The 71,675-nt window shown below is 44.6% G+C and overlaps 3 protein-coding genes and 2 long non-coding RNA genes across 5 annotated transcripts; all 5 read left to right on the top strand.

Moving 5' to 3' along the window:
• The first annotated feature begins 1,643 nt into the window (after window positions 1-1,643).
• Window positions 1,644-2,604, top strand: LOC121563982. The gene is made up of 3 exons (XR_006660075.1): window positions 1,644-1,663; window positions 1,765-1,853; window positions 2,524-2,604. It is a non-coding gene; the product is annotated as an uncharacterized LOC121563982 (long non-coding RNA).
• A 34,084-nt stretch (window positions 2,605-36,688) lies between these two features.
• On the top strand, window positions 36,689-38,416 carry LOC121532527 (stromal membrane-associated protein 1-like). Its single transcript, XM_041838332.2, has 3 exons — window positions 36,689-36,968; window positions 37,637-37,998; window positions 38,282-38,416. The coding sequence occupies exons 1-3, from the start codon at window positions 36,689-36,691 to the stop codon at window positions 38,414-38,416; spliced, it is 777 nt and encodes a 258-aa protein (XP_041694266.2).
• Window positions 38,417-46,738: 8,322 nt separating this feature from the next.
• On the top strand, window positions 46,739-47,626 carry LOC123488430 (stromal membrane-associated protein 1-like). The gene is made up of 2 exons (XM_045219340.1): window positions 46,739-46,882; window positions 47,165-47,626. The coding sequence occupies exons 1-2, from the start codon at window positions 46,751-46,753 to the stop codon at window positions 47,297-47,299; spliced, it is 267 nt and encodes an 88-aa protein (XP_045075275.1). The 5' UTR covers window positions 46,739-46,750; the 3' UTR covers window positions 47,300-47,626.
• A 3,634-nt stretch (window positions 47,627-51,260) lies between these two features.
• Window positions 51,261-53,734, top strand: LOC123488428. The gene is made up of 3 exons (XR_006660074.1): window positions 51,261-51,393; window positions 51,911-51,912; window positions 53,556-53,734. It is a non-coding gene; the product is annotated as an uncharacterized LOC123488428 (long non-coding RNA).
• Window positions 53,735-64,576: 10,842 nt separating this feature from the next.
• Window positions 64,577-65,552, top strand: LOC123488429. Its single transcript, XM_045219339.1, has 3 exons — window positions 64,577-64,621; window positions 64,829-65,329; window positions 65,463-65,552. The coding sequence occupies exons 1-3, from the start codon at window positions 64,577-64,579 to the stop codon at window positions 65,550-65,552; spliced, it is 636 nt and encodes a 211-aa protein (XP_045075274.1).
• Window positions 65,553-71,675: the final 6,123 nt, after the last annotated feature.

Raw genomic sequence — 71,675 nt, 5'->3', positions numbered from 1 at the left:
GTCAGACCTCAATCCAATCGAAAATCTGTGGGCTGATTTGAAGATGGCAGTTGATAAGCGCAAACCCAAGAATGTGAAGGATCTTGAAAGGATCTGCATAGAGGAATGGTCCAAAATCCCTCCAAATGTGTTCCTTAACTTTGTCAAACATTACAGGAAAAGACTCCATGCTGTTATCCTTGCCTGAGGTGGTTGCACTAAGTACTAAAATGAGGAGTGCCAATAATTATGAAACCTTGATTTAGGTGACTTTTATTTTGTATTAAATAATTGTATGATTTGTTGGTTCCATTGAAACATTAATAAAGTACAGTATTGTTTATATTTTTTAATGTATTGTTGGTGCAGTCAGGGTGCCAGTAATTTTGGAGCCCACTGTAGATGTGTGTTTTAGTGTGAAAATAGTAAGATTACTGTCTCTCTCTCTTCTCTCTGTGGTCTGTAGCTCAGCTGGTAGAGCACGGCGCTTGTAACGCCAAGGTAGTGGGTTCGATCCCGGGACCACCCATACACAAAAATGTATGCACGCATGACTGTAAGTCGCTTTGGATAAAAGTGTCTGCTAAATGGCATATTATTATTATTCTTTTCTCAGAGCCTGATGATGTGAGGCTGGTGGGAGGAGGCAGTCGCTGTGCTGGTGGAGTGGAGCGGTACGACGAGGGAGAGTGGAGGACTGTGGGAGCTGAAGACTGGATCAAGGAGGCTGTAGCTGCATTAGTGTGTGGACAGCTGGGTTGTGGCTCCACTGTTTCAGTACTAGCTGGAAACACCACTAGAGGGTTTAGAGTTTACTGTTATGGGTCTGAGCCTTCACTGAGGGAGTGTTGGAGAACGTATGATATCCTTCCTGTATTCACAGTGATCTGCTCAGGTAATATCAAGATATTATAATTATATTCAACTGATTTCCTTCATTCATACAACTTCCTCTGCACCTCTCACAATGACTGTTTAGCTTGTAAATCTGCTTTGCAAAACAAATCAATCAGTCAAGTAGGAATCAAATACAACTTCAATATCCCAGAATGCTTTTGTATTTGAACGTTATCTCACTGAACGTCTCTACTCACTACCACTGTCACATGTCATGTTATTGTCATATCTAAATGAGGAAAGAAAGTAGTTGAGGAGCTACGTTTTCTTTTTCTCTCCTCTTGTTCCAGATGTCCTGCTTCAGCCTGATATCAACATATGTTGTCTCAGTGACTGTAGGCCCACTACTCATGTTGCCCTGTGAGGGAGGGTGGCTAGCACTGTTACATGCTGATGTTATTGTCATATCTATAGGAAACTAGTTGAAGAGGTTTTTCTTGTTCTCTTTTATTGTTACAGATCTCCTGGTCCAGCCTTGATATCTTCCTGACTGACTCAATGGGAGGGGTCTCCAGGGGCCATGAGGGGCCAGAAGGTGTTCAGGGGCTACAACTTCACCATCTCCTGCTCCACTCCAGCCACAGTACCCAGGAGGGGGCTCCTTCCTCCTCACGTTCACCGGCTCCAACAGAACCCAGACCCAGCCAGCTGTCAATCACTCTGCTGCCTTCCTCTTCCCTGCTGCAGATGACTCCCACCAAGGGAACTACAGCTGTGTTTATGACAATTATGTTTTCTCTCATAACTTCTCCTCTGAGAGCGAGCTCCCTCACCCTCACCGTCACAGGTAACTGAACATGAACCTGACTTATAACTTTGTCATTGACAGATTTCCCACAGATCTATGTGATGATGACCAGTCCCCATCAAAGGTGTTTCTGTTTGCAGCCTCTCCTCTGCCAGCCTTCATCATCAGACACGTTGTAGTGCTGCTGATCCTACTGACAGCCATCACCACCTTCTACCTGTACTACAAGGTAAAGACAGTTACTCAGACGTTACAAGTCATTTAAATGTTTGTGTCTTTGAGCAGGGTTCAGATTCTACATTGGTCTATATCTGTGTTTAAGGTGTGTGATTAACCAGATGTGTATCTTTGACTTGTGTTGCACTATCTTGGGTTTGTTCTTCTGTACTGAGAACGAGAGACGCGTGAGCACACACAGAGAACGAGAGACAGACACACACACACACACAGAGAACGAGAGACAGACACACACACACACACACAGAGAACGAGAGACAGACACACACACACACACACACAAAGAGAGAACGAGAGACAGACACACACACACACACACAGAGAGAACGAGAGACCGGGATTTTAATAATAGCTGAAAAGTTCAGAATGAGTTTATCTTTCTAGAACCTTGGAAGACATCTAAAAAGAGTGACAGCAACCACCATGATTCCTTTTAGTTTGTTTTTTTGCAACCATGGTAACATGGGGTTTTGGTAACATGGGGTTTTAATTATTTTAAGAGAGTAGCTCAATTACGTCTGTTTTGTGTTCCAGAATGTATTGCTTTTGTCGTTATGTCTTCATCTTATTTAGTGTTTCTCTTAGATTCTTCGTCTTGAAGTGTTTCCATTATTAGTACATGACTGACTCACTCACTCACTCTTGGTGCTGTGTCTCCCTAGACCACCAGGAGGCAGAAGAGAGTGAACAGGGTGAGCAGCATGGATCTTTATGTTGATGCCAATGCCATGGAGATGGTCTCTGAGCTCCAGAGCTGAAGCTGGACCGGCAGAGGAGAGAGCAGCCCAGGGGACTGAGTAGGAGAGAATGATGCTGACCCTACATGCTGATCTTAGGTCAGTTTTGTGTTTTAAATCTATGGTCAGCAGTGGACTGGTGTTTAAAATGTGGGGACAAACCTTAAGTGGTTCTAATTTTAATAACATGTTCAGAATTAGTTTATCTTTCTAGAACCTTGGAAGAAATATAAAAGGAGTGATTGTAACCACCATTATTAATTTTTGTTTTTTTTGTACCACCATGGTAACATGGGGTTTTGGGTACCGTGGGGTTTTGGGTAACATGGAGTTTTGGTAACATGGGGTTTTGGTAACATGGGGTTTCGGGTAACATGGGGTTTTGGGTAACATGGAGTTTTGGGTAACATGGGGTTTGGGTAACATGGGGTTTTGGTAACATGGGGTTTTGGGTAACATGGGGTTTTGGTAACATGGGTTTTTGGCAACATGGGGTTTGGGTACCGTGGGTTTTGGGTAACATGGGGTTTTGGTAACATGGGGTTTTGGTAACATGGGGTTATGTTAACATGGGGTTTTGGGTAACATGGGGTTTCGGTAACATGGGGGTTTTGGTAACGTGGGGTTATGGTAACATGGGGTTTTGTTATCATGGGGTTTCGGTAACATGGGGTTTTGGGTAACATGGGGTTTTGGGTAACATGGGGTTTTGGTAACATGGGGTTTTGGTAACATGGTGTTTTGGGTAACATGGGGTTTGGGTAACATGGGTTTTGGTAACATGGGTTTTGGTAACATGGGGTTTCGGTAACATGGAGTTTCGGTAACATGGGGTTTTGGGTAACATGGGGTTTCGGTAACATGGGGTTTTGGTAACATGGGGTTTTGGGTAACATGGGTTTTGGGTAACGGGGTTTTGGGTAACATGGGGTTTTGGGTAACATGGGGTTTTGGGTAACATGGGGTTTTGGTAACATGGGGTTTTGGTAACATGGGGTTTTGGTAACATGGGGTTTTGGGTAACATGGGGTTTTGGGTAACATGGGGGTTTGATTATTTTTAGAGAGTAGCTCAATTAGGTCTGTTTTGTGTTCCAGAATGTATTGCTGCTTTTAGCTTTTGTCTTTATGTCTTTATCTTATTTAGTGTTTCTCTTAGATTCTTTATCTTGAAGTGTTTCCATTATTAGTCCATGTATTATTATAATCATCTGTTCATTCTTTGTATTTTGAAACATCTGAATAAAGGGGTCATTTTAGTTTGTTGTTGGGGATTGTTTTGTTGCTGTTGTTTATCTCTCATGATGTTATTGATTATAAATGTTATGATATTGATTAGGATGTAGATTATTGTTATGTTGTTGATGTATAAGTAAATAGTGCTGACTCATACAGTATGTATGTATGTACTGAATGTGATCACTTTCATCATGTCTGTTTCTTTTCTCACGCAGAATGTGAGAGATGTGAGCAACTGTCCTCTCACTGAGTTAATGGCTCCCTGTATTGACTCCCTACCACCACTGGCTTTTACCAATCAGAGGCCTATTCCATTTAAATGTTACATTTACGTCATTTAGCAAACGCTCTTATCCAGAGCGACTTACAAATAGGTGCATTGACCTTATAGCCAGTGGGTTAACCCCACTATTTTTTTCTTGGGGGTTGGAGTAAAGGGGGGGGAGGTAGAATTACTTTATCCTATCCCAGGTATTCCTTAAAGAGGTGGGGTTTCAAATGTCTCCGGAAGGTGGTGAGTGACTCCGCTGTCCTGGCGTCGTGAGGGAGCTTGTTCCACCATTGGGGTGCCAGAGCAGCGAACAGTTTTGACTGGGCTGAGCGGGAACTATGCTTCCGCAGAGGAAGGGGAGCCAGCAGGCCAGAGGTGGATGAACGCAATGCCCTCGTTTGGGTGTAGGGACTGATCAGAGTTTGAAGGTACGGAGGTGCCGTTCCCCTCACAGCTCCATAGGCAAGCACCATGGTCTTGTAACAGATGCAAGCTTCAACTGGAAGCCAGTGGAGTGTGCGGAGGAACGGGGTGACGTGAGAGAACTTGGGAAGGTTGAACACCAGACGGGCTGCGGCATTCTGGATGAGTTGTAGGGGTTTAATGGCACAGGCAGGGAGCCCAGCCAACAGCGAGTTGCAGTAATCCAGACGGGAGATGACAAGTGCCTGGATTAGGACCTGTGCCGCTTCCTGTGTAAGGCAGGGTCGTACTCTCGAATGTTGTAGAGCATGAACCTGCAGGATCGGGTCACCGCCTTGATGTTAGCGGAGAAACGACAGGGTATTGTCTAGGTCACGCCAAGGCTCTTCGCACTCTGGGAGGAGGACACAACGGAGTTGTCAACCGTGATGGCGAGATCATGGAACGGGCAGTCCCCTTCCCGGGAGGAAGGGCAGCTCCGTCTTGCCAAGGTTCAGCTTGAGGTGGATCCGTCATCCATACTGATATGTCTGCCAGACATGCAAAGATGCGATTCGCCACCTGGTTATCAGAAGGGGGAAAGGAGAAGATTAGTTGTGTGTCGTCAGCGTAGCAATGATAGGAGAGGCCATGTGAGGATATGACAGAGCCAAGTGACTTGGTGTATAGCGAGAATAGGAGAGGGCCTAGAACTGAGCCCTGGGGGACACCAGTGGTGAGAGCACGTGGTGCGGAGACAGCTTCTCGCCACGCCACTTGGTAGTAGCGACTGGTCAGGTAGGACACAATCCAAGAGTGAGCCGCGCCGGAGATGCCCAGCTCGGAGAGGGTGGAGAGGAGGATCTGATGGTTCACAGTATCAAAGGCAGCAGACAGGTCTAGAAGAACAAGAGCAGAGGAGAGAGAGTTAGCTTTAGCAGTGCGGAGAGCCTCTGTGACACAGAGAAGAGCAGCCTCAGTTGAATGACCAGTCTTGAAACCTGACTGGTTTGGATCAAGAAGGTCATTCTGAGAGAGATAGCAAGAGAGTTGGCTAAAGACGGCACGCTCAATAGTTTTGGAGAGAAAAGAAAGAAGGGATACTGGTCTGTAGTTGTTGACATTGGAGGGATCGAGTGTTGGTTTTTTTGAGAAGGGGTGCAACTCTCGCTCTCTCTTGAAGACGGAAGGGACATAGCCAGCGGTCAAGGATGAGTTGATCAGCGAGGTGAGGTAAGGGAGAAGGTCACCGGAGATGGTCTGGAGAAGAGAGAGGGGATAGGTCAAGCGGGCAGGTAGTTGGGCGGCCTGCCGTCACAAGTCGCAAGATTTTATCTGGAGAGAGAGGGGAGAAAGAAGTCAAAGCATAGGGTAGGGCAGTGTGAGCAGGACCAGCAGTGTCATTTGACTTAACAAACGAGGATCGGATGTCGTCAACCTTCTTTTCAAAATGGTTGACGCAGTCATCCACAGAGAGGAAGGAGGGGGGGGGATTCAGCAGGGAGGAGAATGTGGCAAAGAGCTTCCTAGGGTTAGAGGCGGATGCTTGGAATTTAGAGTGGTAGAAAGTGGCCTTAGCAGCAGAAACAGATTAAGAAAATGTAGAGAGGAGGGAGTGAAAAGATGCCAGGTCTGCAGGAAGTCTAGTTTTTTTCCATTTCCGCTCAGCTGCCCGGAGCTCTGTTCTGTGAGCTCGCAATGAGTCATCAAGCCACGGAGCTGGAGGGGAGGACCGAGCCGGCCGGGAGGATAGGGGACATAGAGAGTCAAAGGATGCAGAAAGGGAGGAGAGGAGGGTTGAGGAGGCAGAATCAGGAGATTGGAGGGAGAAGTTTTGAGCAGAGGGAAGAGATGATAGGATGGAAGAGGAGAGAGAAGGGAGAGAGAGAGCGAAGGTTGCACGGCGCATTACCATCTGTGTAGGGGCAGAGTGAGTAGTGTTGGAGGAGAGGGAGAGAGAAAAGGATACAAAGTAGTGGTTTGAGACTTGGAGGGAGTTACAGTGAGATTAGTAGAAGAACAGCATAGTAAAGATGAGGTCAAGCGTATTGCCTGCCTTGTGAGTAGGGGGGACGGTGAGAAGGTGAGGTCAAAAAGAGGAGAGGAGTGGAAAGAAGGAGGCAGAGAGAAATTAGTCAAATGTAGACGTAGGGAGGTCGAAATCCCCCAGAACTGTAAGGGGTGAGCCATCCTCAGAAAGGAACTTATCAAGGCGTCAAGCTCATTGATGAACTCTCCAAGGGAACCTGGAGGGCGATAGATGACAAGGATATTAAGCTTAAATGGGCTAGTGACTGTGACAGCATGGAATTCAAATGAGGAGATAGACAGATGGGTCTGGGGAAAAATTGAGAATGTCCACTTGGGAGGGATGAGGATTCCTGTGCCACCACCCCGCTGACCAGATGCTCTCGGGGTATGCGAGAACACATGGTCAGACGAGGAGAGAGCAGCAGGAGTAGCAGTGTTTTCAGTGGTAATCCATGTTTCCGTCAGCGCCAAGAAGTCGAGGGACTGGAGGGTAGCATAGGCTGGGATGAAGTCTGCCTTGTTGGCAGCAGAACGGCAGTTCCAGAGGCTGCCTGAGACCTGGAACTCCACGTGGGTCGTGCGTGCAGGGACCACCAGGTTAGAGAGGCAGCAGCCACGCGGTGTGAGGCGTTTGTGTAGCCTGTGCGGAGAGGATCCAACCATGGATCCAACCTTGTTACATCCCCCCTCTCCATTGGCCATACGCGCTCAGGATGCGCAGCGGTTCATTGTATTTTCATACTTTGTCCCTGAAACCTGCCAGTCTGATGAATGCCCAGTTGCCACAGAGGCCACTGCAGATGTATCTACAGGTAAACGAGAGGACCTATGGACAGATACACATCTTTCCTCAATGCTGCATCGATACCTGCCACACTTCTTTGATGAAGACTCCATGCAGCCACATCAGACAGTAGAGGGGACCACTGAGGTCTCAGTTGCTCCAGTGGCAATATATAATTTCGAGGATGAGGACAGATTCTATCCTTACTCCCTCCCACCCCTGGCTCAGCGGTTCGAAACCTCCCAGCCTGCTGTTTCAGCCACAGAGTGCCCAGTTGCCACAGAGGCCACTGCTACCAAAGCCACTGTCAAGGGAGAGAATCGATGGGCAGCTAGAAGTCTTCTTTCAGTGCTGCCTCCATGCCTGCCAACAGTCTTTGACGATGACTTCATGCCACCAGAGCAGACAGTAGAGGATACCTATGAGGTCTCAGTTGCTACAGAGACCCCTGCAGGCACAGTTACTGTTGATTTTCGAGTGTACAGATCAGCAGCTAAATGCCATGTCCCAATGCTGCCTCCAAGTCTGCCACTTGTCTTTGACATTGACTACAAACTGCCAGGGGAGGCAGTAGAGGGAACCACCAAGTGTCCAGTTACCAGTGAAACAAACAATGATGTGTCCACTCACCTCAAAGAGGACATGGCAGCTGACTCAAAGCCCTCCTGACCCTGCAGCACTGCCTCCAAGCTCGCCATGTATCCGAGACTCTGACCACAAACTGACCAAGGAGACGAAAGAGGATGCCACCGAGTCCTCCGTTGCCACAAGCGATCACTGCAGGCACATCCATTGTCCAGGGAGAGGACCTGTTGGGTGATAAAGCCCGGCTCCAATGCTGCCTTCAAAGTTGCCACACATTCTAGACAATGACCACAAGCAGCCAGAGGAGACAGTTGAGGACACAACAGAGTGGTCAGTTAACACAGAGGCAAGTGCAGTTGCATCCACTGTCAAGAGAGAGGAACTGATGAGTGATAAAAGCCCTGTCCTAGCACTTCCTCCAAGCCTGGCATGCATCCATGACAAGGACCACAAGCAGCCAGAGCAGAAAGGGAAGGGCACTAGTGAAGAGGTGGATCGCTGCCCTCATGCTCACCAGCTGGTCCCAGATGATAACTTAACTCTGGCAACCTGCAATGATGAGCCGCCAACCCTCTGCTCTGCATGGCCACTAAGACGCCTGTTAGAGTGAGAGCATCCATATGCAGGTCAGAGGATGAGAACCCAGGCCCTGGACCCTGGAAGAGGCAAAGGTAGGTGTCCTATTTTACACTACTACTCTACAGGGTTGGGGTCTTTTCCATTTCAATTCAAAGCATTGAAGAGAATTTGAATTTTTAAAGTACTTCCTGAATTGACTGGAATTTAAATGGAATTGACCCCAACCCTGCTACTCTATGCTCATAGTATAAAACATCACCCCTTACTAGGGTTAACATTTGTATTACGTTTGGTGTGGACCCAGGAAGAACATCTATGGCTATTATAAAATTTATTTGGGATACAAATAAACAAGTTACCTCAATTACTGTCCTCCAAATTGTGTGCCCCATGTGGCCATCAATGTATGTTGATCCCTCATATGTGTATTGAATGTTCCACATTGGAACAATATTACATCTAGAGTCAATGTCTTCCTGTTAGGATTATTGGACAGGCATTGACATTGAGAGTGAAGAGATGAGCGTCAAGGAGGAGGTGAGCCCGAGGGAGGGTTTGAAGCGTGAGGCGGACCGTGCCCATTCCAAGAGCTCCAATGGGACGGTTTCATCAGAGAGAGCAGAGACCATCCTGGGAAGAGTGGGCTTTCTGGCCATGAACCTCAAGCAGAAAGTCACGTTTTTAAAGACAGAGGAAAAAGAGAAAAATAATAAACTGAATAAGAAGTTGAAAGATGACGAGAAGAGAGAAAGGAGATGAAGGCGGGAGAGAAAGAGCAAAAAGAAAGCCATGAAGGCTGAGAAAAAGAGGGACAAGTTAGAACAGAAAAAGAGAGAGAAGGAAAGAAAAGAGAAGGAAAAGGCAGAGAAAAAGAGGTTAGAGGGGCTGATTAAGATACACAATGCCATGATGAAAGAAAGGATTAAGAAAGAGAAGAAGTGGTCTGAGGAGCTGAAAAAAGAGAGAGAAAGCTCAAGCTGAGCTCCTGGAGATGGAGCGAAAGATTCAAAAAAGGAGGAGAAGAAGAGAGAAAAGAGGAGGAAAGAAGAGAGGAAGAGACTGGAGAAGAGGAAAGAGGGAGCCAGCTGGAGGTGGAACTGAGAGGGTGATAGAAGAGCAGGGAAGGGATGAAAGCTTGAAGATGGATGAGTAGAATGGGTAAGAGAGAGAGAGAAAGATAGATACTGTATTTTTTGCATGCAATGAAAAACAAAGAATAAAAAAATACATGTTTACTCTGTTTGTTTTTTTGTCAAGGCATACCGACAAAACATATAAACACAAAATGTTTACTTTTCGTAAATTTGGGGAGTGTTGCACAGTTTAAATGTTGAATCCTAAATCGACATAAGCACTTACATGTTGAAAGGATTGGTTAGGGTGTACATATACATTAGGTGTAATATGGCAAACAAAGCATATCAGAGGGGAAAGGTAGAGCCATTACTAGTGTTTATACCTATGGGATAGGTAGAGAAAATTCTAAAACAAATTTCACAAGCTCTCATCCATTGTCAAATGAACTACTGTTGTCTGCAGTAATGCAGGTGTTGGCGACCCAAAGAGACTGCAAATAGCACAAAATAAGGCAGCAAGAAAGGTTCTGCAATGTGGTTATGAGATGTTCTCCATAGAATTACATAATGTACTCGAATGGCCGACTGTCAAGGAAATGATAAAAAAACACACAAAAAAAACATTTTTTCATAAATGTACTGAAAGACCAACCGCTATATGTGATTAACTGGATATGGTCAAAGACGACTCAGTAAAGGCAATAGGAATCTGGATCTGTTTCTGTGTCCTTTTCATTTTACCTTGCTTTTGTTATTTTGTAATTTCTTTAATGTTGAGATGAGATGTTAGTCCTCCTGAGTGTGCGAGTGGTCTAAGGCCCAAGCCTCGCAGTGCTATCTGTGCCACTAGAGATCCTGGTTCGAATCCAGGCTCTTCTGAGGCCGGCCGCGACCGGGAAACTCATGGGCGTGCGCACAATTGGGCCCACGGTAGGGGAGGGAATGGCCGCAGGGATGTAGCTCGGTTGATAGAGCATGGCGCTTGCAACGCCAGGGTTGTGGGTTCAATTTCTCCGGGGGCCAGTATAAAAAAATATGTATTCACTAACTGTAAGTCGCCTCTGGATAAGAGCGCCTGCTAAATGATAAAATGTAAATGTAATGGCTCTCCATAGAATTACATAATGCACTCGAATGGCGATTGTCAAGGAAATTATTTAAAAACACACAAAAAACATTTTTTCATAAAATGTACTGAAAGACCAAACGCCAAATGTGATTAACTGGATATGATCAAAGACGACTCGAAAGGTAATAGGGAATCTGGATCTGTGTCCTTTTCTTTTTACCTTGCTTTTGTTATTATTATTATTATTATTATTATTATTATTATTATTATTATTATTATTATTATTATTATTATTATTATTTATTTTTTTACATTTCGTAAAATGTTATAATTACAAAAACATTTAATTTTAATTTCAATTTAGTAACATACTGTATCATTCAAAGAAATATTATTATTTGTCTAATCATTTTTTTTGCCTTTGAAGCTTAATATTTTGTAATATAATGTATGACTGACATGAGGGTAATCAAAGGGAGAGAGATAAGGATAACGGAAGTGTACAGTGCCTTCCTGAATTATTGGCACCAGAAGGAAATATGAACAAAAAAGGCTGTGAAAGCATGTCATTGTGGTCTATCAGCTTGATCTTACACTCAAAAGATCATATGAATCTACCCTTTAATTGAGTAAAAATTGTTCGAATAAAAAAATAATTGTCTTATTCAAAAACATGCGTGTCACAATTATTGGCTGCCCTATCAATTATTTTTAACAAAATCTAATTGAGTGCATTTGTAAAGTATTCAGACCCCTTGACTTTTTCCACACGTTGTCTTATTCTGAAATTGATTAAATTGTTTTTTTTCCTCATCAATCTACACACAATACCCCATAATGACAAAGTGAGAACAGGTTTTTAGACTTTTTTATAAATGTATTAAAAATAACAAATGGAAATATTACATTTACATAAGTATTCAGACCCTTTACTCAGTACTTTGTTGAAGCACCTTTGGCAGCGATTACAGCCTCGAGTCTTCTTGGGTATGACGCTTCTAAGCTTGGCACACCTGTATTTGAGGAGTTTCTCCCATTCTTTCTCTGCAGATCCTCTCAAGTTCTGTCCAGGTTGGATAGGGCGTAGTCGCTGCACAGCTATTTTCAGGTCTCTCCAGAGATGTTAGATCGGGTTCAAGTCTGGTGTCTGGCTGGGCCACTCAAGGACATTCAGAGACTTGTACCGAAGCCACTCCTGCATTGTCTTGGCTGTGTGCTTAGGGTCGTTGTCCTGTTGGAAGGTGAACCTTAGCCCCAGTCTGAGGTCCTGAGCGCTCTGGAGCAGGTTTTCATCAAGGATTTCTGTAAATTGCCTGTTCATCTTTCCATTGATCCTGACTAGTCTCCAAATCAAATCAAATCAAATTGTATTTGTCATGTGCGGAATACAATAGGTGTAGACCTTACCGTGAAATGCTTACTTACAAGCCCTTAACCAACAATGCAGTTCAAGAAATAGAGTTAAGAAAATATTTACTAAATACACTAAAGTAAAAATAAAATAAAAAGTAACACAATAAAATAATAACGAGGCTATATACAAGGGTACCGGTACCGAGTCAATGTGTGGGGGTACAGGTTAGTTGAGGTAATTTGTACATGTAGGTAGGGGTAAAGTAACTATGCATAGATAATAAACAGTGAGTAGCAGCAGTGTAAAAACAAAGGGGGAGGTGTCAATGTAAATAGTCTGGGTGGCCATTTGATTAGCGTCTGCTAAATGACTCAAATGTAAAATGTTTGTTCCCCCTCTCCCGCCCTCCAGTGAGAGAGGCAGGGAGGTCACCCGCCGTCACTCTATCCAGCTGGAGCCGCTGAGAGGGCGAGGAGGAGAGGAGAGGTATAGAGGAAGACCAGAGGAGACAAGAGGGAGAGGAGGAGAGGAGGAGAGGAGGAGAGGGAGTGAGACACTATGTTAGCTGTTGTGGTGTGATATGTGTAGTTACTTGTAATAACCACTAGAGCATGCTGGACACTTATTTGATGCTTGCTGACCTCAATGTGTGCATCAACAGTCTAAAGCAGTCATCTCCAATCCAAAGAATTAGTTGGAATAATTAGTTTATTAGACATTTCCTATTTATACTGTATGGATAATAAAAAACCCATCCTTTATTCACTTGTGTTTGAGCTTTTTCCCTACACCCACATTGAAAGTTGTCACTGACACTGAACTTTAGTCTGTCTTGCTTTATGATAGTCACATGCCTCTACCACAAGAAGTCTGTCAGTATTCTTCATGAGGGCTTTTAAGTTAATGTTAATTTGACTGTACTCCAAGAACATACATGTATTTTCCAAGACAGACCTGTTACTGGCTGTGTCTAAATATCCATTCTAGCGTAATACATACTGAAACTGCATACTAATTTAGCCTTTGATCTAGTAGAATTCACTCCTTCTTTTCTGACTCACTTGTTTGGCAACAGCTGATAGTCAGATAAATTGACGCCACTTGTACCGAAATGAACGAATGACGGAGTCAATGCAATCGCGCATTAGATGACGCAATTCAGAGCACTATAGCTAGTATTATGTATTATGATGTATTGATTATTATGATGAGTATTATGATGGAGTGGAATATGATGGAGAGGAAGATAATAGAGGGAATATGATAGAGGGAATATGATGGACGGAATATGATAGAGAAATATAATGGAGGGGAATATGATAGAGAATGAATGGAGGAATGTGTGACGCTCTTGAGCAACAAAGGTTGTCTGTTTGGTTATATCAACTGGAAAGACATGGATAAGAAACTGTTCAAAAATAATTTTAAACAGTACTGTTCTATAGTAAGCTGATATTGATTTCTATTTAATAATTTATTAAACTTAAATGCTCAACATCAATGACACCTACTCTTCAATTACATTTTTGGGCCTATATAATTACACATCTCGCTAATTTTATCCTCTATGAGCATACGTATCGTAAAGATACCGTAAGGATCACTCGACTGCAACAGCTCTGGTTGATTTAATCGATCAATGGCTCAATGTCACTTGACCAAGATAAACTTGTGGATGAGCTGCTTCTTGATTTTAGTGCTGCATTTGACCTTGTTGATCATATGGCTAATAGCTGAGGCCATTGAAGAGAGATGTTTTCTTGAACCCTCATTTCTTTTTGGAACTTTGTTACTGAGGTGACATAGACTATGGAAGACTTGTTTTACTGTAGTAAGGTAGCCTATGTATTTCATTGATGATGATGATGATGATGAAAATATTGACGTTAGTGGTAGGCTGAGATCTAACAAACAACCTAAGTAAGCCTGGCTGCTAGTTATGATATCTAAAACATATTGACTTTTAATTAGGCAAAACACATGTCGTTTGAATGGTCAACCATTTGATATGAGTTACAGCATTTTATTTTATTAAAAAATTAGGTTATATGGATTCATTGTATATATTAGGTATGACTGTGCTGCATAGGTACAAAAAATAAAAATAAATAAACTAAATTCTGCCAGCATTTGATTACACATGAAAGCTAGTGGGTAACCATGGCAATGGGGACTCCATTGTGACATCACAAGATTCAGATTCTGGAAGGTTACCTGTTGAACAGACAAACTGAACAGTGCAAAGAGACTGATTCAACTAACCACTGACAGATTATTAATGTCATATTTCATTAGTGAGAGAAACACTGCGTACTTCAGAGGTAGGTTGTAATATAACCTATGTGAATGTGTTTCAGTAGTATAACTTATTTTCAAATTACTTGTGTATGAATGTGACATTTTAGTAGACCCTAACATGACTAGTGAAACTGTTGAAGAGAGATAGTTTGCTTGAGTCTCTTTTGTGAGAAAATGCTTCATCCTGACACCTGAGATGTCATGTTACAATAGAGTGAGCCAGCCTAATGGCTAATGCATTCTATTGATGACAGAAAAAAAAACTCTCTGTGTTAATCACACATATGTTGTAATCAATTATCTCAATAAATATGTACCAAAAGAGTAGGTTGTGTAAAAAAACAAGCACGCCTTACTAATTTGTAGCTGATTCATTTCTAATGAGAATAATATGTTCTAATTGAATGGACATCCATTTCAAATGGTTGAATTGATAGACCTCTTTAAATTGAGGTGCACTCAGGGCACTCAAAGAGAAGACGTGGCGTTTTTACCTCCTTGGTTTTTGAAAATAGATGAAACTGTACTGAGTTAGGGTCCTGCATGGATATAGAGTCATTTTCACCCAAACACAGTGTTTTCAATGATATGATGGAAGTGATTAGGTGGTTTGTGAGAACCAGGCCCAATATGGAGTAGAGCTACATGAGGGGTTGAATAAGGCTCAATAGTTAGGTACAGAAAGAGCCTGAAGTTTGCTTTTTAAAGTCTGTGTTGTGCTTTTTTCATCTGCCATGGCAACGCTTGCATCACAATGATGATGTCATAAAGGGGGGATATTGTTCACGAAATGATAAGAACAGCCAAAATCGATTCATTTGAACTTGGTCCGCTTTCCAGTAGCCAAATTTTACTAGTAATTCAGATAGGCCTATTGCGTAAACATATCTGGAGCAGGATTCTCACTTGCTTAATTGTAAGTAGCTGGGAAGAAAACGTGTGCACGCATTGTAAAGAAATGCATTATTATTTGGTTAGGCAACACCCATTTACCACAACGTTATGCATTTCCAGAGTTATTGTTAGCTAAGAGGAAGACATGGAGGGTTCAATGCTGACACAGAGGAGGGTGAGTGTCGGTTGGAGGAAAGGGGCGATCCAGACAGACTACGTGATGGAGCTGGGAGCCAGGTTGGCTCTGGTTTTCCAGATCCAGAAGGATCAGGAGAAGAAGATGAAGAGGATTTGTTTCAAGACGAGGAAAATGCCAAGACTGATTGAGGAGGTAACAAGACCAACTTTGACAAAGTGGACTAGAGTTCTATTTAACAATATTAATTAAAGCAAATATAAGTTATTGTAAGGGCAAAATGTTCCATATGCCTTGTTCCTCAAGGTTCCGTTTTTAGGACCACTATTGTTTTCACTATATATTTGACCTCTTGGGGATGTTATTCAAAAACATAATGTTAACTTTCACTGCTATGTGGATGACACACGCTGTATATTTCAATGAAACATGGTGAAGCCCCAAAATTGCCCTCGCTAGAAGCCTGTGTTTCAGACATAAGGAAGTGGATGGCTGAAAACGTTCACTTTTAAACTCGGACAAAACAGAGATGCTTGTTCTAGGTCCCAAGAAACAAAGAGATCTTCTGTTAAATCTGACAATTCATCTTGATGGTTGTAAAGTCGTCTCAAATAAAACTGTGAAGGACCTCAGCGTTACTCTTGACCCTGATCTCTCTTTTGATCGAACATATCAAGACTGTTTCGAGACAGCTTTTTCCATCTACGTAACATTGCAAAAATCAGAAATTTTCTGTCCAAAAATGATGCAGAAAAATTAATCCATGCATTTGTTACTTCTAGGTTAGACTACTGCAATGCTCTACTTTCCGGCTACCCGGATAAAGCACTAAATAAACTTCAGTTAGTGCTAAATACGCTGCTAGAATCCTGACTAGAACCAAGAAATTTGATCATATTACTCCAGTGCTAGCTTCCCTACACTGGCTTCCTGTTAAGGCAAGGGCTGATTTCAAGGTTTTACTGTTAACCTATAAAAAGCGTTACATGGGCTTGCTCTCTACCTATCTTTCCTGAGTTGGTCCTGCCGTACATACCAATACGTACGCTACGGTCACAAGACGCAGGCCTCCAATTGTCCCTAGAATTTCTAAGCAAACAGCGGAGGTAGGGCTTTCTCCTATAGATCTCCATTTTTATGGAACAGTCTGCCCTACCCATGTGAGAGCGCAGACTCGGTCTCAACCTTTAAGTCTTTACTGAAGACTTATCTCTTCAGTAGGTCCTTATGATTGGAGTGTAGTCTGGCCCAGGAGTGTGAAGGTGAATGGAAAGGCTCTGGAGCAACGAACAGCCCTTGCTGTCTCTGCCAGGCCGGTTCCCCCTCTCCACTGGGGTTCTCTGCCTCTAACCCTGTTACAGGGGCTGAGTCACTGGCTTGCTGGTGCTCTTTCATGCCGTCCCCTAGGAGGGGTGCGTCACTTGAGTGGGTTGAGTTACTGACGTGATCTTCCTGTCTGGGTTGGCGCCCCCCTTGGTTTGTGCTGTGGTGAGACCTCTGTGGGCTATACTCGGCCTTGTCTCAGGATTGTAAGTTGGTGGTTGAGGATATCCCTCTAGTGGTGCGGGGGCTGTGCTTTGGCAGAGTGGGTGGGGTTATATCCTTCCTGTTTGGCCCTGTCCGGGGTTTCTTCGGATGGGGCCACAGTGTCTCCGGACCGCTCCTGTCTCAGCCTCCAGTATTTATGCTGCAGTAGTTTATGTGTCGGGAGGCTGGGGTTATTTGCTTATACCTGGAGTGCTTCTCCTGTCTTATCCAGTGTCCTGTGTGAATTTAAGTATGCTCTCTCTAATTCTCTCGTTTCTCTTTCTCTCTGAGAACCTGAGCCCTAGGACCATACGTCAGGACTACCGGGCATGCTGACACCTTGCTGTCCCCAGTCCGCCTGGCCTTGCTGCTATTCCAGTTTCAACTGTTCTGCCCTGCGGTTACGAAACCCCCTACCTGTCCCAGACCTGCTGTTTTCAACTCTTAATGATCGGCTAGAAAAGCCAACTGAGAGACCTGAGCCCCTAGGACCATACGTCGGGACTACCGGCCGTGGTGACTCTTGCTGTCCCCAGTCCGCCTGGCCTTGCTGCTATTCCAGTTTCAACTGTTCTGCCTGCGGTTATGGAACCCCTACCTGTCCCAGACCTGCTGTTTTCAACTCTTAATGATCGGCTATGAAAAGCCAACTGAGATTTATTCCCTGATTATTATTTGACCATGCTTGTCACTTATGAACATTTTTTGAACATCTTGGCATGGTTCTGTTATAATCTCCACCGGCACAGCCAGAAGAGGACTGGCCACCCCTCATAGCCTGGTTCCTCTCTAGGTTTCTTCCTAGGTTTTGGCCTTCCTAGGGAGTTTTTCCTAGCCACCGTGCTTCTACACCTGCATTACTAGCTGTTTGGGGTTTTAGGCTGGGTTTCTGTACAGCACTTCGAGATATTAGCTAATGTATGAAGGGCTATATAAAAATAAAATTGATTGATTGATTGATTGAATGGAGCTAACAATGTTTTGTCCTTATTTCTTTTTGTATTAGGCTACACATGGCAATGCTTATAACTGTTCTTGTCTAAATGTGTTGTATCATGTCTGTCTGTTTCAGTGTATTTATGTCCTCAGTTCTTATGGTTGTCTTGTCATAAAAATAAACAACCGTTCTATCATAGACGCTCATATCAGGATTATGTGGTTGTTCTCACCTAGCTACCTTAAGTTGAATGCACTAACTATAAGTCGTTCCGGATAAAAGATTCTGATAAATTGCTAAAATGTCAAATGTTATGCTGGGTGTGGGCATGTATTTTTACACTTAGCTGGCCCATTGGCTAGGGGACCCAGGGTTAGGACAGACTGGTGCAGAGCATCTGAGAGGACACTAGATATATATATATATATATATATATATATATATATATATATATATATATATATATATTACATACATATATATATATTGTTATGTATAAGTAAATAGTGCTGACTCATACAGTATGTATGTATGTACTGAATGTGATCACTTTCATCATGTCTTTTTCTTTTCTCACGCAGAATGTGAGAGATGTTAGCAACTGTCCTCTCACTGAGTTTATGGCTCCCCTGTATTGACTCCCTCCCACCACTGGCTTTCACCAATCAGAGGCCTATACTCAATCCATGTTGCATCCCCCCTCTCCATTGGCCATACGCGCCAGGATGCGCAGCGGTTCATTGTATTTTCATACTTTGTCCCTGAAACCTGCCAGTCTGCTGAATGCCCAGTTGCCACAGAGGCCACTGCAGATGTATCTAGAGGACCTATGGACAGATACACATCTTTCCTCAATGCTGCATCGATACCTGCCACACTTCTTTGACGAAGACTCCATGCAGCCACATCAGGCAGTAGAGGGCACCACTGAGGTCTCAATTGCTCCAGTGGCAATATCTAATGTCGAGGATGAGGACAGATTTTATCCTTACTCCCTCCCACCACTGGCTCAGCGGTTCATTGGCAATTCATTCAATTTCCTCGAAACCTCCCAGCCTGCTGTTTCAGCCACAGAGTGCCCAGTTGCCACAGAGGCCACTGCTACCACAGCCACTGTCAAGGGAGAGAATAGATGGGCAGCTAGAAGTCTTCCTTCAGTGCTGCCTCCATGCCTGCCAACAGTATTTGATGATGACTTCATGCCACCAGAGCAGACAGTAGAGGATACCTATGAGGTCTCAGTTGCTACAGAGACCACTGCAGGCACAGCTACTGTTGATTTTGGAGTGTACAGATCAGCAGCTAAATGCCCTGTCCCAATGCTGCCTCCAAGTCTGCCACTTGTCTTTGAAGTTGACTACAAACTGCCAGGGGAGGCAGTAGAGGGCACCACCAAGTGTCCAGTTGTCAGTGAAACAAACAACGATGTGTCCACTCACCTCAAAGAGGACATGGCAGCTGATCAAAGCCCTCGACCCTGCAGCACTGCCTCCAAGCTCGTCATGTATCCGAGACTCTGACCACAAACTGACCGAGGAGACAAAAGAGGATGCCACCGAGTCCTCCGTTACCACAGCGATCACTGCAGCCACATCCATTGTCCAGGGAGAGGACCTGTTGGGTGATAAAAGCCCGGCTCCAATGCTGCCTTCAAAGTTGCCACACAAATTCTAGACAATGACCACAAGCAGCCAGAGGAGGCAGTAGAGGACACCACCAAGAGTCAAGTGTCCAGGGAAGCGGCCGTTTCCGTATCCACTGTCCACAATCTGCCAGGGGAGGCAGTAGAGGACACCAACAAGTGTCCGATTGCCAGGGAAGCAGCCGTTTCCATGTCCACTGTCCACACAAAGGAGTTTTTGGCTGATAAAAGTCCTCCTGCACCTGCAACACTGCCTCTAATCCTGACCTGCACCCACAACAATGACCACAAACAGCTATGGAAGACAGTTGAGTGTACTACAAAGTGCTCAGGCGACACAGAGGCAACTGTTGCCATTTACACCTGGGATGATACAAGTCCTCCAGGTCTGCAATGCATTCACAACAACAATGACCACAAGCAGCCAGAGGAGACAGTTGAGGACACCACAGAGTGCTCAGTTAACACAGAGGCAAGTGCAGTTGCATCCACTGTCAAGAGAGAGGAACTGATGAGTGATAAAAGCCCTGTCCTAGCACTTCCTCCAAGCCTGGCATGCATCCATGACAAGGACCACAAGCAGCCAGAGCAGAAAGGGAAAGGCACTAGTGAAGAGGTGGATCGCTGCCCTCATGCTCACCAGCTGGTCCCAGATGCTAACTTAACTCTGGCAACCCCTCTGCTCTGCATGGCCACTAAGACGCCTGTTAGAGTGAGAGCCTCCATATGCAGGTCAGAGGCTGAGGAACCCAGGCCCTGGACGCTGGAAGAGGCAAAGGTAGGTGTCCTATTTTACACTACTACTCTATAGGGTTGGGGGTCTGTTCCATTTCAATTCAAAGCATTGAATTAAGTACTTCCTGAATTGACTGGAATTGAAATGGAATTGACCCCAACCCTGCTACTCTATGCTCATAGTATAAAACATCACCCCTTACTAGGGTTAACATTTGTATTACGTTTGGTGTGGACCCAGGAAGAACATCTATGGCTATTATAAAATCGGTTTGGGATACAAATAAACAAGTTACCTCAATTACTGTCCTCCAAATTGTGTGCCCCATGAGGCCATCAATGTATGTTGATCACTCAAATGTGTATTGAATGTGCCACATTGGAACAATATTACATCTAGAGTCAATGTCTTCCTGTTAGGATTATTGGACAGGCATTGACATTGAGAGTGAAGAGAGGAGCGTCAAGGAGGAGGTGAGCCCGAGGGAGGGTTTGAAGCGTGAGGCGGACCGTGCCCATTCCAAGAGCTCCAATGGGACGGTTTCATCAGAGAGAGCAGATACCATCCTGGGAAGAGTGGGCTTTCTGGCCATGAACCTCAAGCAGAAAGTCACGTTTTTAAAGACAGAGGAAAAGAGAAAAATAATAAACTGAATAAGAAGTTGAAAGATGACGAGAAAGAGAGAAAGGAGATGAAGGCGAGAGAGAAAGAGCAAAAAGAAAGCCATGAAGGCTGAGAAAAAGAGGGACAAGTTAGAACAGAAAAGAGAGAGAATGAAAGAAAAGAGAAGGAAAAGGCAGAGAAAAATAGGTTAGAGGGGCTGATTAAGATACACAATGCCATGATGAAAGACAGGATTAAGAAAGAGAAGAAGTGGTCTGAGGAGCTGAAAAGAGAGAGAAAGCTCAAGCTGAGCTCCTGGAGATGGAGCGAAAGATTCAAAAAAAGGAGGCGAAGAAGAGAGAAAAGAGGAGGAAAGAGGAGAGGAAGAGACTGGAGAAGAGGAAAAAGAGGGAGCCAGCTGGAGGTGGAACTGAGAGGGTGATAGAAGAGCAGGGAAGGGATGAAAGCTTGAAGATGGATGAGTAGACTGGGTAAGAAAGAGTGAGAAGGAAGATACTGTATTTTTTGCATGCAATGAAAAACAAAGAATAAAAAATACATGTTTACTCTGTTTGTTTTTTTGTCAAGGCATACCGTACAAAACATTATAAACACAAAATGTTTACTTTTCGCAAATTTGGGGAGTGTTGCACAGTTTAAATGTTGAATCCTAAATCGACACTAAGTACTCCTACATGGTGAAAGGATTGGATAGGTGTACATATAAATTAGGTGTAATATGGCAAACAAAGCCTATCAGAGGGAAAGGTAGAGCCATTACCAGTGTTTATACCTATGGGATAGGTAGAGAAAATTCTAAAACAAATCTCACAAGCACTCATCCATAGTCAAATGAACTACTGTTGTCTGGAGTAATGCAGGTGTTGGTGACCTAAAGAGACTGCAAATAGCACAAAATAAGGCAGCAAGAAAGGTTCTGCAATGTGGTTATGAGATGTTCTCCATAGAATTACATAATGCACTCGAATGGCCGACTGTCAAGGAAATGATTAAAAAAACACACAAAAAAACATTTTTCATGAAATGTACTGAAAGACCAACCGCTATATGTGATTAACTGGATATGGTCAAAGACGACTCGTAAAGGCAATAGGAATCTGGATCTGTTTCTGTGTCCTTTTCATTTTACCTTGCTTTTGTTATTTTGTTATTTTTTTAATGTTTTGTTTTTACTATTTTATTTCGTAAAATGTAATAATTACAAAAACATTTCATTTAAATTTCAATTTAGTAACATACTGTATCATTCAAATAAATATGATTATTTGTCTAATCATATTTTTGCCTTTGAAGCTTAATATTTTGTAATATAATGTATGACTGACATGAGGGTAATCAAAGGGAGAGAGATAAGGGTAACAATGAAGACTTCTTCCATCACAGTTTCTAAGTGATGAGTGGAAGTGTACAGTGCCCTCCTGAATTATTGGCACCAGAAGGAAATGTGAACAAAAAAGGCTGTGAAAACATGTCATTGTGGTCTATCAGCTTGATCTTACACTCAAAATATCATATTTATTTATTTATTTTATTTCACCTTTATTTAACCAGGTAAGCCAGTTGAGAACAAGTTATCATTTACAACTGCTACCTGGCCAAGATAAAGCAAAGTAGTGCGATAAAAACAACAACACATAGTTACTTATGGGGTAAAAAATAACATAGTCAAAAAAAATACAACAGAAAATATATATACAGTGTGTGCAAATGTAGCAAGTTATGGAGGTAAGGCAATAAATAGGCTATAGTGCAAAAATAATTACAATTAGCATTAACACTGGAATGCTAGATGTGCAAGAGATGATGTGCAAATAGAGATACTGGGGTGCAAAATAACAAAATAAATAACAATATAGGGATGAGGTAGTTGGGTAGGCTAATTTCAGATGGGCTGTGTACAGGTGCAGTGATCGGTAAGGTGCTCTGACAACTGATGCTTAAAGTTAGTGAGGGAGATAAGAGTCTCCAGCTTCAGAGATTTTTGCAATTCGTTCCAGTCATTGGCAGCAGAGAACTGGAAGGAATGGCGGCCAAATGAGGTGTTGGCTTTGGGGATGACCAGTGAGATATACCTGCTGGAGCGCAGACTACGGGTGGGTGCTGCTATGGTGACCAATGAGCTAAGATAAGGCGGGGATTTGCCTAGCAGTGATTTATAGATGGCCTGGAGCCAGTGGGTTTGACGACAAACATGTAGTGAGGACCAGCCAACAAGAGCGTACAGGTCACAGTGGTGGGTAGTGTATGGGGCTTTGGAGACAAAACGGATGGCACAGTGATAGACTACATCCAATTTGCTGAGTAGAGTGTTGGAGGCTATTTTGTAAATGACATCGCCGAAGTCAAGGATCGGTAGGATAGTCAGTTTTACGAGGGCATGTTTGGCAGCATGAGTGAAGGAGGCTTTGTTGCGGAATAGGAAGCCGATTCTAGATTTAACTTTGGATTGGAGATTCTTAATGTGAGTCTGGAAGGAGAGTTTACAGTCTAACCAGACACCTAGGTATTTGTAGTTGTCCACATACTCTAGGTCAGACCCGTCGAGAGTAGTGATTCTAGTCGGGTGGGCGGGTGCCAGCAGCGTTCGATTGAAGAGCATGCATTTAGTTTTACTAGTGTTTAAGAGCAGTTGGAGGCTACTGAAGGAGTGTTGTATGGCATTGAAGCTCGTTTGGACGTTTGTTAACGCAGTGTCCAATGAAGGGCCAGATGTATACAAAATGGTGTCGTCTGCGTAGAGGTGGATCTGAGAGTCACCAGCAGCAAGAGCGACATCATTGATATACACGGAGAAAAGAGCCGGCCCAAGAATTGAACCCTGTGTCACCCCCATAGAGACTGCCATAGGTCCAGACAACAGGCCCTACGATTTGATACATTGAACTCTATCTGAGAAGTAGTTGGTGAACCAGGCGTGGCAGTCATTTGAGAAACCAAGGCTATTTAGTCTGCCAATAAGAATGCGGTGGTTGACAGAGTCGAAAGCCTTGGCCAGGTCGATGAAGACGGCCTCACAGTACTGTCTATTATCAATCGCGGTTATAATATCGTTTAGGACCTTGAGCGTGGCTGAAGTGCACCCATGACCAGCTCGGAAACCTGATTGCATAGCGGAGAAGGTACGGTGGGATTCGAAATGGTCGGTGATCTGTTTGTTAACTTGGCTTTCAAATACTTTCGAAAGGCAGGGCAGGATGGATATAGGTCTGTAACAGTTTGGATCTAGAGTGTCACCCCCTTTGAAGAGGGGGATGACCGCGGCAGCTTTCCAATCTCTGGGGATCTCAGACGTTATGAAAGAGAAGCTGAACAGGCTAGTAATAGGGGTTGCGACAATTTCGGCGGCTAGTTTTAGAAAGAAAGGTCCAGATTGTCTAGCCCAGCTGATTTGTAGGGGTCCAGATTTTGCAGCTCTTTCAGAACATCAGCTGTCTGAATTTGTGTGAAGGAGAAGCGGGGGGGGGGCATGGGCAAGTTGCAGCGGAGGGTGCAGAGTTGGTGGCCGGGGTAGTGGTAGCCAGGTGGAAAGCATGGCCAGCCGTAGCAAAATGCTTGTTGAAATTCTCGATTAATGTAGATTTATCGGTGGTGATAGTGTTTCCTAGCCTCATTGCAGTTGGCAGCTGGGAGGAAGTGCTCTTATTCTCCATGGACTTTACAGTGTCCCAAAACTTTTTGGAGTTAGTGCTACAGGATGCAAATTTCTGTTTGAAAAAGTTAGCCTTTGCTTTCCTGACTGCTTGTGTATATTGGTTACTAACTTCCCTGAAAAGTTGCATATCGCGGGGGCTATTTGATGCTAATGCTGTTCGCCACAGGATGTTTTTGTGCTGGTCAAGGGCAGTCAAGTCTGAGGAGAACCAGGGGCTATATCTGTTCTTAGTTCTTTATTTTTTGAATGGGGCATGTTTATTTAGGATTGAGAGGAAATTACTTTTAAGAACAACCAGGCATCCTCTACTGACGGAATGAGATCTATATCTATCCAGGATACCTGGGCCAGGTCAATTAGGAAGGCCTGCTCGCTAAAGTGGTTTAGGGAGCGTTTGACAGTGATGAGGGGTGGTCGTTTGACCGCGGACCCGTTACGGACGCAGGCAATAAGGCAGTGATCGCTGAGATCCTGGTTGAAGACAGCGGAGGTGTATTTAGAGGGTAAGTTAGTCAGGATGATATCTATGAGGGTACCCATGTTTACGGATTTAGGGTTGTACCTGGTAGGTTCGTTGATAATTTGTGTGAGATTGAGGGCATCTAGTTTGGATTGTAGGATGGCCGGGGTGTTAAGCATATCCCAATTTAGGTCACCAAGCAGTGCGAACTCTGAGGATAAATGGGGGGCAATCAATTCACATATGGTGTCCAGGGCACAGCTGGGGGCTGAGGGGGGTCTGTAGCAAGCGGCAACAGTGAGAGACTTATTTCTGGAAAGGTGGATTTTTAGAAGTAGAAGCTCAAACTGTTTGGGCACAGACCTGGATAGTATGATAGAGATCTGCAGTACATTGCAACTCCACCCCCTTTGGCAGTTCTATCTAGACGGAAAATGTTATAGTTGGGGATGGAAATTTCAGAATTTTTGGTGGCCTTCCTAAGCCAGGATTCAGACACTGCTAGAACATCAGTGTTGGCTGGCGGAGTGTGCTAACGCAGTGAATAACTCAAATTTAGGAAGGAGGCTTCGGATATTAACGTGCAAGAATCCAAGGCTTTTACGAGTACAGAAGTCAACAAATGATAACGCTTGGGGAGTAGGAGTGATACTGAGGGCTTCAGGGGTTAGCCTCTACATCACCAGGGGAACAGAGGAGGACTAGAATAAGGATACGGCTAAAGGCTTTAAGAACTGGTCTTCTAGTGCGTTGGGTACATAGAATAAAGGGGGCAGATTTCCGGGCGTTGTAGAAAAAATTCAGGGCATTATGTACAGACAAGGATATGTAAGGATATGAGTAAAGTGGAGGTAAACCTAAGCGTTGGGTAACAATGAAAGAGATAGCATCACTGGAGGCACCAATTGAGTTGGTCTCCGCATGTATGGGGTGTGGGACAAAGGAGCTATCTAAGGCAGGTTTAGCTGGGCTGGGGGATCTACAGTGAAATAGTACAATTAGAAATAACCGAAACAACAATAAGCTAACCATATTGACAAGGGAGAGAGGCGTAAAGCAATCACAGGTGTAATTTGAGAGAGCTAAGACAACAGCTGGTAATGACGACACAGTTTGGGCTGAGGCTAAACATAAACAGGATGCGGTACCGTAAAAAGGAACAGTCCAGCAGGCATCAGCTGTATAGCTGAGTTATCATAAGGTCCGGTGAACAGCAATAGGATAGTTCGGGGGCTGCTAAAGCACTAGCGCGCAAGAGGCCATGGCTAGCGTGTCGGGGCTAGCAGATGGAATCTTCGTGGTCGACATCGTAACGGGAAGCCTGTTGTAACCACATCAGACGATTTCGTCAGCAGACCAGTCGTGTAGGATCGGCGGGGCTCCGTGTCAACACTAGGTGGTCCCGTCCGGTTGACAGATAGGTAGATAACCGGGAGATGGGCCTAGCTCACGATGATTAGCCAAACCACAACGTCCATTTTGTTGCAACTAGCTGGTAGAGATGAATCCAGACTTAAAGGTCCAGTGATTCCGGCAGAAAAACTGATATGTTCTGGGTCGATATCGCGCTGTGCAGACAGTGCAGACTGGCCAAATAATAGTCCAGGCTAGAGCTGGCTGGTAGGTGGTGCGGGCCACGGACAATGGTGAAAAACCGATAACGGTAGCTGATAGCAAGTAGCTAGTTAGCTGGCTACTTCCTTCCAGTAGACCGAGAGGTAGATAGCTGGGATATGGGCCTGGCTCTAGGCTAGCTCGAGGCTAATTGGTGCTTGCATCGGGGGCAGTGGTGATTAGCCAAACAGCAATATCCATTCGGTTGCGGCTAGCTAGTTGCGATCCGGTGATTAATGTCCAGTGATTAAATTATTCCGGCAGAAAAATCCAATGTTCTGGGTGGAATACTGCTAACTGTGGCTAATAGCAAGTAGCTAGTTAGCTGGCTAGCTAGTTTCAACTGGAGATTCTAGATAAAAGGTAAGTCAATAATAGAATCCGTTCCACATTGAGTGAGGCGGGTTGCAGGAAAGTATATTTAGTAGAAGGATGAAAAGTCTGATAGGGAAATATGTACGAAAAATACAACAACAAAAAAACAGGGTATTTACAGGCTATTTACAGACACACAACAAAAACAGGACTGCACTACTACGCCATCTTGGATTCCCTTTAATTGAGTAAAAATTGTTCAAATAGAAAAATAATCGTCATAAAGAAATCATTATGTTATTCAAAAACATGTGTGTCACAATAATTGGCTGCCCTATAAATTATTTTGAACAAAATCTAATTGAGTGCATTTGTAAAGTATTCAGACCCCTTGACTTTTTCCACACTTTGTCTTATTCTAAAATTGATTAAATTGTTTTTTTCCTCATCAATCTACACACAATACCCCATAATGACAAAGTGAGAACAGGTTTTTAGACTTTTTTATAAATGTATTAAAAATAACAAATGGAAATATTACATTTACATAAGTATTCAGACCCTTTACTCAGTACTTTGTTGAAGCACCTTTGGCAGCGATTACAGCCTTGAGTCTTCTTGGGTATGACGCTACAAGCTTGGCAACATGTATTTGAGGAGTTTCTCCCATTCTTCTCTGCAGATCCTCTCAAGCTCTGTCAGGTTGGATAGGGCGTGTCACAGCTATTTTCAGGTCTCTCCAGAGATGTTAGATCGATTTCAAGTCCGGTTTCTGGCTGGGCCACTCAAGGACATTCAGAGACTTGTCCCGAAGCCACTCCTGCATTGTCTTGGCTGTGTGCTTAGGGTCGTTGTCCTGTTGGAAGGTGAACCTTAGCCCCAGTCTGAGGTCCTGAGCGCTCTGGAGCAGGTTTTCATCAAGAATTTCTCTGTACATTGCTCTGTTCATCTTTCCCTTGATCCTGACTAGTCTCCAAATCAAATCAAATCAAATTGTATTTGTCATGTGCCGAATACAACAGGTGTAGACCTTACCGTGAAATGCTTACTTACAAGCCCTTAACCAACAATGCAGTTCAAGAAATAGAGTTAAGAAAATATTTACTAAATACACTAACGTTAAAAATAAAATAAAAAGTAACACAATAAAATAATAACGAGGCTATATACAAGGGGTACCGGTACCGAGTCAATGTGTGGGGGTACAGGTTAGTTGAGGTAATTTGTACATTTAGGTAGGGGTAAAGTAACTATGCATAGATAATAAACAGCGAGTAGCAGCAGTGTAAAAACAAAGGGGGGAGGTGTCAATGTAAATAGTCTGGGTGGCCATTTGATTAATTGTTCAGCAGTCTTATGGCTTGGGGGTAGAAGCTGTTAAGGAGCCTTTTGGACCTAGACTTGGCACTCTGGTAACGCTTGCTGTGCGGTAGCAGAGAGAACAGTCTATGACTTGGGTGACTGGAGTCTTTGACAATTTGTTGGGCCTCCATCTGACACCGCCTAGTATATAGGTCCTGGATGGCAGGATGTTTGGCCCCAGTGATGTACTGGGCCGTAACCACTACCCTCTGTAGCGCCTTACGGTCGGATGCCGAGCAGTTGCCATACCAGGCGGTGATGCAACCGGTCAGGATGCTCTCGATGGTGCAGCTGTATAACTTTTTGAGGATCTTGGGACCAATGTCAAATCTTTTCAGTCTCCTGAGGTGGAAAAGGCGTTGTCGTGCCCTCTTCACGACTGTCTTGGTGTGTTTGGACCATGATAGTTTGTTGGTGATGTGGACACCAAGGAACTTGAAACTCTCGACCCGCTCCACTACAGCCCTGTCGATGTGAATGGGCCGTTTTCCCAGTCCCTGTCCCTGAAAATCCTCCCCAGAGCATGATGCTGCCACCACCATGCATCACCGTAGGGATGGTGCCAGGTTTCCTCCAAACGTGATCTCATCCCAGGTAAGAGGGGGAGTTGCAGCAACAGCAGGTTCTCCCCATGTGAGCTGAGTCCAGTGGACCAGTCCTGTATCCCCGCTCCCAGACAGCGACAGTGGTCTGAACCATGGCAAACTATCCACAATCTGGCTTGACTAAACAAGGTCTACCAAGAGGGAAGGAGGGAGAGGAAGGTGGAGGAAGAGAAAGAGGGAGGAGAGGAAGGAGGAAAGGGAGAAAAGGGTTCTCTCCATCACGACTGTAAGAAGGAAAGGAGGGAGAAGGCCGAGCAAGAGGAAGAGGAAAAGGTGGAAGATGACAAGGAGAGTTGATATGTCCATCACTACCATAAGGAGATCTCTTCTGGGGGCTCTTGTTCTCTCCTCTTTCCCACAGAGGAGCACCTTTCGCAGGCAGCCCAGAGCAGACTCTCCCCTGAGAGAAGGCTAGCCCCTGGAGGTTTCATCTTGGATTTATACAGAGAACCCTCCAGTACTCAAACTGCTTTACATTGTAGAGGGGGATCTAATCTCATTGGAGGTGACCCAATGACCCAGAAATGCTCCGTGGACAGACTTCCTCCCTGCTCCCCGTCTCGCTTGCAGGGGGCTCGTAGGAACACCCTCCCCTCCTTGACTCCAGCTCCACCCCTTCTTCACCTGCCCCCCTTATCATGTTATGAATCTCACCTACAGGTCCCGCCCCCTGGCCTACCTGTTGCAGGTGTAAGGATGGTGTGTCGGACACAGCTGCCCTCCCCTCCTCCCCCTCCTCCCCTTTTTCTCCCACTCCCCCATCTCTCGCGCCTCTCCTCCTCCCCCTCTCTTCCCTTTAAAGCAATACTTAGACCAGGCTTTCTGCCTCCTCTACCCCTCTCCACCTCCTCTTCCATTCCTACTCTCTTTCTCTCCACCTCCTCCTCCTCCTCCTTTGTTCCCCCTCTCCCGCCCTCCAGTGAGAGAGGCAGGTGGTCACCTCGCCGTCACTCTATCCAGCTGGAGCCGCTGAGAGGGCGAGGATGAGAGGAGGAGTAATAGAGGAAGAACAGAGGAGACAAGAGGGAGAGGAGGAGAGGAGGAGAGGAGGAGAGGAGGAGAGGGAGTGAGACACTATGTTAGCTGTTGTGGTGTGATATGTGTAGTTACTTGTAATAACCACTAGAGCATGCTGGACACTTATTTGCTGCTTGCTGACCTCAATGTGTGCATGCATATCAACAGTCAAAAGCAGTAATCTCCAATCCAAAGAATTAGTTGGAATAATTTGTTTGTTAGACATTTCCTATTTATACTGTATGGATAATAAAACCCATCCTTTATTCACTTGTGTTTTAGCTTTTTCCCCACACCCACACTGAAAGTTGTTACTGACACTGAACTTTAGTCTGTCTTGCTTTATGATAGTCACATGCCTCTACGTTTACAAGAAGTCAGTGTTCTTCATGAGGGCATTAAAGCTAATGTTAATTTGACTGTGTACTTCAAGAACATACATGTATTTTCCAAGACAGTCCTGTTACTGGCTGTGTCTGAATATCCATTCTAGCGTAATACTTACTTAAACTGCATACTAATTTCGCCTTTGATCTAGTATAATTCACTCTTATTTTCTGACTCACTTGTTTGGCAACAGCTGATAGTCAGATAAATTGACGCGCTGTACCGAAATGAACGAATGACAGGAGTCAATGCAATCGAGCATTAGATGACGCATTCTGAGTACTATTGCCGCGTTCACGTGCTAGTCGGAACTTGCTTACTGGTTGTAGTTATACACTTGCCGCATTCAACGAATCAACAAGTCGGACATTTCAGAGTTTCCTAGGTCCGACTAGCATGTGAACGCGGCATAGTTTCAAAATTTCACATACTAAAAAATTAAAAGTTTTTATATACTATTTAGTACTCTAATATGGGTATTCGGACACTGCCTCTTTGTCTCTCACACACTGAGCACGAGCACAATCATTATGGCCACAGCTTCCTCTGACCTGGCAGACCACCTGTGCTGTTCCATCTGCACAGACATCTACACTGAGCCTGTGTCTCTAAGCTATCAGCACACCTTCTGCAAGAGATGCCTCCAAGACAGCCTGAATGCTGGACACCAACTCTGTCAAGAGGGCAGGGCTCTGGTCAGAGACAGAATCTTCCAGATCAACAGACTAATCAGGAACGTGGCCTACCAGCTGAAACTGGAGGAAGATGCTAAAAGACAGAGAGCTACAGCCGAGAGAGGAAACAGTAGAGAGATGAATGTCGTGAACATGGAGAGGCTCTGAAGCTGTTCTGTGAGACGGACAGTAAGCTGATCTCTATGATCTTTGACAGCTCTTTGGTCTTGGCCATAGTGGAGTTTGGAGTGTGACTGTTTGAGGTTGTGGACAGGTGTCTTTTATACTGATAACAAGTTCAAACAGGTGCCATTAATACAGGTAACGAGTGGAGGACAGAGGAGCCTCTTAAAGAAGAAGTTACAGGTCTGTGAAAGCAGAAATCTTGCTTGTTTGTAGGTGACCAAATACTTATTTTCCACCATCATTTGCAAATAAATTCATTAAAAATCCTACAATGTGATTTTCTGGATTTTTTTTTCTCAATTTGTCTGTCATAGTTGACGTGTACCTATGATGAAAATTACAGGCCTCTCTCATCCTTTTAAGTGGGAGAACTTGCACAATTGGTGGCTGACTAAATACATTTTTTCCCCACTGTATATATATCCATCCATGCATGCAGGCCAGTGCATGTTGTCAGTAGCTGAGTGTAGATGCGGTGAGGAATCAAGCGCAGGAAACACGGGCGTTCGTCAACAGACTTTAGTCACAAAATAACAGCAGCAAACAGGCGAACAGCCAACCCAACCGGGAGGCAAAATACACAGTACGCACAAAACACACAGTGCGTAAAGGCGATAGCGCACACAGTGCGGACTCTCGGAACAAACAACAATCCTGAGAGTAAATATCACAGAGCAACAGCATGACAAATAAACAATACCACATAACACCTGCCCCCACACACGAAAACTAAATAGGCAACCAAATCAAACACTAACAAGGGACAGGTGTACAAACAGACAAAACCAAACAAACATGAAACATCGAACGGTGGCAGCTAGTACTCCGGGGACGACGACCGCCGAAGCCTGCCCGAACAAGGAGGAGGAGCAGCCTCGGCCGAAACCGTGACAGTACCCCCCCCCCTCGGGGACGACCAGGACGACGCGGAGCAGGGCGCGTAGGATGACCCCGATGGAACTCGGTCAGCAGGGACAGGTCTAATATGTCTCTCCTCGGCACCCAGCACCGCTCCTCCGGGCCGTACCCCTCCCACTCCACGAGATATTGGAGACCCCCCCATCCGGCGTCTCGAATCAAGGATGGACCTCACAGTGTACGCCGGAGCCCCCTCGATGTCCAACGGGGGCGGAGGAGTCTCTTCTATCTCATAGTCCTGGAGTGGACCAGCTACCACCGGCCTGAGGAGAGACACATAGAACGAGGGGTTAATATTCCTGTAATCAAAGGCAGTTCTAACCTGTAACACACCTCGTTCAACCTCCTCAGGACTTTGAATGGCCCCCACATACCGCCGACCCAGCTTCCGTCAGGGCAGGCGGAGGGGCAGGTTTCTGGTCGAGAGCCAGACTCGATCTCCAGGTGCGTATACAGGCTCCTCACTGCGGTGGAGATCGGCGCTCGTCTTATGCCGACGGATGTCCCGCTGCAGATGAACGTGGGCAGCGTTCCATGTCTCCTCCGAGCGCCGCACCCACTCATCCACCACAGGGGCCTCGATTTGGCTCTCGTGCCAAGGTGCCAGAACCGGCTGGTACCCTAACACACACTGGAAAGGGGTTAGTTGGGTGGAGGAGTGGCGGAGAGAGTTCTGCGCCATCTCGGCCCACGGAACGTATCTCGCCCACTCCTCCGGCCGGCCCTGGCAATAAGACCTCAGAAACCTACCCACATCCTGGTTGACACGTTCAACCTGCCCATTACTCTCCGGGTGGTAACCCGAGGTAAGGCTCACCGAAACCCCCAACCGTTCCATAAAGGCTCTCCACACTCTGGAGGTGAACTGGGGGCCTCGATCAGACACTATATCCTCGGGGTACCCCGTGATGCCGGAAGACATGGGTAAACAGAGCCTCAGCGGTCTGTAGGGCAGTAGGGAGACCCGGCATGGGAAGGAGACGACAGGCCTTCGAGAACCGATCCACAACGACCAGGATGGTAGTATTCCCCTGTGAGGGGGAAGGTCTGTAACAAAGTCCACCGAGAGGTGGGACCAGGGTCGTTACGAACGGGCAGGGGTTGTAGCTTACCCCTGGGCAAATGTCTGGGCGCCTTACACTGGGCACACACCGAACAGGAGGAGACATAAACCCTCACATCCCTGGCTAACGTTGGCCACCAGTACTTAGTGCTAAGGCAGTGAACTGTCCGGCCGATACCTGGATGTCCAGAGCAGGGGGACGTATGAGCCCAATAAATGAGGCGATCGCGTACCTCGAGCGGAACGTATGTCCGACCCACTGGACACTGTGGAGGACTTGGGTCGGTGCGTAGCGCCCGCTCGATCTCTGCATCGACCTCCCATACCACCGGTGCCACCAGACAAGACTTTGGTAGTATGGGAGTGGGCTCAACGGACCTCTCCTCCGTGTCATACCGCCGAGACAGGGCATCTGCCTTCCCGTTCTGGGACCCAGGGATGTAAGTGATTTTAAACACAAACCGGGCTAGAAACATAGTCCAGCGGGCCTGGCGAGATTCAGTCTCCTAGCTGCCCGGATGTATTCCAGGTTACGGTGGTCCGTCAAAATGAGGAAAGGGTGTTGAGCCCCCTCAAGCCAATGCCTCCACACCTTTAGGGCCTGTACCACGGCTAACAGCTCCCTGTCCCCTACGTCATAATTCCCGCTCCGCCGGACTGAGTTTCTTAGAATAAAAGCACTGGGGCGGAGCTTAGGTGGTGTGCCAGACCGTTGTGAGAGGATGGCCCCAATACCGGCCTCGGACGCGTCTACCTCTACCTGGAATGGTAAAGCGGGATCCGGATGCGCCAACACCGGCGCCGAGGTAAATAGGTCCTTCAGTCTCCCAAAAGCCCTGTCCGCCTCAGCTGACCACCGCAAGCGCACCGGACCCCCCTTCAACAGAGACGTTATGGGAGCTGCCACCTGTCCAAAACCCCAGATAAACCTCCGGTAATAATTCGCAAAACCCAAGAACTGTTGCACCTCTTTCACAGTGGTTGGGGTTTGCCAATTACGCACAGCTGACACCCGGTCAACCTCCATCTTCACCCCTGACGCAGACAACTGATAACCCAAAAGGAGACCGACTTCTGAAAGAACAGACATTTCTCTGCCTTGACATATAGGTCATGCTCCAACAGTCTCCTCAACACTCGGCGCACCAGGGCTACATGCTCTGCTCGGGTAGAACTGTACACCAGAATATCGTCGATGTACCACGACTACTCCCTGCCCCTGCATGTCCCGGGAAAATCTCATTGACGAAGGATTGGAAGACTGAGGGAGCATTCATTAACCCATATGGCATGACGAGATACTCGTAATGACCGGAGGTCGTAGCTAAACGCTGTCTTCCATTCATCGCCCTCTCTAATGCGCACCAAGTTATATGCGCTCCTGAGATCCAATTTTGTGAAGAACTGAGCACCGTGTAATGATTCCGTCATAGTCGCAATCAGAGGAAGTGGATAGCTGTACTTCACCGTAATCTGATTGAGACCGCGGTAATCAATACACGGGCGCAGACCTCCATCCTTTTTCTTCACAAAAAAGAAGCTTGAGGAAGCGGGTGAAGTGGAGGCCCGTATGTATCCCTGTCTCAGAGACTCGGCGATGTAAGTTTCCATCGCCTTCCTCTCTTCTTGAGACAAGGGATACACATGGCTCCGCGGGAGGGCTGCTCCTAACTGGAGATCTATCGCACAATCCCCCTGTCTATGAGGCGGCAGCTGCGCCGCCCTAGTCTTACTAAACACTAGTGTCAAATCCTCATACTCGGGGGGAATGTGCAGTGCAGGCATTAGATTCGACTCTCCACCGAGGTCGCCCCTATGGAAACACCCAGACACAGCCCCTCACACTGAGCAGACCACCATTTAAGAGCTTTCTCTCGCCACGAAATAGTAGGATCATGGGTAATCAACCAGGGAAGCCCCAGCACCACCGGATTCGCAGGAGAGTCAATCAGATAGAGCTGAATCGTCTCCTCATGACCCCCCTGCACCTCCATCTTAAGGGGTGCTGTGACCTCCCTAATCAACCCAGATCCTAACGGACGGCTATCTAGGGCATGTACAGGGAAAGGCTTATCAACGGGAAGGAGGGGAATCCCTAATTCTACACAGAACTGGCGATCTACAAAGTTCCCAGCTGCGCCTGAATCGACTAGCGCCTTATGCTGGGAACGAGGTGCTACCTGTGGAAAACAGGCAAGGTTATGTGAACGACAGAAAGCTCTGGGTAAGTAGGGCGCCTACTCACCTGGGAGGACTCCCCAATGCGTGGCCTGCCTTCACCTCCACCGGGGGACCTTCCCCAACACCTAGCCGCGGTGTGCCCTCCACGGCCACAGTTGGTGCAGGGGACGGCCCCCCTCAGGTTCCTACTCCTCCTTTCTCTAGCGCCAGCACCTCCGAGCTCCATAGGGCTCGGCTCGGAGGTGCTGGAGGGTGAAATGGGCGACCCCCATCCGGGACGCCCACGGGTGGCGAGCAGGGTGTCCAACCGAATGGCCATGTCGACTAGTTGGTCAAACGTCAACATGGTATCCCTGCACGCCAACTCTCTTGGGACGTCCTCCCGGAGGCTACAACGGAAGTGGTCTATGAGGGCCCGCTCATTCCACCCTGCATCTGCCGCTAGAGTCCGGAACTCCAGGGCAAAATCCTGTGCGCTCCTCATCCCCTGTCGGAGGAAGAACAGACGCTCCCCCGCCGCCTTCCCTTCTGGTGGATGGTCGAACACGGCCCGGAAGCGGCGGGAGAACTCCGCATAAGTGATGGTAGCGGCGTCCATTCTCCTCCATTCGGTGTTGGCCCACTCCAACGCCTTGCCGGTGAGACAGGAGATGAGGGCGGAGACGCTCTCGTGTCCCGAGGGCGCCGGGTGTACGGTGGCGAGGTAGAGCTCCACCTGTAGCAGGAACCCTTGACACCCGGCAGCGGAGCCGTCGTACGCCCTCGGGAGCGAGAGCCGAATCCCACTGGGTTCCGGAATGTGAACAGGAGGACTGACCGATGTGGGGCGTGGGTACCCCGCTGCTTTCCCATCGGTGGAGAGTGTTCATCACCCGATCCAAGGCGTGCCCGATCTGGTTAATCCGGTCCTCCTGTCCACGAAGACGGTCCTCCATGACCTCTGTCAGCGCGGGTGCTCCTGCTGACTCCATGGTGTGATGTGGTATTCTGTCAGTAGCTGAGTGTAGATGCGGTGAGGAATCAAGCGCAGGAAACACGGGCGTTCGTCAACAGACTTTAGTCACAAAATAACAGCAGCAAACAGGCGAACAGCCAACCCAACCGGGAGGCAAAATAGACAGTACGCACAAAACACACAGTGCGTTAAAAGGCGATAGCGCACACAGTGCGGACTCTCGGAACAAACAACAATCCTGAGAGTAAATATCACAGACCAACAGCTTGACAAATAAACAATACCACATAACACCTGCCCCCACACACGAAAACTAAATAGGCAACCAAATCAAACACTAACAAGGGACAGGTGTACGAACAGACAAAACCAAACAAACATGAAACATCGAACGGTGGCAGCTAGTACTCCGGGGACGACGACCGCCGAAGCCTGCCCGAACAAGGAGGAGGAGCAGCCTCGGCCGAAACCGTGACACATGTTAGCGTGAGAGAAGTTTGAAGATCAAGAGACTGAATATGGTTAGCGACTTTTCTTACGTAGTTCTTACAGTTTTTGCTTCCTTCTTCCAGGCTAGCTCCAGTACCCCAGCCAGCACCCCAACACAACCCCCAGCAGCAACCCCATCCTCAGGCTCTACCCAGGGAGACCTGGACCTGTTCAGTGAGACTGGTGGTGGAGTTGGCATTAAGGGGGAGGACACCGGGGCCAAGAAACACCTCTCCAAGGACTCCATCCTGTCCCTGTATGGGAACAGCAGTATGCCTCAGATGCCCCAGCACCAGCAGGCCCCGCCTGGTAAGGAGAAATACAGACAAGCGTACACATGCACATACTGTACACTCATGCAGGGCTCTACACTGACCTTTTTTACAAGGAGCACATGTGCGCCTACGTTGAAAAAATGTAGGAGCACACAAAGACATTTAGGAGCACAATGACAAATATGAGGTTAACAAGCCGTTTTCTTTATAGTAATGAATCTGTGCTCAGTGTATTCTCCATGGCACTCAGGGGCTTCGGTACAGTGAAGTAATCATTACAACAATTATCATCTGGGGGAATTTTTTTTTAAAATCCAGGCGCACTTGTGCTCCTAAATTAATATTCCAGGTCGCACAGCAAAATATTTAGGCGCATATGCCAGTAAAATGGTCGCCCTGTCATGCATCATTTTGGGCATGTGCACGCAAACACAAGTGCATGCACACACACACACTCACACACACACACCAACCAATAACACAGAGGTTGGAAATGGTCCCCAACTGGCTCTGGGCTACATAGTGTAAATACCAAACACTTCTAAAGTAGCAAGTCACCAACCAAGTTGTTCAGTCACTTTCCCACTCTCTCAGTTTATCTGTGGCAAGCCGTCATAAAGGTTAACAGAACGTTTTATTTTGAAAGAAAGACAAACTGTGCAACCCTGTTCTCAGTATTTCTCCTCTCTTTCTCCACTCCAGCTGGTATATACATGAACCCCGCCCAGATGCAGTTTCCAGTAGGCATCCCCCAGCAGCAGGTCCCCACTGGCTACCAGGCCTTTCCTGGCATGGGCACGGGCATGCCCCCCACCACCGTCATGGGTGCCATGATGGCTCAGAGCGGAGCCGCCATGATGGGACCCAACACAGGCATGATGGTTGGCATGACGATGCCCAACGGTTTCATGGGACAAGCGCCTGCGGCCGGGATGGTTGGCATGGCTCCGAGGATGATGGGGGTACCCCAGGGGGGGATGCCCGCGGGTATGGTGCCCGCTCAGGGCATGCAGGGGATGTATGCCGTCCAGCCTGGGCAGCAGGGCCAGTGGAACATGGGACAGGTATGGTAGTTATTTTGTTGTCTCATTCTTTGGCATATTGTTTTTTTTCCCCTAGGAGTAAGCTTTGCATTTGAAGTATAAGATGGTTTAATGAGAATACAAGATCAGTATCTTTGGGAGTTAACTTAATTAGGTAATGTTACCATATTGCCATAACTATCCAATTTTCTGAGATCGATATAGATGCATTGGGGTAAGGGGTTTGATTTTGTATTAGGCAATATATTGTTTCCCTGACCCTGACACCTTTACCTTACTACTCGTCTCTCTCTTTCTTCCCCAGATGAACCAGCAGATGTCAGGGATGAGTCTGAACGGTGCCGGAGGGGGCATGGCCTTCGGTCAGCCTGCCTCCACCATGGGAGGCTGGGCCGCTTCACCCTCCGGTCAGACACTCAGCACACAGCTCTGGAAGTGACCCACCTGGAGGTCAAAGATCAGGGATTGGGGGTCAGGGCAGCGGAAGAGGGGGTCTCAACCAGGGGGTCCGAAATTCAACATCCAACCCCCCCAGCAACCTTACTATGAACTGATGCCCGTTCTCCAAATGTTACTGACCACTCTCCAACATCAAGCTTATCTGTCTCTGTTCGCATACTGAAGAGATGCATCCTTTCTTCAGGTAAGCACAGATCCATTGGTGATTGGACAGGTGAAAGCAAGGTGACGGTCTTATTACTCTGACCGGCCCAACCAAATCAGATCAGTGATTACTTAAAGGAAGGAAGCATTTCTGAAGTATTCAAACGGGGCACATCTCTCCCTCTCTTTGTCTCTTTCTGTCTATCTATCCCTCTGTCTTTCAGTCTCTCTTTTGTGAGTGAATTGGGCGTCATCATACATACACCATCATACGCAGGATGGCAGTCTGTGCCTGTTATGTGTTAGAAATCATAACTCTTTTAATTTTCCTTTTTGGAGAAAAAAAAATGAGCCCTGTAACACAACAATGACATCATCGACAACATATCGAAAAAGCTGCAGGACCAGTTACACAAGCTTTTATTGTATCATTATTATAAAAAAATATTATAGAGAATTAAAGAATAGTATTTAAACTTTGGGAGAAGACATGGCTATCATTTCTGTGAATACTGCTCTCCTATGTACAGCTCTGTATAACCTTATTTTAAAGTACCTGTGGTTCCCCTACAAAATAAAGTATGATAAACTGTGTCTGATGTGTGTTCTAGATTCTAGACTTCTGGGTTCTAGATTTTGCCATTAACAACATTCAAAGTCAATTCTACCAGAATACCTAAGAAGGTAAAGAAGTTTGCATTTAAAACATGTCTACTCCATGTATCTCTTTTTTCCAGGGGTAGGCTACAGACATGCAAATGTCAGGGTGGTATCATTCTTTAACCATCCTTTGCAGAGCTGGCAAGTTATATACACCACATTTACAGTATTACATAAGAGGGAAAATAGTCAAGTGGAGACAAGAGCTCCCTGTAAGTAGGCTAAATATTTGAAAGAATTCTGTTGATGGTGCAATATGGTAAAAAACATTTAAGAATAATTTTCTGAAAAATAACTGAATGAAGAAGAACTGAACTGGAGAGTTTGGTAGAAAAAACGAATTCCCAGTTGAGGAAAAGCGCAGGACATGATTTTAGCATGGTCCCTTTTGAGTGCATAAACTCGATATTCTACAATCAATTACAATATTCAGAGGACGACATATTCTTAACATTTTGGTATTGGCCAGCGTGTGACTCTCATGTGCTACACCTTCGGTTGTTGATGATCCACTTGAGGAGGAGAATACAGCGAAGGTGCCCGATTAAGAGCTCCGGGCCCGTCTATCCGACTGACGCTTCTCCCTCTCTGTACCATCGACGCTCCCTCCGCTGCTACTACCTTTCTGAACTGCCTCAACACCGTCAGCTGTGGAAACCATCCCCCAAGTCAAAACCAGCCAATGTCAGAATCCTACATTAGTTTTGTTTTTAAAGCGTATTTGAAATTCTCTTTAATGAAAAGTGCTATATAAAATAAATGTAGTATTATTAAACAGAGATAGAATTCCTGGTCACACTTTATTTGGATAGTCCTATATAAATAATCTACAGATGGGCATACTTTCAACAAACGATCTGTTGATAAGCAACTGCTTGCCAAGGTTAGGGTTAGTTTAGAATAAGGGTAAGGGTTACGTTTAGGGCTAATGTTAAGGGTTAAGGGTTAGTGGATAGTTAGTTGAAATGCTGACAGTTATTGAACATCTACAAACCATCCACTTGGGACTATCCAAATAAAGTGTAACCGAATTCCATTCGAAACCCTGCGTAATGGCATTCTGGACATAAAGAATTCCATCTCTATGCGACAGAGAGGGTCACAATGCCGACGCTTCGTATGGAACTCCAAAACCAGAGAGTTATGTTCAGAACTCTCAAGAAATCTTCAGTTATTGATCGACAAACAACGAGAGATACAGCATTATGGCAAGCTTTTCATTCATCCTCCCTGAAGACGGACATTATTCTATTAAGGACAACGCAGTTAACTCAGGTAAGAATCATTTAATTATTTCAGTCTTAAAACTAAAATATTAATTGATTTAATTCTTAGTGGAAAGGAAATATCTTCAAACTTAGAATAAGATGGCTGTAAAGGCTTTTGTTGTTAGTTACCAAGCAATGTAACCATGCAAAATGAATATTTACAGCTGTAAATGGTTTTACCTAGACCAAGTAAAATATGCAATGTCTCAATTATCTCTCCTTCCTCCCAAAGTGCGCACTTGTTCACTTCACTGAATTGAAAAGAAATGACTGGTATAAGAAATATGGTTGAAACTCCCACTAGCCTATGCCTCCACCAATCCAACGGTTTAAGATGTCTGGGAAGTAGAGAAGGAGTGCACACTTTAAGGAAATAGGAGATATTATTGGAACACACATTATTTGCCATGAGTGAAAAGGAAAATATCCATCCCTTTCTTATAATGCTAAAAATCTGTTTTGTTGATCCTGTGCTGTCATGGCGTTTCTTTCAGGGTGGATTTCAATGGTGACCCAACTCAACACCCTTGAAGGTCCAGAGTCAGAGAGTCAGAACATCCGTCAGAGCTTTGCAGAGATACTTGGCGACAAGTACCACTATGCGAATGCCATCAACAGCTCTCTGCTCTGGACTGTTGGGTACACCCCTACATTCCCCCAGATCTGAAAGGAAGAAGCTTCCCCTCTGTCGAGAGCTTCTTCCTGGATGAGTGGGAGCCACTGACATTCCAGCAGACTCCTCAGGTTCTGTCCACCAGTGTTTCCATCAAGGAAGACAACCTGAACCAGTCGTCTGCAGGCCTAGTATCTCAGGTTCTGTCCACCAGTGTTGCCATTATGGAGAATGACCTAATCCAGTCTGCTGCAGGCCTAGTGTCTCAGGTTCTGTCCACCAGTGTTTCCATTGTGGAGAATGATCTGATCCAGTCTGCTGCAGGCCTAGTATCTCAGGTTCTGTCCACCAGTGTTTCCATTGTGGAGAATGACCTGATCCAGTCTGCTGCAGGCCTAGTGTCTCAGGTTCTGTCCACAAGTGTTTCCATTGTGGAGAATGACCTGATCCAGTCTGCTGCAGGCCTAGTATCTCAGGTTCTGTCCACCAGTGTTTCCATTGTGGAGAATGACCTGATCCAGTCTGCTGCAGGCCTAGTGTCTCAGGTTCTGTCCACCAGTGTTTCCATTGCGGAGAATGACCTGATCCAGTCTGCTGCAGGCCTAGTGTCTCAGGTTCTGTCCACCAGTGTTTCCATTGTGGAGAATGACTTGATCCAGTCTGCTGCAGGCCTAGTATCTCAGGTTCTGTCCACCAGTGTTTCCATCGTGGAGAATGACCGGTTCCAGTCTGCTACAAATCTAGTGTCTCAGGATGAGGACTCAACCCTGAGAGCCTCCAACCAACCTGAGGTCCATGTGGCTGATGTGTCAACCAAGGGAAGTAGACTTACCATCACTATTTCTATGGGTTCAACCAAGAGTAGCCATGTTGCTTTACGTGAAGTTGATGCTAGTGCTACCAGCCTGGAGCAGTCTGCTGAGAAAATGTCTACCTCTACTACTGATGTCAACGACATCTCATCAACTGCTGCTGCCAAGAAGAAGAAGAGGTGTGGATTATTCTCATCTCTCTGGAGAGCTCTCAGGGGGAAGAACAAGAAGCCTGTAAGTAATAACTCATACTGTAATTCTATTTTGTACTTAACATAATCATTTATCAACTATTTTGATGCTAATATCCAGTGATAATGGCTGTCTGTAAAATAGGTTTTCTATATTTTATACCTTTCGTTTTTCAGGCTAAAGTGGCTTCCAAGAAAGAGGATGAAATCAACAAGGATGAGAGCCGCCTCACCTGCCACCACAACACTATACAGGGAGATCACTGATGCAGGCACCAACAATGGTGTTTCTATTTTCTCTCACACTTTTTCTTCATCCCCAATCCCCTTCCCACACCCCACCCATTTTATCTTCAATAAACCTTTTGTCGTTGCATTTGATTGTGTTTTGTCTTTGATTGGTATCACTGTCATTGATAAGGGCAGGGGTTTAGTAGTTCAACTACATGTCAATCAATCGCTGGTTAACTTTCAAACTCCGAAGGGAGACAACCGAGGCAAAGACGTAAGCAGGAGGGCAACTGTGACCTTCAGAAATGTGCAAAGATGTGAACAGTTTGTAACAATGTAACAACGCTAATGCAATCAGTTATCTCCACATTTTCTGGAGAATAACATGCATTCTCGCTCAGGGCCTCTAGATGGAGTAGCAAGCACAATTCTGAGGGTTCCCCTCATAATGCTTTTATCAGCTGTTGGATATGGGGATATTCCCATATTAGGAATTCCTGTGGGAGATTTATACCATGAAATCCTGCAGCGCCCGCAAGGTCCCCCCTGCTCAAGAAAGCACATATACAGGCCCGTCTGAAGTTTGCCAATGAACATCTGAATTATTCAGAGAAGAACTGGGTGAAAGTGTTGTGGTCAGATGAGACCAAAATCAAGCTCTTTGGCATCAACTCAACTTGCCGTGTTTGGAGGAGGAGGAATGCTGCCTATGACCCCAAGAACACCATCCCCACCGTCAAACATGGAGGTGGGAAACATTATGCTTTGGGGGTGTTTTTCTGCTAAGGGGACAGGACAACTTCACTGCATCAAAGGGACGATGGACGGGGCCATGTACCGTCAAATCTTGAGTGAGAACCTCCTTCCCTCAGCCAGGGCATTGAAAATGGGTCGTGGATGGGTATTCCAGCATGACAATGACCCAAAATACACAGCCAAGGCAACAAAGGAGTGGCTCAAGAAGAAGCACATTAAGGTCCTGGAGTGGCCTAGCCAGTCTCCAGACCTTAATCCCATGAAAATCTGTGGAGGGAGCTGAAGGTTCGAGTTGCCAAACGTCAGCCTCGAAACCTTAATAACTTGGAGAAGATCTGCAAAGAGGAGTGGGACAAAATACCTCCTGAGATGTGTGCAAACCTTGTGGCCAACTACAAGAAACATCTGACCTCTGTGATTGCCAACAAGGGTTTTGCCACCAAGTACTAAGTCATGTTTTGCAGAGGGGTCAAATACTTATTTCCCTCATTGAAATGCAAATCAATTCATACCATTTTTGACATGCGTTTTTCTGAATTTTTTTGTTGTTATTCTGTCTCTCACTGTTCAAATAAACCTACCATTAAAATTATAGACTTGTCATGTCTTTGTCAGTGGGCAAACGTACAAAATCAGCAGGGGATCAATTACTTTTTTCCCTCACTGTACATGCACAACATATTACCTATATGTCTACATCTCAATGATGGCTCAGTTGATAGAGCATGTCGCTTGCACCGCCAAGGTTGTGCGTTCGTTTCCCATGGAGGACCAGTGGAAGAAAAAAATATATATACAGTTGAAGTCGGAAGTTTACATCTTAGTCAAATACATTTAAACTCAGTTTTTCACAATTCCTGACATTTAATCCTATTAAAAATTCCCTGTTTTAGGTCAGTTAAGATCACCACTTTATTTTAAGAATGTGACATTTCAGAATAATAGTAGAGTGATTTATTTCAGCTTTTATTTATTTAATCACATTCCCAGTTGGTCAGAAGTTTACATACACTCAATTAGTATTTGGTAGCATTGCCTTTAAATTGTTTAACTTGGGTCAAACGTTTGGGTAGCCTTCCACAAGCTTCCCACAATAAGTTGGGTGAATTTTGGCCCATTCCTCCTGACGGAGCTGGTGTAACTGAGTCAGGTTTGTAGGCCTCCTTGCTCGCACACGCTTTTTCAGTTCTGTCCACATGTTCTGTAGGATTGAGGTCAGGGCTTTGCGATGGCCACTCCAATACCTTGACTTTGTTCTCATTTGCGACCAAGGTTTAACTTCCTGACTGATGTCTTGAGATATTGCTTCAAAATATCCACATCATTTTCCTTCCTCATGATGCCATCTATTTTGTGAAGTGCACCAGTCCCTCCTGCAGCAAAAGCACCCCCACAGCATGATGCTGCCACCCCCGTGCTTCACGGTTGGGATGGTGTTTTTCAGCTTGCAAGCCACCCCATTTTTCCTCCAAACATAACGATGGTCATTATGGCCAAACAGTTCTATTTTTGTTTCATCAGACCAGAGGACATTTCTCTAAAAAGTATGATCTTTGTCCCCATGTGCAGTTGCAAACCGTAGTCTGGCTTTTATGGTGGTTTTGGAGCGGTGGCATCTTCCTTGCTGAGCGGCCTGTCAGGTTATGTCGATATAGGACTTGTTTTACTGTGGATATAGATACTTTTGTACCTGTTTCCTCCAGCATCTTCACAAGGTCCTTTGCTGTTGTTCTGGGATTGATTTGCACTTTTCGCATCAAAGTATGTTCATCTTTAGGAGACAGAACGCGTCTCTTTCCTGAGCAGTATGACGGCTGCGTGGTCCCATGGTGTTTATACTTGCATACTATTGTTTGTACAGATGAACGTGGTACTTTCAGGCGTTTGGAAATTGCTCCCAAGGATGAACCAGACTTGTGGAGGTCTACAATTTTTTTCTGAGGTCTTGGCTGATTTTCTTTTGATTTTCCCATGATGTCAAGCAAAGATGCACTGAGTTTGAAGGTAGGCCTTGAAATACATCCACAGGTATACCTCCAGTTGACGCAAATTATGTCAATTAGCCTATCAGAAGCTTCTAAAGCCATGACATACTTTTCTGGAATTTTCCAAGCTGTTTAAAGGCACAGTCAACTTAGTGTATGTAAACTTCTGACCCACTGGAATTGTGATACAGTGAATTATAAGTGAAATAATCTGTCCGTAAACAATTGTTGGAAAAATGACTTGTGTCATGCACAAAGTAGATGTCCTAACCTATTTACCAAAACTATAGTTTGTTAAGAAGAAATGTGTGGAGTGGTTGAAAAACAAGTTTTAATGACTCCAACCTAAGTGTATGTAAACTTCTGACTTCAACTGTATATATATATATATATATATATATGTGTGTATATCCATCCATGCATGCAGGCCAGTGCATGTTAGCGTGAGAGAAGTTTGAAGATTAAGAGACTGAATATGGTTAGCGACTTTTCTTACGTAGTTCTTACAGTTTTTGCTTCCTTCTTCCAGGCTAGCTCCAGTACCCCAGCCAGCACCCCAACACAACCCCCAGCAGCAACCCCATCCTCAGGCTCTACCCAGGAGACCTGGACCTGTTCAGTGAGACTGGTGGTGGAGTTGGCATTAAAGGGAGGACACCGGGGCCAAGAAACACCTCTCCAAGGACTCCATCCTGTCCCTGTATGGGAACACCAGTATGCCTCAGATGCCCCAGCACCAGCAGGCCCCGCCTGGTAAGGAGAAATACAGACAAGCGTACACATGCACATACTGTACACTCATGCAGGGCTCTACACTGACCTTTTTAACAAGGAGCACATGTGCGCCTAAGTTGAAAAATGTAGGAGCACACAAAGACATTTAGGAGCACAATGACAAATATGAGGTTAACAAGCCGTTTTCTTTATAGTAATGAATCTGTGCTCAGTGTATTCTCCATGGCACTCAGGGGCTTTGGTACAGTGAAGTACTCATTACAACAATCATCATCTGGGGAATTTTTTTTAAATCCAGGCGCACTTGTGCTCCTAAATTAATATTCCAGGTCGCACAGCAAAATATTTAGGCGCATATGCCAGTAAAATGGTCGCCCTGTCATGCATCATTTTGGGCATGTGCACGCAAACACAAGTGCATGCACACACACACACACACACACACTCACACACACACACCAACCAATAACACAGAGGTTGGAAATGGTCCCCAACTGGCTCTGGGCTATATAGTGTAAATACCAAACACTTCTAAACAAGTCACCAACCAAGTTGTTCAGTCACTTTCCCACTCTCTCCAGTTTATCTGTGGCAAGCCGTCATAAAAGGTTAACAGAACGTTTTATTTTGAAAGAAAGACAAACTGTGCAACCCTGTTCTCAGTATTTCTCCTCTCTTTCTCCACTCCAGCTGGTATATACATGAACCCCGCCCAGATGCAGTTTCAAGTAGGCATCCCCAGCAGCAGGTCCCCACTGGCTACCAGGCCTTTCCTGGCATGGGCACGGGCATGCCCCCCACCACCGTCATGGGTGCCATGATGGCTCAGAGCGAAGCCGCCATGATGGGACCCAACACAGGCATGATGGTTGGCATGACGATGCCCAACGGTTTCATGGGACAAGCGCCTGAGGCCGGGATGGTTAGCATGGCTCCGAGGATGATGGGGGTACCCCAGGGGGGGATGCCCGCGGGTATGGTGCCCGCTCAGGGCATGCAGGGGATGTATGCCGTCCAGCCTGGGCAGCAGGGCCAGTGGAACATGGGACAGATATGGTAGTTATTTTGTTGTCTCGTTCTTTGGCATATTGGGGTTTTCCCCTAGGAGTAAGCTTTGCATTTGAAGTATAAGATGGTTTAATGAGAATACAAGATCAGTATCTTTGGGAGTTAACTTAATTAGGTAATGTTACCATATTTCCATAACTATCCAATTTTCTGAGATCGATATAGATGCATTGGGGTAAGGGGTTTGATCTTGTATTAGGCAATATTGTGTTTCCCTGACCCTGACACCTTTACCTTACTACTCGTCTCTCTCTTTCTTCCCCAGATGAACCAGCAGATGTCAGGGATGAGTCTGAATGGTGCCGGGGGGGGCATGGCCTTCGGTCAGCCTGCCTCCACCATGGGAGGCTGGGCCGCTTCACCCTCCGGTCAGACACTCAGCACACAGCTCTGGAAGTGACCCACCTGGAGGTCAAAGATCAGGGATTGGGGGTCAGGGCAGCGGAAGAGGGGGTCTCAACCAGGGGGTCCGAAATTCAACATCCAACCCCCCAGCAACCTTACTATGAACTGATGCCCGTTCTCCAACTGTTACTGACCACTCTCCAACATCAAGCTTATCTGTCTCTGTTCGCATACTGAAGAGATGCATCCTTTCTTCAGGTAAGCACAGATCCATTGGTGATTGGACAGGTGAAAGCAAGGTGACGGTCTTATTACTCTGACCGGCCCAACCAAATCAGATCAGTGATTACTTCAAGGAAGGAAGCATTTCTGAAGTATTCAAATGGGGCACATCTCTCTCTACTTTGTCTCTTTCTGTCTATCTATCCCTCTGTCTTTCAGTCTCTCTTTTTGTGAGTGAATTCGGGCGTCATCATACATACACCATCATACGCAGGATGGCAGTCTGTGCCTGTTATGTGTTAGAAATCATAACTCTTTTAATTTTCCTTTTTTGGAGAAAAAAAAAATGAGCCCTGTAACACAACAATGACATCATCGACAACATATCGAAAAAGCTGCAGGACCAGTTACACAAGCTTTTATTGTATCATTATTATATAAAATTATTATAGAGAATTAAAGAATAGTATTTAAACTTTGGGAGAAGACATGGCTATCATTTCTGTGAATACTGCTCTCCTATGTACAGCTCTGTATAACCTTCTTTTAAAGTACCTGTGGTTCCCCTACAAAATAAAGTATGATAAACTGTGTCTGATGTGTGTTCTAGATTCTAGACTTCTGGGTTCTAGATTTTGCCATTAACAACATTCAAAGTCAATTCTACCAGAACACCTAAGAAGGTAAATAAGTTTGCATTTAAAACATGTCTACTCCATGTATCTCTTTTTTCCAGGGGTAGGCTACAGACATGCAAATGTCAGGGTGGTATCATTCTTTAACCATCCTTTGCAGAGCTGGCAAGTTATATACACCACATTTACAGTATTACATAAGAGGGAAAATTGTCACGGGGAGACAAGAGTTCCCTATAAGCAGGCTAAATATTTGAAAGAATTCTGTTGATGGTGCAATATGGTAAAAAAACATTTAAGAATAATTTTCTGAAAAATAACTGAATGAAGAAGAACTGAACTGGAGAGGTTGGTAGAAAAAACGAATTCCCAGTTGAGGAAAAGCGCGGTGTAATATTTATGTGTGTCAGCATACTGAATTGTAATTGGATGCATTATACTGTCATATCATACTGTGCTATGATTGGTTAAGACCACCCAGGTGGTGAGGTCATTCTAAAGATGATCATGGCCAGAGACACATGGACATGCCAGTTATAGCTAGTTAATAAAGAGCTACGTTTATAAATATCCTGTTGTCCTGCATTTTATTATTTTGTACAAAGCATACAAAACAAGACATGGTGTCAGAGTAAAAGGACTAAAAGATGGATTTTGCTGGAGTTCCTTCACCTCGAATGGATTGGGGGTCTACAAATTTACCCAATGCATGGCGTAAGTTCAAACAGCATGTGGAGCTGATGTTCACGGGTCCTCTGAAGGAAAGAGGAGAAGAGGAAAAGTGCAGCTACCTGCTCCTCTGGATCGGTGAAAAAGGGAGAGACATTTACAACACATGGACACTTACCGAGGCTGAATCAAAGGTACTGAAAACATACTACGATCGTTTTGAAGCATATGTTGTGCCAAAGACCAATACAATTTTCGCTAGGTACAAATTCCATGAGAAAGTACAAGGCGCTAGCGAATCGTTTGAACAGTTTGTCACTGAGCTGCGTCTGCTTGTGAAAGACTGTGATTATGCAAACAAGGATGAGATGGTCAGGGACCGTATTGTATTTGGAATACACTCACCGCGAGTGAGAGAGAAACTTTTGAATGTTGGATCAGAGTTAACGCTGGACAAAGCTATCGACATAGCCAGATCTCACGAGCTAGCACAGGTTCAGATGAAAACCATTTCAGGCGGCAGCACGAGCGCATCACGTGAACAAGCAGTGCACGCAGTCAGGCAGACATCAAAGCACACCTCCAGTGCCCAGAGAGCATGTTTCAGAACGGAGACAGACAGAAGGGTCATTCTACAGATTCGGTGCCTTTTGTGATTGAGGAGGATGAAACAATGAACATTAAAATCTTAAGCTTTTTTTTATTTGATGTGACAAAGTAATGTGTGTACTTGATAGAAAATACCTTTTCCCATCTCAATGTAGAGTATTAAGTTATTATTCTGTATTATTTTCTCAAACAAGTCCCAATTTAATTCAACCCCGTCACAGTCATTTTGTTATTCAACTATTCATTTTTCCAATAAGCTTGATCAGCTTCTGGCATAATCTCACAGTTTAGATGTCCCTTGTAAATAATGGCATATTGTAATTAAAGAGAAAATCAAGAAAAACTGACCAGCACCATCCTTTCCAGTTTACGATGAAGAAATTTCTAATCTAACTCCACATTTTCGCAAGAAATGTGCAAGAATGCTGCGTAATACCTGACAAAATTGAAATAGCCTTATTTACCCTGATTTAATACACACAATAAAAACACTATTGATGTTATATTTTGTGTATTTAATACAAAAACGTAAAAAAAAATCTCGTAACAGGGATGAATGCACCGCAACAGGGTTGAAAATCATGTAACAGGGTTGAGTGAAAAGCATCACGTGTCATATGTTTTAACTTTTGAGATCACTAACATGTTGCCATTTTTTAAACATTTTAAACATTTTTAAACCTACTGTCAACATAGCTTTTAAAATCTAAAAACATTTTATCTGTCAACTTTTAGTTCAATCAAGATGAAATCTAGACAGATTAAAACACATTAATAAACTAACAACAGTTACAACATTTCATTGATTTCATAGAAATTTGGCCTACTGCTGATAGTCTCTCTCTGCTCTCTCCCTCCCCTGTCCATTGCAGGAGTGAGTCTGTGCGTGTTCCAGCTGCAGCTCATTCACCATATCACCTCAGCCTTTAAGACCGTCAAACTTACCACTCTCCAGATCATAGTCAAGACGACCATGTTATCTCGCTCCACTCTGTTATTTTTGCTCTTTTGTTTTTGTTGTTCTATTTACTTTTCTCTGTGCCACAGATATTTGGAACCTGACTCCTGCCTCCGCTCACTGCCACCACCATCTGCTCCCATTACCGGACTCTCTTTTGGACTCACACGGACACTCTTACGGTACCACACCGCCCTGATCTGGATCTGTTACCCTCCCTGTACCGGACTTTCCCATATATTTGGAAACCTGACTTTGAACATTGTAAATAAACCTGTTAAAACTTCTCTGCTTGGTGTACTTGTCTGCATTTGGGTTCTTATCCAGTTAAATCATAACAGAAATATCCAGAGTAATGGCAGGAATGTCTGTGTTGTTTGAACATTAAGCAAACATCTTAACATTAATAACCTATAGGTAAGCCTACAGTTTGTTCACCATTTTTACTGAGAGAGCCTAGCCCACACTTCCTTCTGTATTTCCATGTGCCTAGAAGTCACCGGTTTAGGGGGATCAATGTGTTCCAAGATGTCCTCAAATGGATACCACAGGATATCATCAAGAAGTGGCCAGAAGTACCTATTTGGTCCAGCACAGCACATGCATTTGACCTGCACATGGGATTCATCTGTGGCTAGAATTATTCCGGGATAGAAATCGTCATCATATTTGGCCACGCACCATTTCCCGCATATGTCTGGATTTGCCCAATCAACCTCCCTCTGTGACACGACTGATGTAACTTTAGGGGTAAATGTGAAATGTTGTGTATTGAAACACTGGCATTCCAGTTTCTTGTTGTGGACTGTGCACATACAGCTTACATCACGGTAGGCAATTTGCCTTGCAGCCACACAAACAACTTGGTGGATCCGCATTGTGGATGGAACTACTGGCAAATTGGCTGGCATACCTTGGCGGCTTTCTCGATGGCCTCGTCTTCAATGAAGTAAAGCTTGATGGCAGTGTTGTTCTCCTCTAAGACCCTGTACAGAGTATGAGCATTTGGGATGTCACATCCTTGACTTATCAGCCTGTCTGCGGTTCTTTTTAGGGGTTGCACCAACACCATCTGGTGCTCCCTTCCCATGCCCTGCTTCAAAGAAATTCCAAGACCCTGCCCTCAAGCCCCTCTTGGCCAGTTCTGTGCTGAACAGAAAGAAATTGCCTTTTGCCTGTACTGGGTACAAGGGCCATCGCTGAAGAAGTGTACTGTTGATATGTTGGGGTGGGTATGTTGCAGGTCATCAAGCACAGGACTGAGGTGTGCCCAGATAGCAGGAGGAGCCTTATTCCTTGATGGAGAAATGGTGGTGAAGCAAGTTGGTTGCTGATTCTGTCCAACGTAGAGGACACCTGTGTGGAGGACGGCCTGTTCATGAGATGAACCAAAGTGAACAGACTGTATCTCTGTCCCATATCTGCAGGTGAAGTTTTCTGAAAAATCAATATGGATAAGGCACTCATCTGCAGACATGTTTTTCTTGAGTTCGCGACAGTAAGCATACTGCTGTTTAATGTTGAAAAGATGTTTCCGAAACCTAAAGAGGAGCGTATGAAACAACTGTACTAGTTGTTCCTGCGTCATGTTTACCTCATCCTTCACAGTGACTTTTACTGTTTGACCTTCCTCATTTTTTCTTTGCTTTTCTTTGACCATCCACTGGAGAAAGACAACATTTTCATCAGCAGCATACAAGCTTGACATTGGAACTGTTTGGTTCTTGCATTGTTCACATTCACCGTACATGCACTGCTTATTCAAGGAACTACAACACACACTTTCAACTAAATCTTCAAGCACTGACGATTCAATAAGCTTCATTTGTTTGAGCTTCTCTGCGACAAAGGTCAGGTTTTCGTGAAGCTTACACATACAAGTGTCCCGATCAGCAAGGGAAGGGTAAACCACCCAGAAAGGCCGGAGGCGGCTGAACATGGAGTATGACATTTCTTCTGTGTTCTCTGCAAGAAACTTCCTATGCAGATTTTTCAACGTGTCAAGGAGGAACCTCTTCTGCATCTTCTGTTTGTTCTTTGTTTTAGTTTGCTTTTTGCCAGTGGTCATTCTACTGATATCATCACGTGTGAAGAAATCCCTCACCCTCTTCTTGATGTCCACAAAATTTGAGATTTTCTTTCTTTGAAATGTAGATACACTGCCTGTGAGCTTCCAGCGTTTCTTTGAAAAACCCAAAGCAGACTCTGAAAATGATTGCAGTCTATACTTCTTAATAATGTTACCTGCCACTACTCTGGATATAATTTGCTTCTCTCGTTCAGTTTTTGCATTTTTATAATGCTCCTTTATTTGAGCAACGAGTGCTGTGTGATGCAGTGCAGATCTTCTGACATCACTTGGTATAGCTGTGGATTTTGACGAAGTCTTCTTTTCTAAACGCTGGAGCCTTTTTTTGTACTTTTCTTTGGCCCTCCTTTCTTCATCAAGACATTTCTGTAAATCAGCTACCTGCTTTCTCAATTTGTCTTTTGTCTTTCTTGATTTTTTTCTTCCCCTTCACAGATTGTCTAAAACAAACAAATAGACAATTCAATTCAATTTTATTTATTGTATCAAATCATAACAAGGTAAGTTCATAAGCAATATAAATAAATGTTAAGGATACTATTACAATGTGAATATGTCTAAGCAGTTTTGAAGAAATAGTGTACAAAGTTACCAGAAATCATATTTGTATGCACTCCTTTGCACTCCTATTCTCTCTCTCTCTCTCTCTCTCTCTCTCTCTCTCTCTCTCTCTCTCTCTCTCTCTCTCTCTCTCTCTCTCTCTCTCTCTCTCTCTCTCTCTCTCTCTCTCTCTCTCTCTCTCTCTCTCTCTCTCTCTCTCTCTCTCTCTCTCTCTCTCTCTCTCTCTCTCTCTCACACACACACAATCTTTTTGCTAACCTTGTGGGCTCATGTGACATCACCACGTCTCTATCAGGACTTTGTGGAGGGGTGGCAATAGTATTAACAGCCATTTCCCTTTGCTTTTGCCGCTCCTTCGCTTTTCTCCATCCCTTTCTCCTCATCTTTTGACCTCTCTTATCTAGATCTCCTATTCCTTTCTTCTTTCCTGCTAAAACATATTTTGTCCATCTCATGCGTTCACTCCTGAGGTACTTTTCCCTTCGTTCTGGATCAGCATTTCTTCTTGCCCTGTACTCTCTTTGCCTTTCTGCTGCTGTTTTTGCCATTGTTGAATCTGAAATTGTAGGTCAAGGTCAAGTCAATGACCAGTTTACTCTCCAAAACTAATTACTGTATCCTTTTAATCACTATGTAGTAAAATGAACGTGAACTTGCAGATAATACTCCTAAATATGTCAGTACAAACCAGTCGGCTAGTGAACATGAACCCCTCACGCACCAGTTGCCAAGGCAGTATACTGTATGTCTTTTAGACTAGTCTTCATTTACATTCTCTAGTCTTTTTATGCATTACCAAATTATGCTTTAAAGCAACAAAACTTTATTTTCTGTTGATTGTGTGTCCATGACCACCACCACCTCGTGTCTTAAAGATCTTACATTTCCAGGAGAATTACCTGACCACCGCGCGCGGATGTCCCTCACCTTCCTCTATATGTGTTTCCTTTCTGCTGCTGTTTTTTCCATTGTTGAATCTGAAATTGTAGGTCAAGGTCAAGTCAATGACCTGCTTACTCTTCAAGACTAAATATTGTATCCTTTTAATCACTATGTAGTAAAATGAACATGAACTTGCAGATAATACTCCTAAATATGTCAATGTATATAGGAGAGAGAACAAATTAATTGTCACTTTTTTAAAGTTATTATTTTCAAAAATTCCTCGTACTTTTAGTTGATACTGTAAAACCGTAAACAACAAACATTCAACAAGAAAATATGATTGGTATTAAGCAATATACATTAAATATTGCTAAGATTTAACAGCTATTCAACCCTGTAACAGCCATTTAACCCCGTAACATTGAAAAATGTGATGGGGTTGAATGTGACAGGGTTGAAGATTTTGTGCTAATCTGTTGCTAATTCGGGATGCTAGCAGCTAGCAGTGTGCCACGGCCTTATTCAACAAAATACATTGTTATACTTCATAGCTATAAAAACAATTCTTGGTAAAATCTTAACTATGAATTCCCCCCCAACATAGTTGAATACCTGAGATTGACAAAGCCCATATGTGCTTAAAAAACATGAAATATTTATAAAAGTGAGAGAGCAGCTTACCACTTGTCACACCAGGCTTCTCTGAAGACTTGTATGATGTCACTTCCTCATAAATGATGTCCACAGGATCAAACCATTATTTAATTGTGAGTGGGGGTATTGTTACGTTACGGGGTTGAAAGAAATACAAGGACAGGGGTAAAAGCCTGAATTTCTCAGAAAATAAAATGTCTTATGCTGAGAAAATGGATTATGCATAATAAGGGGCATATACAATTAATTTAACAAAAAAATTCATTATTATTTAACACTGTGTACTCAAAATGAGTCACGCCATTTGCATGATGGTCAATAGGGACAGGCAAAATTCTTAATACTCCTAAGAAAAGCAAACATATAAGTATTGAAATTCATCTCTGTTTAAAATCATATTCTCTACTCCATATTAAAAACATGTAAAACTTTGAAATGTTGTAATTTAAGTGTAGTTTGATAAATGTTCTGACAAGTTATAACACTAGTACATCTCGGGACACTGACAATACTGAAATGTCACCGAATCTGTAGAATGACCCAGAACTCCAAAACAGAGCGACACAGACTCCAAACGCCCCAAAACATGTGGATATTGTGGATACAAAGTGCATGGCAAACAGGGGAATTACCCAGCTAAAGGCAAACAGTGTACTAAATGTGGAAAATGGAATCACTTTGCAAAAGTGTGCAGAGTTTACCGTGGAAAAACAGTACATACAGTGAGTGAAGATGAAATGTCAATCAAAGAGTCAAATGCTGATGAACTGTTTATTGATTCAGTGACACAGAAAAGTCAGATATCAGAGACAGAGCAAGCCTTTGCTGACATTGAGATAGGAAGACAAGGCACAGAGCTAAAATTCAAACTAGAAACTGGTGCACAAGTAAACATTATTCCTCTGAGTAAGTACAGAAGCTTGACATCTGAGTATGAGCTACAGCCCACCACGCGCAGACTGACTGGTTATGGTGGTAAACAGCTCCCAATAAAAGGCACATGCACTCTCAAATGCAAATACAAGGAAAGGGACATGATGTTGGACTTTTACGTTGTTGACACTCGAGCACCTGCAGTGCTAGGTCTTAAAGCATGTTTAGACATGGACCTTATCAAGCTAGTTTTATCAGTGACAGCACCAGTAGAGATAGAGAATGTCATGGAGGAGTTTGCTGATGTTTTTACAGGAATAGGATTATTCCCAGGAGAATGTACCATTCACCTTGACCCAGACGCAACCCCTGTGGTCTACCCACCGAGAAAGATTCCACTTGCTCTCCGCGCCCGTCTGAAGAAAGAGTTGGAGAGCATGGAGCAATCTGACATCGTCACCAAGGTTACAGAACCGACGGATTGGGTCAACGCGTTAGTGGTGGTGGAGAAACCACGCACAGGCAAGATCAGAGTATGTCTCGACCCAAGAGACTTGAACAAGGCTATCAAACGCCCCCATTACCCCTTACCGACGCTAGATGGCATCACACACAAGCTAGCGGGCGCACGCTACTTCAGTGTCATGGACGCCAGATCAGGCTACTGGGCTATCAAGCTCACAGAAGAGTCATCTAAGCTCACAACGTTCAACACACCGTTTGGACGCTACAGGTTCCGTTGCCTGCCTTTTGGGATTATCTCAGCCCAAGACGAGTTTCAGCGAAAGATCGACGAGGTGTACGAAGGCCTCGACGGAGTCGTGGCAATTGTGGATGACATCCTTGTCTATGGTCGAACCAAAGAGGAACACGACAGAAAGCTCAACGCGATGCTCCAGAGTACTGCACAGGTGACACCAACGGACAGGCGGACAATAACACACAAACTAACGAAAACAACACAGGAAATTTATAGGGCACATAATCAGACCCAAACGGACACAGGTGATACAGACAGACCCAACCAAACGAACATCGAAACATTCAACGGTGGCAGCTAGTACTCCGGGGACGACGAACGCCGAAGCCTGCCCGAGCAAGGAGGAGGAGCAGTCTCGGCAGAATTCGTGACAAGAATAATAGTAGAGTGATTTATTTCAGCTTTTATTTATTTAATCACATTCCCAGTTGGTCAGAAGTTTACATACACTCAATTAGTATTTGGTAGCATTGCCTTTAAATTGTTTAACTTGGGTCAAACGTTTCGGGTAGCCTTCCACAAGCTTCCCACAATAAGTTGGGTGAATTTTGGCCCATTCCTCCTGACGGAGCTTGTGTAACTGAGTCAGGTTTGTAGGCCTCCTTGCTCGCACACGCTTTTTCAGTTCTGTCCACATGTTCTGTAGGATTGAGGTCAGGGCTTTGCGATGGCCACTCCAATACCTTGACTTTGTTCTCCTTAAGCCATTTTGCCACAACATTTTGCCACAAATGGAAGTTTGTCCATTTGGGAGACTCATTTGCGACCAAGCTTTAACTTCCTGACTGATGTCTTGAGATATTGCTTCAAAATATCCACATCATTTTCCTTCCTCATGATGCCATCTATTTTGTGAAGTGCACCAGTCCCTCCTGCAGCAAAGCACCCCCACAGCATGATGCTGCCACCCCCGTGCTTCACGGTTGGGATGGTGTTTTTCAGCTTGCAAGCCACCCCATTTTTCCTCCAAACATAACGATGGTCATTATGGCCAAACAGTTCTATTTTTGTTTCATCAGACCAGAGGACATTTCTCTAAAAGTATGATCTTTGTCCCCATGTGCAGTTGCATACCGTAGTCTGGCTTTTTTATGGTGGTTTTGGAGCGGTGGCATCTTCCTTGGTGAGCGGCCTTTCAGGTTATGTCGATATAGGACTTATTTTACTGTGGATATAGATACTTTTGTACCTGTTTCCTCCAGCATCTTCACAAGGTCCTTTGCTGTTGTTCTGGGATTGATTTGCACTTTTCGCACCAAAGTATGTTCATCTTTAGGAGACAGAACGCGTCTCTTTCCTGAGCAGTATGACGACTGCGTGGTCCCATGGTGTTTATACTTGCGTACTATTGTTTGTACAGATGAACGTGGTACTTTCAGGCGTTTGGAAATTGCTCCCAAGGATGAACCAGACTTGTGGAGTTCTACACTTTTTTTCTGAGGTCTTGGCTGATTTTCTTTTGATTTTCCCATGATGTCAAGCAAAGAGGCACTGAGTTTGAAGGTAGGCCTTGAAATACATCCACAGGTACACCTCCAGTTGACGCAAATGATGTCAATTAGCCTATCAGAAGCTTCTAAAGCCATGACATCATTTTCTGTAATTTTCCAAGCTGTTTAAAGGCAGAGTCAACTTAGTGTATGTAAACTTCTGACCGACTGGAATTGTGATACAGTGAATTATAAGTGCAATAATCTGTCCATAAACAATTGTTGGAAAAATGACTTGTGTCATGCACAAAGTAGATGTCCTAACCTACTTGCCAAAACTATAGTTTGTTAAGAAGAAATTTGTGGAGTGGTTGAAAAACATGTTTTAATGACTCCAACCTAAGTGTATGTAAACTTCAGCCTACAACTGTATATATATATATATATATATCCATCCATGCATGCAGGCCAGTGCATGTTAGCGTGAGAGAAGTCTGAAGATCAAGAGACTGAATATGGTTAGCGACTTTTCTTACGTAGTTCTTACAGTTTTTGCTTCCCTTCTTCCAGGCTAGCTCCAGTACCCCAGCCAGCACCCCAACACAACCCCCAGCAGCAACCCCATCCTCAGGCTCTACAGGGAGACCTGGACCTGTTCAGTGAGACTGGTGGTGGAGTTGGCATTAAGGGGGAGGACACCGGGGCCAAGAAACACCTCTCCAAGGACTCCATCCTGTCCCTGTATGGGAACACCAGTATGCCTCAGATGCCCCAGCACCAGCAGGCCCCGCCTGGTAAGGAGAAATACAGACAAGCGTACACATGCACATACTGTACACCAGTGGCGGCTCCTGAAAAAATTCTCAGGAGGGGCAATTTTTCTGATGATTTAGGTGACCTACACACATTTAAAAAAGATATGTCCAGCAACAACATGAAGACAGGGGCAGCATATAAGTCAATACCAGAAGCATTTATTGACTGATCTGGGGAGATGGATTCCAGTTTCTGTGACAGATTATAAATAATCTCTGATGCCTTTGTTATATTAGCTTTTGGTTGAATGTACTGTCGTAGTAAATATATAATGTTATAGCTTGGTCTGACTAAAATCTTGTGCATGACCCATTTTGTGTTGGGCGTTTGTTTTCAATCAATGCTGTTCCTATCCTATAACAATGGACAAAAGGGTCCTATCTTGTCAGCCTTGTCAGCAGGTGGCCAAGGACAACACCCACGCCATAGGTCTCTCAGTTCTTCCAACTCACGAGTTCTTGCTCTGAGGACACACACACACACACACACACACACATCATCACTGATAACACACACACACACACACATCATCACTGTTAAACACACACACACACACACACACAAAAATCCCCTCTCTTTAGGCTGAACATTTGAAGACAGAGAACCCGACTCAGAGCCAATGCAACAGTGGAGGGGACCTCGCCCAACTCATCAGGACCAATCAGAAGATCAGAACTACTAGATTCAACCTACATCATTTATTGTATAAAATGTCTGCACACAATGTTTTCGGGGCTCTCTTAAGATAGCTCCCTAAGAGTTTGACGAACGAGTCTGTGCACGCGATTCCAGATATCTTTACCTCTGAATAAACTGCCTTTATTATACCATATCCACCCTGTCCAAAGTCTCTACTTGGTCTCAGTTCTCCAGTAAACTTGTGATTATCAACAGTACACACACGGTAACAAACAATTGGGGGAACTCACGGGGCAGATAGTAAGGTCGCAGTGACACAGAAAGCAGTTCAATGTCGGGTACAGAGTCGCTCTCTTACCAGGATCGATCTGTGACTGTCAGATCGCGGTCCGCTCTGACCAGGGTGAAGCCGGCCGCTCCACTTCTCCGGGACTCTGTCATCCAGCCAAGTCTCCCAGCTGTATTGGATTCCGCTGCCAGCAGCGTTTTCCATTATTTAGTCCGTTCGTAGCGGGTATATACACGATCAACAAGATCAGTCCAAAACCCACCACTGGAAATCCATGGTTGGCAGAATGTTTGTAAACTAAGTGTACAAATTAAAAACATAAAATAACGCCACACTGCAGGTCGCAACAGAGACGCTGCTAGCCGCTATTTGCTTAGTTACGTTCATGGTTACGTCACGTATGACGAAAGCGCGTAAGTGCAAGCCCACAGACCCCCATAGAGATTGTATTGAAAGCTTTGAAATTTGAAAAAAATAGATTTTACATGACAGGCTATGAGAGACTTCTGGGCGATTTTCAACCTGACTGAAATCGCCCCAAAAACGGGTGGGGCCATTTGAAGCACGACTTTAGCCTGATTTGACATTTAGTGGCAGTCAGATCAGATTACAACACTGATAACTACTGTTGCCGGGATATAATTGATTAGAAAAAAAATCCCTTCCTTTTCCCGTTTGGCAGTGCGTCGCCCATATCGCCCTATTGAACAGGCCGTCCCTGCTGTACACTCATGCAGGGCTCTACACTGACCTTTTTTTACAAGGAGCACATGTGCGCCTAAGTTGAAAAATGTAGGAGCACACAAAGACATTTAGGAGCACAATGACAAATATGAGGTTAACAAGCCGTTTTCTTTATAGTAATGAATCTGTGCTCAGTGTATTCTCCATGGCACTCAGGGGCTTCGGTACAGTGAAGTAATCATTACAACAATTATCATCTGGGGGATTTTTTTTTAAATCCAGGCGCACTTGTGCTCCTAAATTAATATTCCAGGTCGCACAGCAAAATATTTAGGCGCATATGCCAGTAAAATGGTCGCCCTGTCATGCATCATTTTGGGCATGTGCACGCAAACACAAGTGCATGCACACACACACACTCACACACACACCAACCAATAACACAGAGGTTGGAAATGGTCCCCAACTGGCTCTGGGCTATATAGTGTAAATACCAAACACTTCTAAAGTAGCAAGTCACCAACCAAGTTGTTCAGTCACTTTCCCACTCTCTCAGTTTATCTGTGGCAAGCCAGTCATAAAGGTTAACAGAACGTTTTATTTTGAAAGAAAGACAAACTGTGCAACCCTGTTTTCAGTATTTCTCCTCTCTTTCTCCACTCCAGCTGGTATATACATGAACCCCGCCCAGATGCAGTTTCCAGTAGGCATCCCCCAGCAGCAGGTCCCCACTGGCTACCAGGCCTTTCCTGGCATGGGCACGGGCATGCCCCCCCACCACCGTCATGGGTGCCATGATGGCTCAGAGCGGAGCCGCCATGATGGGACCCAACACAGGCATGATGGTTGGCATGACAATGCCCAACGGTTTCATGGGACAAGCGCCTGCGGCCGGGATGGTTGGCATGGCTCGAGGATGATGGGGGTACCCAGGGGGATGCCAGCGGTATGGTGCCCGCTCAGGGCATGCAGGGGATGTATGCCGTCCAGCCTGGGCAGCAGGGCCAGTGGAACATGGGACAGGTATGGTAGTTATTTTGTTGTCTCGTTCTTTGGCATATTGGGTTTTTTCCCCTAGGAGTAAGCTTTGCATTTGAAGTATAAGATGGTTTAATGAGAATACAAGATCAGTATCTTTGGGAGTTAACTTAATTAGGTAATGTTACCATATTGCCATAACTATCCAATTTTCTGAGATCGATATAGATGCATTGGGGTAAGGGGGTTTGATTTTGTATTAGGCAATATTGTGTTTCCCTGACCCTGACACCTTTACCTTACTACTGCGTCTCTCTCTTTCTTCCCCAGATGAACCAGCAGATGTCAGGGATGAGTCTGAACGGTGCCGGGGGGCAGGGCCTGCTCGGTCAGCCTGCCTCCACCATGGGAGGCTGGGCCGCTTCACCCTCCGGTCAGACACTCAGCACACAGCTCTGGAAGTGACCCACCTGGAGGTCAAAGATCAGGGATTGGGGGTCAGGGCAGCGGAAGAGGGGTCTCAACCAGGGGGTCCGAAATTCAACATCCAACCCCCCAGCAACCTTACTATGAACTGATGCCCGTTCTCCAAATGTTACTGACCACTCTCCAACATCAAGCTTATCTGTCTCTGTTCGCATACTGAAGAGATGCATCCTTTCTTCGGGTAAGCACAGATCCATTGGTGATTGGACAGGTGAAAGCAAGGTGACGGTCTTATTACTCTGACCGCCCAACCAAATCAGATCAGTGATTACTTCAAGGAAGGAAGCATTTCTGAAGTATTCAAACGGGGCACATCTCTCCCTCTCTTTGTCTCTTTCTGTCTATCTATCCCTCTGTCTTTCAGTCTCTCTTTTGTGAGTGAATTGGGCGTCATCATACATACACCATCATACGCAGGATGGCAGTCTGTGCCTGTTATGTGTTAGAAATCATAACTCTTTTAATTTTCCTTTTTTGGAGAAAAAAAAATGAGCCCTGTAACACAACAATAATAATAATAATAATAATATGCCATTTAGCAGGCGCTTTTATCCAAAGCGACTTACAGTCATGCGTGCATACATTTTTTTTGTGTATGGGTGGTCCCGGGGATCGAACCCACTACCTTGGCGTTACAAGCGCCGTGCTCTACCAGCTGAGCTACAGAGGACCACAATGACATCATCGACAACATATCGAAAAAGCTGCAGGACCAGTTACACAAGCTTTTATTGTATCATTATTATAAAAAAATATTATAGAGAATTAAAGAATAGTATTTAAACTTTGGGAGAAGACATGGCTATCATTTCTGTGAATACTGCTCTCCTATGTACAGCTCTGTATAACCTTCTTTTAAAGTACCTGTGGTTCCCCTACAAAATAAAGTATGATAAACTGTGTCTGATGTGTGTTCTAGATTCTAGACTTCTGGGTTCTAGATTTTGCCATTAACAACATTCAAAGTCAATTCTACCAGAACACCTAAGAAGGTAAAGAAGTTTGCATTTAAAACATGTCTACTCCATGTATCTCTTTTTTCCAGGGGTAGGCTACAGACATGCAAATGTCAGGGTGGTATCATTCTTTAACCATCCTTTGCAGAGCTGGCAAGTTATATACACCACATTTACAGTATTACATAAGAGGGAAATAGTCACGGGGAGACAAGAGCTCCCTGTAAGTAGGCTAAATATTTGAAAGAATTCTGTTGATGGTGCAATATGGTAAAAAAAAATTAAGAATAATTTTCTGAAAAATAACTGAATGAAGAACTGAACTGGAGAGTTTGGTAGAAAAAACGAATTCCCAGTTGAGGAAAAGCGCGGGACATGATTTTAGCATGGTCCCTTTTGAGTGCATAAACAGTGAGGGTGTTGACCCTAGTTTACTCGATATTCTACAATCAATTACAATATTCAGAGGACGACATATTCTTAACATGTTGGTATTGGCCAGCGTGTGACTCTCATGTGCTACACCTTCGGTTGTTGATGATCCACTTGAGGAGGAGAATACAGCGAAGGTGCCCGATTAAGAGCTCCGGGCCCGTCTATCCGACTGACGCTTCTCCCTCCCTGTACCATCGACGCTCCCTCCGCGGCTACTACCTTTCTGAACTGCCTCAACACCGTCAGCTGTGGAAACCATCCCCCAAGTCAAAACCAGCCAATGTCAGAATCCTACATTAGTTTTTTTTTTTAAGCATATTTGAAGTTCTCTTTAATGAAAAGTGCTATATAAAATAAATGTAGTATTATTAAACAGAGATAGAATTCCTGGTCACACTTTATTTGGATAGTCCCGTATAAATAATCTACAGATGGGCATACTTTCAACAAACGATCTGTTGATAAGCAACTGCTTGCCAATGTTAGGGTTAGTTTAGAATAAGGGTAAGGGTTACGTTTAGGGCTAATGTTAAGGGTTAAGGCTTAGGGTTAGTGGATAGTTAGTTGAAATGCTGACAGTTATTGAACATCTACAAACCATCCACTTGGGACTATCCAAATAAAGTGTAACCGAATTCCATTCGAAACCCTGCGTAATGGCATTCTGGACATAAATAATTCCATCTCTATGCGACAGAGGGTCACAATGCCGACGCTTCGTATGGAACTCCAGAACCAGAGAGTTATGTTCAGAACTCTCAAGAAATCTTCAGTTCTTGATCGACAAACGAGAGATACAGCATTATGGCAAGCTTTTCATTCACCCTCCCTGAAGACGGACATTATTCTATTAAGGACAACGCAGTTAACTCAGGTAAGAATAATTTAATTATTTCAGTCTTAAAACTAAAATATTAATTGATTTAATTCTTAGTAGAAAGGAAATATCTTCAAACTTAGAATAAGATGGCTGTAAAGGCCTTTGTTGTTAGTTGCCAAGCAATGTAACCATGCAAAATGAATATTTACAGCTGTAAATGGTTTTACTTAGGCCAAGTAAAATATGCAATGTCTCAATTATCTCTCCTTCCTCCCAAAGTGCGCACTTGTTCACTTCACTGAATTAAAAAGAAATGACTGGTATAAGAAATATGGTTGAAACTCCCACTAGCCTATGCCTCCACCAATCCAACGGTTTAAGATGTCTGGGAAGTAGAGAAGGAGTGCACACTTTAAGGAAATAGGAGATATTATTCGAACACACATTATTTGCCATGAGTGAAAAGGAAAATATCCCTCCCTTTCTTATAATGCTAAAAATCTGTTTTGTTGATCCTGTGCTGTCATGGCGTTTCTTTCAGGGTGGATTTCAATGGTGACCCAACTCAACACCCTTGAAGGTCCAGAGTCAGAGAGTCAGAACATCCGTCAGAGCTTTGCAGAGATACTTGGCGACAAGTACCACTACGCGAATGCCATCAACAGCTCTCTGCTCTGGACTGTTGGGTACACCCCTACATTCCCCCAGTTCTGAAAGGAAGAAGCTTCCCCTCTGTCGAGAGCTTCTTCCTGGATGAGTGGGAGCCACTGACACTCCACCAGACTCTTCAGGTTCTGTCCACCAGTGTTTCCATCGAGGAAGACAACCTGAACCAGTCGTCTGCAGACCTAGTATCTCAGGTTCTGTCCACCAGTGTTGCCATTATGGAGAATGACCTAATCCGGTCTGCTGCAGGCCTAGTGTCTCAGGTTCTGTCCACCAGTGTTTCCATTGTGGAGAATGACCAGATCCAGTCTGCTGCAGGCCTAGTGTCTCAGGTTCTGTCCACCAGTGTTTCCATTGTGGAGAATGACCTGATCCAGTCTGCTGCAGGCCTAGTGTCTCAGGTTCTGTCCACCAGTGTTTCCATTGTGGAGAATGACCTGATCCAGTCTGCTGCAGGCCGAGTGTCTCAGGTTCTGTCCACCAGTGTTTCCATTGCGGAGAATGACCTGATCAAGTCTGCTGCAGGCCTAGTGTCTCAGGTTCTGTCCACCAGTGTTTCCATTGTGGAGAATGACCTGATCCAGTCTGCTGCAGTCCTAGTATCTCAGGTTCTGTCTACCAGTGTTTCCATCGTGGAGAATGACCGGTTCCAGTCTGCTACAAATCTAGTGTCTCAGGATGAGGACTCCACCCTGAGAGCCTCCAACCAACCTGAGGTCCATGTGGCTGATGTGTCAACCAAGGGAAGTAGACTTACCATCACTATTTCTATGGGTTCAACCAAGAGTAGCCATGTTGCTTTACGTGAAGTTGATGCTAGTGCTACCAGCCTGGAGCAGTCTGCTGAGAAAATGTCTACCTCTACTACTGATGTCAACGACATCTCATCAACTGCTGCTGCCAAGAAGAAGAAGAGGTGTGGATTATTCTCATCTCTCTGGAGAGCTCTCAGGGGGAAGAACAAGAAGCCTGTAAGTAATAACCCATACTGTAATTCTCTTTGTACTTAACATAATCATTTATCAACTATTTTGATGCTAATATCCAGTGATAATGGCTGTCTGTAAAATAGGTTTTCTATATTTTATACCTTTCGTTTTTCAGGCTAAAGTGGCTTCCAAGAAAGAGGATGAAATCAACAAGGATGAGAGCCGCCTTACCTGCCACCACAACACTATACAGGGAGATCACTGATGCAGGCACCAACAATGGTGTTTCTATTTTCTCTCACACTTTTTTCTTCATCCCCAATCCCCTTCCCACACCATACCCATTTTATCTTCAATAAACCTGTTGTCGTTGCATTTGATTGTGTTTTGTCTTTGATTGGTATCACTGTCATTGATAAGGGCAGGGTTTAGTAGTTCAACTACATGTCAATCAATCGCTGGTTAACTTTCAAACTCCGAAGGGAGACAACCGAGGCAAAGACGTAAGCAGGAGGGCAACTGTGACCTTCAGAAATGTGCAAAGATGTGAACAGTTTGTAACAATGTAACAACGCTAATGCAATCAGTTATCTCCACATTTTCTGGAGAATAACATGCATTCTCGCTCAGGGCCTCTAGATGGAGTAGCAAGCACAATTCTGAGGGTTCCCCTCATAATGCTTTTATCAGCTGTTGGATATGGGGGATATTCCCATATTAGGAATTCCTGTGGGAGATTTATACCATGAAATCCTGCAGCGCCCCGCAAGGTCCCCCCTGCTCAAGAAAGCACATATACAGGCCCGTCTGAAGTTTGCCAATGAACATCTGAATTATTCAGAGAAGAACTGGGTGAAAGTGTTGTGGTCAGATGAGACCAAAATCAAGCTCTTTGGCATCAACTCAACTTGCCGTGTTTGGAGGAGGAGGAATGCTGCCTATGACCCCAAGAACACCATCCCCACCGTCAAACATGGAGGTGGAAACATTATGCTCTTGGGGGTGTTTTTTCTGCTAAGGGGACAGGACAACTTCACTGCATCAAAGGGACGATGGACGGGGCCATGTACCGTCAAATCTTGAGTGAGAACCTCCTTCCCTCAGCCAGGGCATTGAAAATGGGTCGTGGATGGGTATTCCAGCATGACAATGACCCAAAATACACAGCCAAGGCAACAAAGGAGTGGCTCAAGAAGAAGCACATTAAGGTCCTGGAGTGGCCTAGCCAGTCTCCAGACCTTAATCCCATAGAAAATCTGTGGAGGGAGCTGAAGGTTCGAGTTGCCAAACGTCAGCCTCAAAACCTTAATAACTTGGAGAAGATCTGCAAAGAGGAGTGGGACAAAATCCCTCCTGAGATGTGTGCAAACCTTTTGGCCAACTACAAGAAACGTCTGACCTCTGTGATTGCCAACAAGGGTTTTGCCACCAAGTACTAAGTCATGTTTTTGCAGAGGGGTCAAATACTTATTTCCCTCATTGGAAATGCAAATCAATTATACCATTTTTGACATGCGTTTTTCTGGATTTTTTTGTTGTTATTCTGTCTCTCACTGTTCAAATAAACCTACCATTAAAATTATAGACTGGTCATGTCTTTGTCAGTGGGCAAACGTACAAAATCAGCAGGGGATCAAATACTTTTTTCCCTCACTGTACATGCACAACATATTACCTATATGTCTACATCTCAATGATGGCTCAGTTGATAGAGCATGTCGCTTGCACCGCCAAGGTTGTGCGTTCGTTTCCCATGGAGGACCAGTGGAAGAAAAAAATATATATATACAGTTGAAGTCGGAAGTTTACATCTTAGCCAAATACATTTAAACTCAGTTTTTCACAATTCCTGACATTTAATCCTATTAAAAATTCCCTGTTTTAGGTCAGTTAAGATCACCACTTTATTTTAAGAATGTGACATTTCAGAATAATAGTAGAGTGATTTATTTCAGCTTTTATTTATTTCATCACATTCCCAGTTGGTCAGAAGTTTACACACACTCAATTAGTATTTGGTAGCATTGCCTTTAAATTGTTTAACTTGGGTCAAACGTTTCGGGTAGCCTTCCACAAGCTTCCCACAATAAGTTGGGTGAATTTTGGCCCATTCCTCTGACGGAGCTGGTGTAACTGAGTCAGGTTGTAGGCCTCCTTGCTCGCACACGCTTTTTCAGTTCTGTCCACATGTTCTGTAGGATTGAGGTCAGGGCTTTGCGATGGCCACTCCAATACCTTGACTTTGTTCTCCTTAAGCCATTTTGCCACAACATTTTGCCACAAATGGAAGTTTGTCCATTTGGAAGACCCATTTGCGACCAAGCTTTAACTTCCTGACTGATGTCTTGAGATATTGCTTCAAAATATCCACATAATTTTCCTTCCTCATGATGCCATCTATTTTGTGAAGTGCACCAGTCCCTCCTGCAGCAAAGCACCCCCACAGCATGATGCTGCCACCCCGTGCTTCACGGTTGGGATGGTGTTTTTCAGCTTGCAAGCCACCCCATTTTTCCTCCAAACATAACGATGGTCATTATGGCCAAACAGTTCTATTTTTGTTTCATCAGACCAGAGGACATTTCTCTAAAAAAGTATGATCTTTGTCCCCATGTGCAGTTGCAAACCGTAGTCTGGCTTTTTTATGGTGGTTTTGGAGCGGTGGCATCTTCCTTGCTGAGCGGCCTTTCAGGTTATGTCGATATAGGACTTGTTTTACTGTGGATATAGATACTTTTGTACCTGTTTCCTCCAGCATCTTCACAAGGTCCTTTGCTGTTGTTCTGGGATTGATTTGCACTTTTCGCACCAAAGTATGTTCATCTTTAGGAGACAGAACGCGTCTCTTTCCTGAGCAGTATGACGGCTGCGTGGTCCCATGGTGTTTATACTTGCGTACTATTGTTTGTACAGATGAACGTGGTACTTTCAGGCCTTTGGAAATTGCTCCCAAGGATGAACCAGACTTGTACTACAATTTTTTTCTGAGGTCTTGGCTGATTTTCTTTGATTTTCCCATGATGTCAAGCAAAGAGGCACTGAGTTTGAAGGTAGGCCTTGAAATACATCCACAGGTACACCTCCAGTTGACGCAAATGATGTCAATTAGCCTATCAGAAGCTTCTAAAGCCATGACATAATTTTCTGGAATTTTCCAAGCTGTTTAAAGGCACAGTCAACTTAGTGTATGTAAACTTCTGACCCACTGGAATTGTGATACAGTGAATTATAAGTGAAATAATCTGTCCGTAAACAATTGTTGGAAAAATTACTTGTGTCATGCACAAAGTAGATGTCCTAACCTACTTGCCAAAACTATAGTTTGTTAAGAAGAAATTTGTGGAGTGGTTGAAAAACAAGTTTTAATGACTCCAACCTAAGTGTATGTAAACTTCAGACTTCAACTGTATATATATATATATATATATATATATATCCATCCATGCATGCAGGCCAGTGCATGTTAGCGTGAGAGAAGTTTGAAGATCAAGAGAGACTGAATATGGTTAGCGACTTTTCTTACGTAGTTCTTACAGTTTTGCTTCCTTCTTCCAGGCTAGCTCCAGTACCCCAGCCAGCACCCCAACACAACCCCAGCAGCAACCCCATCCTCAGGCTCTACCCAGGGAGACCTGGACCTGTTCAGTGAGACTGGTGGTGGAGTTGGCATTAAGGGGGAGGACACCGGGGCCAAGAAACACCTCTCCAAGGACTCCATCCTGTCCCTGTATGGGAACACCAGTATGCCTCAGATGCCCCAGCACCAGCAGGCCCCGCCTGGTAAGGAGAAATACAGACAAGCGTACACATGCACATACTGTACACTCATGCAGGGCTCTACACTGACCTTTTTTACAAGGAGCACATGTGCGCCTAAGTTGAAAAATGTAGGAGCACACAAAGACATTTAGGAGCACAATGACAAATATGAGGTTAACAAGCCGTTTTCTTTATAGTAATGAATCTGTGCTCAGTGTATTCTCCATGGCACTCAGGGGCTTCGGTACAGTGAAGTAATCATTACAACAATCATCATCTGGGAGATTTTTTTTAAAATCCAGGCGCACTTGTGCTCCTAAATTAATATTCCAGGTCGCACAGCAAAATATTTAGGCGCATATGCCAGTAAAATGGTCGCCCTGTCATGCATCATTTTGGGCATGTGCACGCAAACACAAGTGCATGCACACACACACACACTCACACACACACACCAACCAATAACACAGAGGTTGGAAATGGTCTCCAACTGGCTCTGGGCTATATAGTGTAAATACCAAACACTTCTAAACAAGTCACCAACCAAGTTGTTCAGTCACTTTCCCACTCTCTCAGTTTATCTGTGGCAAGCCGTCATAAAGGTTAACAGAACGTTTTATTTTGAAAGAAAGACAAACTGTGCAACCCTGTTCTCAGTATTTCTCCTCTCTTTCTCCACTCCAGCTGGTATATACATGAACCCCGCCCAGATGCAGTTTCCAGTAGGCATCCCCCAGCAGCAGGTCCCCACTGGCTACCAGGCCTTTCCTGGCATGGGCACGGGCATGCCCCCCACCACCGTCATGGGTGCCATGATGGCTCAGAGCGAAGCCGCCATGATGGGACCCAACACAGGCATGATGGTTGGCATGACGATGCCCAACGGTTTCATGGGACAAGCGCCTCGGCCGGGATGGTTGGCATGGCTCCGAGGATGATGGGGGGTACCCCAGGGGGGGATGCCCGCGGGTATGGTGCCCGCTCAGGGCATGCAGGGGATGTATGCCGTCCAGCCTGGGCAGCAGGGCCAGTGGAACATGGGACAGGTATGGTAGTTATTTTGTTGTCTCGTTCTTTGGCATATTGGGGTTTTTCCCCTAGGAGTAAGCTTTGCATTTGAAGTATAAGATGGTTTAATGAGAATACAAGATCAGTATCTTTGGGAGTTAACTTAATTAGGTAATGTTACCATATTGCCATAACTATCCAATTTTCTGAGATCGATATAGATGCATTGGGGTAAGGGGGTTTGATCTTGTATTAGGCAATATTGTGTTTCCCTGACCCTGACACCTTTACCTTACTACTCGTCTCTCTCTTTCTTCCCCAGATGAACCAGCAGATGTCAGGGATGAGTCTGAACGGTGCCGGGGGCATGGCCTTCGGTCAGCCTGCCTCCACCATGGGAGGCTGGGCCGCTTCACCCTCCGGTCAGACACTCAGCACACAGCTCTGGAAGTGACCCACCTGGAGGTCAAAGATCAGGGATTGGGGGTCAGGGCAGCGGAAGAGGGGGTCTCAACCAGGGGGGTCCGAAATTCAACATCCAACCCCCCAGCAACCTTACTATGAACTGATGCCCGTTCTCCAACTGTTACTGACCACTCTCCAACATCAAGCTTATCTGTCTCTGTTCGCATACTGAAGAGATGCATCCTTTCTTCAGGTAAGCACAGATCCATTGGTGATTGGACAGGTGAAAGCAAGGTGACGGGTCTTATTACTCTGACCGGCCCAACCAAATCAGATCAGTGATTACTCAGGAAGGAAGCATTTCGAAGTATTCAAATGGGGCACATCTCTCCCTCTCTTTGTCTCTTTCTGTCTATCTATCCCTCTGTCTTTCAGTCTCTCTTTTGTGAGTGAATTGGGCGTCATCATACATACACCATCATACGCAGGATGGCAGTCTGTGCCTGTTATGTGTTAGAAATCATAACTCTTTTTAATTTTCCTTTTTGGAGAAAAAAAAATGAGCCCTGTAACACAACAATGACATCATCGACAACATATCGAAAAAGCTGCAGGACCAGTTACACAAGCTTTTATTGTATCATTATTATAAAAAAATATTATAGAGAATTAAAGAATAGTATTTAAACTTTGGGAGAAGACATGGCTATCATTTCTGTGAATACTGCTCTCCTATGTACAGCTCTGTATAACCTTCTTTTAAAGTACCTGTGGTTCCCTACAAAATAAAGTATGATAAACTGTGTCTGATGTGTGTTCTAGATTCTAGACTTCTGGGTTCTAGATTTTGCCATTAACAACATTCAAAGTCAATTCTACCAGAACACCTAAGAAGGTAAAGAAGTTTGCATTTAAAACATGTCTACTCCATGTATCTCTTTTTTCCAGGGGTAGGCTACAGACATGCAAATGTCAGGGTGGTATCATTCTTTAACCATCCTTTGCAGAGCTGGCAAGTTATATACACCACATTTACAGTATTACATAAGAGGGAAAATAGTCACGGGGAGACAAGAGCTCCCTGTAAGTAGGCTAAATATTTGAAAGAATTCTGTTGATGGTGCGATATGGTAAAAACATTTAAGAATAATTTTCTGAAAAATAACTGAATGAAGAAGAACTGAACTGGAGAGTTTGGTAGAAAAAACGAATTCCC

Source organism: Coregonus clupeaformis, unplaced genomic scaffold, assembly GCF_020615455.1.
Source record: "Coregonus clupeaformis isolate EN_2021a unplaced genomic scaffold, ASM2061545v1 scaf2288, whole genome shotgun sequence".
NCBI lineage: Eukaryota > Metazoa > Chordata > Actinopteri > Salmoniformes > Salmonidae > Coregonus > Coregonus clupeaformis.
Note: the sequence above shows the minus strand (reverse complement) of the source record. Positions and strands in the feature narration are given on the sequence as shown.

What these genes read in the sequence shown, in the direction of transcription:
- LOC121532527 (XM_041838332.2), top strand. Translation starts at nt 36,689, where the DNA reads ATGGTTAGCGACTTTTCTTACGTAGTTCTTACAGTTTTTGCTTCCTTC. An exon ending in GCACCAGCAGGCCCCGCCTG is followed by an intron (nt 36,969 to 37,636) that starts GTAAGGAGAAAT and finishes TCTCCACTCCAG; the next exon opens with CTGGTATATACATGAACCCC. An exon ending in GCCAGTGGAACATGGGACAG is followed by an intron (nt 37,999 to 38,281) that starts GTATGGTAGTTA and finishes TTTCTTCCCCAG; the next exon opens with ATGAACCAGCAGATGTCAGG.
- LOC123488430 (XM_045219340.1), top strand. Translation starts at nt 46,751, where the DNA reads ATGGTTAGCATGGCTCCGAGGATGATGGGGGTACCCCAGGGGGGGATG. An exon ending in GCCAGTGGAACATGGGACAG is followed by an intron (nt 46,883 to 47,164) that starts ATATGGTAGTTA and finishes TTTCTTCCCCAG; the next exon opens with ATGAACCAGCAGATGTCAGG.
- LOC123488429 (XM_045219339.1), top strand. Translation starts at nt 64,577, where the DNA reads ATGGAGAATGACCTAATCCGGTCTGCTGCAGGCCTAGTGTCTCAG. An exon ending in CTGCAGGCCTAGTGTCTCAG is followed by an intron (nt 64,622 to 64,828) that starts GTTCTGTCCACC and finishes CGAGTGTCTCAG; the next exon opens with GTTCTGTCCACCAGTGTTTC. An exon ending in GGGGGAAGAACAAGAAGCCT is followed by an intron (nt 65,330 to 65,462) that starts GTAAGTAATAAC and finishes TTCGTTTTTCAG; the next exon opens with GCTAAAGTGGCTTCCAAGAA.